Genomic DNA, 69,817 nt, shown 5'->3' on the forward strand with positions numbered 1-69,817 from the left:
GGCAGTGTAGGGAAAACAGGTTCCTCTGGAATGGACTGACACATCTGGGGGACTCTTGGAATGGTGGCACGACCCTGGAGTTCCTCTCGCCTTTCCTGTGGAGAGCGCCTCCTCTTGAGATGCGACGGGAACGCCGGGAATTCTTTCCCTACGAAACAGGGAAAGGATCCCTCATCTCGAGCTAGGAGGCGGAAACGGGGCTCCCCTGGATGTGTGCGGGACCCTCGTGCTTCCTCTCGAGTGGAGACGGGTATGTCGGGGAACTTCTTGAGTTGCAGCAAGGGTGAGAAGGACCCTTTGGATGTTCCAGTGGTTAGATGTGATTAGCCTCGAGAAGCCTCAGCGGAAATGGGCCTCATCTCGCCTGGAGGGCAAAACCTCCTGGATTTTCTCGAGTTGCGGCAGGTGCTCTCGACTTACGACGGGGACCTCAGGGACCCGCTCTGGTGGCCTCAGGAAAGGCCAGTCCTCATGCGAGTTCCTCGGGGGCCTCGCGGGATTCCTCTCCCGTCGATGCCGGGGCCTAAGACCTTGTGTGGAGTCGGGGCCGGAACCTGAGGATTCCTCTCCAGTGCTGACATGGATCTTGGGGTACTTCTGGAGTCTCCCCAGGGGAGTCAGTCCTCGTCTCGAATGCGGGCATGCACTTGTGCTTTCCTCCAGAGCGGTAGCAGCAGTGTCAGGCAGACCGCCGCGTGGATCAAAGGATCTATGGTTTTCCCTCGAGTCTTTCCCACGAGGCTTTCCCACGAGGCTTTCCCACAGGGCTGTCCCAGGTGCATACGTGGTGGGAGTCGATCCTCGGCTTGAACGTCATGCAGTGCAGGGAAAACAGGTTCCTCTGGAATGGACTGACACATCTGGTGGTCTCTTGAAATGGTGGCACGACCCTGGAGTTCCTCTCGCCTTTCCTGTGGAGAGCGCCTCCTCTTGAGATGCGACGGGACCGCCGGGAATTCTTTCCCTACGAAACAGGGAAAGGATCCCTCATCTCGAGCTAGGAGGCGGAAACGGGGCTCCCCTGGATGTGTGCGGGACCCTCGTGCTTCCTCTCGAGTGGAGACGGATATGTCGGGGAACTTCTTGAGTTGCAGCAAGGGTGAGAAGGACCCTTTGGATGTTCCAGTGGTTAGATGTGATTAGCCTCGAGAAGCCTCAGCGGAAATGGGCCTCATCTCGCCTGGAGGGCAAAACCTCCTGGATTTTCTCGAGTTGCGGCAGGTGCTCTCGACTTACGACGGGGACCTCAGGGACCCGCTCTGGTGGCCTCAGGAAAGGCCAGTCCCCATGCGAGTTCCTCGGGGGCCTCTCGGGATTCCTCTCCCGTCGATGCCGGGGCCTAAGACCTTGTGTGGAGTCGGGGCCGGAACCTGAGGGTTCCTCTCCAGTGCTGACATGTATCTTGGGGTACTTCTGGAGTCTCCCCAGGGGAGTCAGTCCTCGTCTCGAATGCGGGCATGCACTTGCGCTTTCCTCCAGGGCGGTAGCAGCAGTGTCACGCAGTCCGCCGCGTGGATCAAAGGATCTATGGTTTTCCCTCGAGTCTTTCCCACGAGGCTTTCCCACGAGGCTTTCCCACAGGGCTGTCCCACGTGCACACGTGGTGGGAGTCGATCCTCGGCTTGAACGTCAAGGCAGTGCAGGGAAAACAGGTTCCTCTGGAATGGACTGACACATCTGGGGGTCTCTTGGAATGGTGGCACGACCCTGGAGTTCCTCTCGCCTTTCCTGTGGAGAGCGCCTCCTCTTGAGATGCGACGGGAACGCCGGGAATTCTTTCACTACGAAACAGGGAAAGGATCCCTCATCTCGAGCTAGGAGGCGGAAACGGGGCTCCCCTGGATGTGTGCGGGACCCTCGTGCTTCCTCTCGAGTGGAGACAGGTATGTCGGGGAACTTCTTCAGTTGCAGCAAGGGTGAGAAGGACCCTTTGTATGTTCCAGTGGTTAGATGTGATTAGCCTCGAGAAGCCTCAGCGGAAATGGGCCTCATCTCGCCTGGAGGGCAAAACCTCCTGGATTTTCTAGAGTTGCTGCAGGTGCTCTCGACTTACGACGGGGACCTCAGGGACCCGCTCTGGTGGCCTCAGGAAAGGCCAGTCCTCATGCGAGTTCCTCGGGGGCCTCTCGGGATTCCTCTCCCGTCGATGCAGGGGACTAAGACCTTGTGTGGAGTCGGGGCCGGAACCTGAGGATTGCTCTCCAGTGCTGACATGGATCTTGGGGTACTTCTGGAGTCTCCCCAGGGGAGTCAGTCCTCGTCTCGAATGCGGGCATGCACTTGCGCTTTCCTCCAGGGCGGTAGCAGCAGTGTCACGCAGTCCGCCGCGTGGATCAAAGGATCTATGGTTTTCCCTCGAGTCTTTCCCACGAGTCTTTCCCACGAGGCTTTCCCACAGGGCTGTCCCACGTGCACACGTGGTGGGAGTCGATCCTCGGCTTGAAAGTCAAGGCAGTGCAGGGAAAACAGGTTCCTCTGGAATGGACTGACACATCTGGGGGACTCTTGGAATGGTGGCAAGACCCTGGAGTTCCTCTCGCCTTTCCTGTGGAGAGCGCCTCCTCTTGAGATGCGACGGGAACGCCGGGAATTCTTTCCCTACGAAACAGGGAAAGGATCCCTCATCTCGAGCTAGGAGGCGGAAACGGGGCTCCCCTGGATGTGTGCGGGACCCCACGTGCTTCCTCTCGAGTGGAGACGTTTATGTCGGGGAACTTCTTGAGTTGCAGCAAGGGTGTGAAGGACCCTTTGGAAGTTCCAGTGGTTAGAAGTGATTAGCCTCGAGAAGGCTCAGCGGAAATGGGCCTCATCTCGCCTGGAGGGCAAAACCTCGTGGATTTTCTCGAGTTGCGGCAGGTGCTCTCGACTTACGACGGGGACCTCAGGGACCCGCTCTGGTGGCCTCAGGAAAGGCCAGTCCCCATGCGAGTTCCTGGGGGCCTCTCGGGATTCCTCTCACGTCGATGCCGAGGCCTAAGACCTTGTGTGGAGTCGGGGCCGGAACCTGAGGATTCCTCTCCAGTGCTGACATGGATCTTGGGATACTTCTGGAGTCTCCCCAGGGGAGTCAGTCCTCGTCTCGAATGCAGGCATGCACTTGCGCTTTCCTCCAGAGCGGTAGCAGCAGTGTCACGCAATCCGCCGCGTGGATCAAAGGATCTATGGTTTTCCCTCGAGTCTTTCCCACGAGGCTTTCCCACGAGGCTTTCCCACAGGGCTGTCCCACGTGCACACGTGGTGGGAGTCGATCCTCAGCTTGAACGTCAAGGCAGTGCAGGGAAAACAGGTTCCTCTGGAATGGACTGACACATCTGGGGGACTCTTGGAATGGTGGCACGACCCTGGAGTTCCTCTCGCCTTTCCTGTGGAGAGCGCCTCCTCTTGAGATGCGACGGGAACGCCGGGAATTCTTTCCCTACGAAACAGGGAAAGGATCCCTCATCTCGAGCTAGGAGGCGGAAACGGGGCTCCCCTGGATGTGTGCGGGACCCTCGTGCTTCCTCTCGAGTGGAGACGGGTATGTCGGGGAACTTCTTGAGTTGCAGCAAGGGTGAGAAGGACCCTTTGGATGTTCCAGTGGTTAGATGTGATTAGCCTCGAGAAGCCTCAGCGGAAATGGGCCTCATCTCGCCTGGAGGGCAAAACCTCCTGGATTTTCTCGAGTTGCGGCAGGAGCTCTCGACTTACGACGGGGACCTCAGGGACCCGCTCTGGTGGCCTCAGGAAAGGCCAGTCCTCATGCGAGTTCCTCGGGGGCCTCTCGGGATTCCTCTCCCGTCGATGCCGGGGCCTAAGACCTTGTGTGGAGTCGGGGCCGGAACCTGAGGATTCCTCTCCAGTGCTGACATGGATCTTGGGGTACTTCTGGAGTCTCCCCAGGGGAGTCAGTCCTCGTCTCGAATGCGGGCATGCACTTGCGCTTACCTCCAGAGTGGTAGCAGCCGTGTCACGCAGTCCACCGCGTGGATCAAAGGATCTATAGTTTTCCCTCGAGTCTTTCCCACGAGGCTTTCCCACGAGGCTTTCCCACAGGGCTGTCCCACGTGCACAAGTGGTGGGAGTCGATCCTCGGCTTGAACGTCAAGGCAGTGCAGGGAAAACAGGTTCCTCTGGAATGGACTGACACATCTGGGGGACTCTTGGAATGGTGGCACGACCCTGGAGTTCCTCTCGCCTTTCCTGTGGAGAGCGCCTCCTCTTGAGATGCGACGGGAACGCCGGGAATTCTTTCCCTACGAAACAGGGAAAGGATCCCTCATCTCGAGCTAGCAGGCGAAAAAGGGGCTCCCCTGGATGTGTGCGGGACCCCACGTGCTTCCTCTCGAGTGGAGACGGGTATGTCGGGGAACTTCTTGGGTTGCAGCAAGGGTGTGAAGGACCCTTTGGAAGTTCCAGTGGTTAGACGTGATTAGCCTCGAGAAGCCTCAGCGGAAATGGGCCTCATCTCGCCTGGAGGGCAAAACCTCCTGGATTTTCTCGAGTTGCGGCAGGTTCTCTCGACTTACGACGGGGACCTCAGGGACCCGCTCTGGTGGCCTCAGGAAAGGCCAGTCCCCATGCGAGTTCCTGGGGGCCTCTCGGGATTCCTCTCACGTCGATGCCGGGGCCTAAGACCTTGTGTGGAGTCGGGGCCGGAACCTGAGGATTCCTCTCCAGTGCTGACATGGATCTTGGGGTACTTCTGGAGTCTCCCCAGGGGAGTCAGTCCTCGTCTCGAATGCGGGCATGCACTTGTGCTTTCCTCCAGAGCGGTAGTAGCAGTGTCAGGCAGACCGCCGCGTGGATCAAAGGATCTATGGTTTTCCCTCGAGTCTTTCCCACGAGGCTTTCCCACGAGGCTTTCCCACAGGGCTGTCCCAGGTGCATACGTGGTGGGAGTCGATCCTCGGCTTGAACGTCAAGGCAGTGCAGGGAAAACAGGTTCCTCTGGAATGGACTGACACATCTGGTGGTCTCTTGAAATGGTGGCACGACCCTGGAGTTCCTCTCGCCTTTACTGTGGAGAGCGCCTCCTCTTGAGATGCGACGGGAACGCCGGGAATTCTTTCCCTACGAAACAGGGAAAGGATCCCTCATCTCGAGCTAGGAGGCGGAAACGGGGCTCCCCTGGATGTGTGCGGGACCCTCGTGCTTCCTCTCGAGTGGAGACGGATATGTCGGGGAACTTCTTGAGTTGCAGCAAGGGTGAGAAGGACCCTTTGGATGTTCCAGTGGTTAGATGTGATTAGCCTCGAGAAGCCTCAGCGGAAATGGGCCTCATCTCGCCTGGAGGGCAAAACCTCCTGGATTTTCTCGAGTTGCGGCAGGTGCTCTCGACTTACGACGGGGACCTCAGGGACCCGCTCTGGTGGCCTCAGGAAAGGCCAGTCCCCATGCGAGTTCCTCGGGGGCCTCTCGGGATTCCTCTCCCGTCGATGCCGGGGCCTAAGACCTTGTGTGGAGTCGGGGCCGGAACCTGAGGATTCCTCTCCAGTGCTGACATGTATCTTGGGGTACTTCTGGAGTCTCCCCAGGGGAGTCAGTCCTCGTCTCGAATGCGGGCATGCACTTGCGCTTTCCTCCAGGGCGGTAGCAGCAGTGTCACGCAGTCCGCCGCGTGGATCAAAGGATCTATGGTTTTCCCTCGAGTCTTTCCCACGAGGCTTTCCCACGAGGCTTTCCCACAGGGCTGTCCCACGTGCACACGTGGTGGGAGTCGATCCTCGGCTTGAACGTCAAGGCAGTGCAGGGAAAACAGGTTCCTCTGGAATGGACTGACACATCTGGGGGACTCTTGGAATGGTGGCACGACCCTGGAGTTCCTCTCGCCTTTCCTGTGGAGAGCGCCTCCTCTTGAGATGCGACGGGAACGCCGGGAATTCTTTCACTACGAAACAGGGAAAGGATCCCTCATCTCGAGCTAGGAGGCGGAAACGGGGCTCCCCTGGATGTGTGCGGGACCCTCGTGCTTCCTCTCGAGTGGAGACAGGTATGTCGGGGAACTTCTTGAGTTGCAGCAAGGGTGAGAAGGACCCTTTGTATGTTCCAGTGGTTAGATGTGATTAGCCTCGAGAAGCCTCAGCGGAAATGGGCCTCATCTCGCCTGGAGGGCAAAACCTCCTGGATTTTCTAGAGTTGCTGCAGGTGCTCTCGACTTACGACGGGGACCTCAGGGACCCGCTCTGGTGGCCTCAGGAAAGGCCAGTCCCCATGCGAGTTCCTCGGGGGCCTCTCGGGATTCCTCTCCCGTCGATGCCGGGGCCTAAGACCTTGTGTGGAGTCGGGGCCGGAACCTGAGGATTCCTCTCCAGTGCTGACATGGATTTTGGGGTACTTCTGGAGTCTCCCCAGGGGAGTCAGTCCTCGTCTCGAATGCGGGCATGCACTTGCGCTTACCTCCAGAGCGGTAGCAGCAGTGTCACGCAGTCCACCGCGTGGATCAAAGGATCTATGGTTTTCCCTCGAGTCTTTCCCACGAGGCTTTCCCACGAGGCTTTCCCACAGGGCTGTCCCACGTGCACACGTGGTGGGAGTCGATCCTCGGCTTGAACGTCAAGGCAGTGCAGGGAAAACAGGTTCCTCTGGAATGGACTGACACATCTGGGGGACTCTTGGAATGGTGGCACGACCCTGGAGTTCCTCTCGCCTTTCCTGTGGAGAGTGCCTCCTCTTGAGATGCGACAGGAACGCCGGGAATTCTTTCCCTACGAAACAGGGAAAGAATCCGTCATCTCGAGCTAGGAGGCGGAAACGGGGCTCCCCTGGATGTGTGCGGGACCCTCGTGCTTCCTCTCGAGTGGAGACGGGTATGTCGGGGAACTTCTGGAGTTGCAGCAAGGGTGAGAAGGACCCTTTGGATGTTCCAGTGGTTAGATGTGATTAGCCTCGAGAAGCCTCAGCGGAAATGGGCCTCATCTCGCCTGGAGGGCAAAACCTCCTGGATTTTCTCGAGTTGCGGCAGGTGCTCTCGACTTACGACGGGGACCTCAGGGACCCGCTCTGGTGGCCTCAGGAAAGGCCAGTCCTCATGCGAGTTCCTCGGGGGCCTCTCGGGATTCCTCTCCCGTCGATGCCGGGGCCTAAGACCTTGTGTGGAGTCGGGGCCGGAACCTGAGGATTCCTCTCCAGTGCTGACATGGATCTTGGGGTACTTCTGGAGTCTCCCCAGGGGAGTCAGTCCTCGTCTCGAATGCGGGCATGCACTTGCGCTTACCTCCAGAGTGGTAGCAGCCGTGTCACGCAGTCCACCGCGTGGATCAAAGGATCTATAGTTTTCCCTCGAGTCTTTCCCACGAGGCTTTCCCACGAGGCTTTCCCACAGGGCTGTCCCACGTGCACAAGTGGTGGGAGTCGATCCTCGGCTTGAACGTCAAGGCAGTGCAGGGAAAACAGGTTCCTCTGGAATGGACTGACACATCTGGGGGACTCTTGGAATGGTGGCACGACCCTTGAGTTCCTCTCGCCATTCCTGTGGAGAGCGCCTCCTCTTGAGATGCGACGGGAACGCCGGGAATTCTTTCCCTACGAAACAGGGAAAGGATCCCTCATCTCGAGCTAGCAGGCGAAAAAGGGGCTCCCCTGGATGTGTGCGGGACCCCACGTGCTTCCTCTCGAGTGGAGACGGGTATGTCGGGGAACTTCTTGGGTTGCAGCAAGGGTGTGAAGGACCCTTTGGAAGTTCCAGTGGTTAGACGTGATTAGCCTCGAGAAGCCTCAGCGGAAATGGGCCTCATCTCGCCTGGAGGGCAAAACCTCCTGGATTTTCTCGAGTTGCGGCAGGTTCTCTCGACTTACGACGGGGACCTCAGGGACCCGCTCTGGTGGCCTCAGGAAAGGCCAGTCCCCATGCGAGTTCCTGGGGGCCTCTCGGGATTCCTCTCACGTCGATGCCGGGGCCTAAGACCTTGTGTGGAGTCGGGGCCGGAACCTGAGGATTCCTCTCCAGTGCTGACATGGATTTTGGGGTACTTCTGGAGTCTCCCCAGGGGAGTCAGTCCTCGTCTCGAATGCGGGCATGCACTTGCGCTTACCTCCAGAGCGGTAGCAGCAGTGTCACGCAGTCCACCGCGTGGATCAAAGGATCTATGGTTTTCCCTCGAGTCTTTCCCACGAGGCTTTCCCACGAGGCTTTCCCACAGGGCTGTCCCACGTGCACACGTGGTGGGAGTCGATCCTCGGCTTGAACGTCAAGGCAGTGCAGGGAAAACAGGTTCCTCTGGAATGGACTGACACATCTGGGGGACTCTTGGAATGGTGGCACGACCCTGGAGTTCCTCTCGCCTTTCCTGTGGAGAGTGCCTCCTCTTGAGATGCGACAGGAACGCCGGGAATTCTTTCCCTACGAAACAGGGAAAGAATCCCTCATCTCGAGCTAGGAGGCGGAAACGGGGCTCCCCTGGATGTGTGCGGGACCCTCGTGCTTCCTCTCGAGTGGAGACGGGTATGTCGGGGAACTTCTGGAGTTGCAGCAAGGGTGTGAAGGACCCTTTGGATGTTCCAGTGGTTAGATGTGATTAGCCTCGAGAAGCCTCAGCGGAAATGGGCCTCATCTCGCCTGGAGGGCAAAACCTCCTGGATTTTCTCGAGTTGCGGCAGGTGCTCTCGACTTACGACGGGGACCTCAGGGACCCGCTCTGGTGGCCTCAGGAAAGGCCAGTCCTCATGCGAGTTCCTCGGGGGCCTCTCGGGATTCCTCTCCCGTCGATGCCGGGGCCTAAGACCTTGTGTGGAGTCGGGGCCGGAACCTGAGGATTCCTCTCCAGTGCTGACATGGATCTTGGGGTACTTCTGGAGTCTCCCCAGGGGAGTCAGTCCTCGTCTCGAATGCGGGCATGCACTTGCGCTTACCTCCAGAGTGGTAGCAGCCGTGTCACGCAGTCCACCGCGTGGATCAAAGGATCTATAGTTTTCCCTCGAGTCTTTCCCACGAGGCTTTCCCACGAGGCTTTCCCACAGGGCTGTCCCACGTGCACAAGTGGTGGGAGTCGATCCTCGGCTTGAACGTCAAGGCAGTGCAGGGAAAACAGGTTCCTCTGGAATGGACTGACACATCTGGGGGACTCTTGGAATGGTGGCACGACCCTTGAGTTCCTCTCGCCATTCCTGTGGAGAGCGCCTCCTCTTGAGATGCGACGGGAACGCCGGGAATTCTTTCCCTACGAAACAGGGAAAGGATCCCTCATCTCGAGCTAGCAGGCGAAAAAGGGGCTCCCCTGGATGTGTGCGGGACCCCACGTGCTTCCTCTCGAGTGGAGACGGGTATGTCGGGGAACTTCTTGGGTTGCAGCAAGGGTGTGAAGGACCCTTTGGAAGTTCCAGTGGTTAGACGTGATTAGCCTCGAGAAGCCTCAGCGGAAATGGGCCTCATCTCGCCTGGAGGGCAAAACCTCCTGGATTTTCTCGAGTTGCGGCAGGTTCTCTCGACTTACGACGGGGACCTCAGGGACCCGCTCTGGTGGCCTCAGGAAAGGCCAGTCCCCATGCGAGTTCCTGGGGGCCTCTCGGGATTCCTCTCACGTCGATGCCGGGGCCTAAGACCTTGTGTGGAGTCGGGGCCGGAACCTGAGGATTCCTCTCCAGTGCTGACATGGATCTTGGGGTACTTCTGGAGTCTCCCCAGGGGAGTCAGTCCTCGTCTCGAATGCGGGCATGCACTTGTGCTTTCCTCCAGAGCGGTAGTAGCAGTGTCAGGCAGACCGCCGCGTGGATCAAAGGATCTATGGTTTTCCCTCGAGTCTTTCCCACGAGGCTTTCCCACGAGGCTTTCCCACAGGGCTGTCCCAGGTGCATACGTGGTGGGAGTCGATCCTCGGCTTGAACGTCAAGGCAGTGCAGGGAAAACAGGTTCCTCTGGAATGGACTGACACATCTGGTGGTCTCTTGAAATGGTGGCACGACCCTGGAGTTCCTCTCGCCTTTCCTGTGGAGAGCGCCTCCTCTTGAGATGCGACGGGAACGCCGGGAATTCTTTCCCTACGAAACAGGGAAAGGATCCCTCATGTCGAGCTAGGAGGCGGAAACGGGGCTCCCCTGGATGTGTGCGGGACCCTCGTGCTTCCTCTCGAGTGGAGACGGATATGTCGGGGAACTTCTTGAGTTGCAGCAAGGGTGAGAAGGACCCTTTGGATGTTCCAGTGGTTAGATGTGATTAGCCTCGAGAAGCCTCAGCGGAAATGGGCCTCATCTCGCCTGGAGGGCAAAACCTCCTGGATTTTCTCGAGTTGCGGCAGGTGCTCTCGACTTACGACGGGGACCTCAGGGACCCGCTCTGGTGGCCTCAGGAAAGGCCAGTCCCCATGCGAGTTCCTCGGGGGCCTCTCGGGATTCCTCTCCCGTCGATGCCGGGGCCTAAGACCTTGTGTGGAGTCGGGGCCGGAACCTGAGGATTCCTCTCCAGTGCTGACATGTATCTTGGGGTACTTCTGGAGTCTCCCCAGGGGAGTCAGTCCTCGTCTCGAATGCGGGCATGCACTTGCGCTTTCCTCCAGGGCGGTAGCAGCAGTGTCACGCAGTCCGCCGCGTGGATCAAAGGATCTATGGTTTTCCCTCGAGTCTTTCCCACGAGGCTTTCCCACGAGGCTTTCCCACAGGGCTGTCCCACGTGCACACGTGGTGGGAGTCGATCCTCGGCTTGAACGTCAAGGCAGTGCAGGGAAAACAGGTTCCTCTGGAATGGACTGACACATCTGGGGGACTCTTGGAATGGTGGCACGACCCTGGAGTTCCTCTCGCCTTTCCTGTGGAGAGCGCCTCCTCTTGAGATGCGACGGGAACGCCGGGAATTCTTTCCCTAGGAAACAGGGAAAGGATCCCTCATCTCGAGCTAGGAGGCGGAAACGGGGCTCCCCTGGATGTGTGCGGGACCCTCGTGCTTCCTCTCGAGTGGAGACAGGTATGTCGGGGAACTTCTTGAGTTGCAGCAAGGGTGAGAAGGACCCTTTGTATGTTCCAGTGGTTAGATGTGATTAGCCTCGAGAAGCCTCAGCGGAAATGGGCCTCATCTCGCCTGGAGGGCAAAACCTCCTGGATTTTCTAGAGTTGCTGCAGGTGCTCTCGACTTACGACGGGGACCTCAGGGACCCGCTCTGGTGGCCTCAGGAAAGGCCAGTCCTCATGCGAGTTCCTCGGGGGCCTCTCGGGATTCCTCTCCCGTCGATGCAGGGGACTAAGACCTTGTGTGGAGTCGGGGCCGGAACCTGAGGATTGCTCTCCAGTGCTGACATGGATCTTGGGGTACTTCTGGAGTCTCCCCAGGGGAGTCAGTCCTCGTCTCGAATGCGGGCATGCACTTGCGCTTTCCTCCAGGGCGGTAGCAGCAGTGTCACGCAGTCCGCCGCGTGGATCAAAGGATCTATGGTTTTCCCTCGAGTCTTTCCCACGAGTCTTTCCCACGAGGCTTTCCCACAGGGCTGTCCCACGTGCACACGTGGTGGGAGTCGATCCTCGGCTTGAAAGTCAAGGCAGTGCAGGGAAAACAGGTTCCTCTGGAATGGACTGACACATCTGGGGGACTCTTGGAATGGTGGCAAGACCCTGGAGTTCCTCTCGCCTTTCCTGTGGAGAGCGCCTCCTCTTGAGATGCGACGGGAACGCCGGGAATTCTTTCCCTACGAAACAGGGAAAGGATCCCTCATCTCGAGCTAGGAGGCGGAAACGGGGCTCCCCTGGATGTGTGCGGGACCCCACGTGCTTCCTCTCGAGTGGAGACGTTTATGTCGGGGAACTTCTTGAGTTGCAGCAAGGGTGTGAAGGACCCTTTGGAAGTTCCAGTGGTTAGAAGTGATTAGCCTCGAGAAGGCTCAGCGGAAATGGGCCTCATCTCGCCTGGAGGGCAAAACCTCGTGGATTTTCTCGAGTTGCGGCAGGTGCTCTCGACTTACGACGGGGACCTCAGGGACCCGCTCTGGTGGCCTCAGGAAAGGCCAGTCCCCATGCGAGTTCCTCGGGGGCCTCTCGGGATTCCTCTCCCGTCGATGCCGGGGCCTAAGACCTTGTGTGGAGTCGGGGCCGGAACCTGAGGATTCCTCTCCAGTGCTGACATGTATCTTGGGGTACTTCTGGAGTCTCCGCAGGGGAGTCAGTCCTCGTCTCGAATGCGGGCATGCACTTGCGCTTTCCTCCAGGGCGGTAGCAGCAGTGTCACGCAGTCCGCCGCGTGGATCAAAGGATCTATGGTTTTCCCTCGAGTCTTTCCCACGAGGCTTTCCCACGAGGCTTTCCCACAGGGCTGTCCCACGTGCACACGTGGTGGGAGTCGATCCTCGGCTTGAACGTCAAGGCAGTGCAGGGAAAACAGGTTCCTCTGGAATGGACTGACACATCTGGGGGACTCTTGGAATGGTGGCACGACCCTGGAGTTCCTCTCGCCTTTCCTGTGGAGAGCGCCTCCTCTTGAGATGCGACGGGAACGCCGGGAATTCTTTCCCTAGGAAACAGGGAAAGGATCCCTCATCTCGAGCTAGGAGGCGGAAACGGGGCTCCCCTGGATGTGTGCGGGACCCTCGTGCTTCCTCTCGAGTGGAGACAGGTATGTCGGGGAACTTCTTGAGTTGCAGCAAGGGTGAGAAGGACCCTTTGTATGTTCCAGTGGTTAGATGTGATTAGCCTCGAGAAGCCTCAGCGGAAATGGGCCTCATCTCGCCTGGAGGGCAAAACCTCCTGGATTTTCTAGAGTTGCTGCAGGTGCTCTCGACTTACGACGGGGACCTCAGGGACCCGCTCTGGTGGCCTCAGGAAAGGCCAGTCCTCATGCGAGTTCCTCGGGGGCCTCTCGGGATTCCTCTCCCGTCGATGCAGGGGACTAAGACCTTGTGTGGAGTCGGGGCCGGAACCTGAGGATTGCTCTCCAGTGCTGACATGGATCTTGGGGTACTTCTGGAGTCTCCCCAGGGGAGTCAGTCCTCGTCTCGAATGCGGGCATGCACTTGCGCTTTCCTCCAGGGCGGTAGCAGCAGTGTCACGCAGTCCGCCGCGTGGATCAAAGGATCTATGGTTTTCCCTCGAGTCTTTCCCACGAGTCTTTCCCACGAGGCTTTCCCACAGGGCTGTCCCACGTGCACACGTGGTGGGAGTCGATCCTCGGCTTGAAAGTCAAGGCAGTGCAGGGAAAACAGGTTCCTCTGGAATGGACTGACACATCTGGGGGACTCTTGGAATGGTGGCAAGACCCTGGAGTTCCTCTCGCCTTTCCTGTGGAGAGCGCCTCCTCTTGAGATGCGACGGGAACGCCGGGAATTCTTTCCCTACGAAACAGGGAAAGGATCCCTCATCTCGAGCTAGGAGGCGGAAACGGGGCTCCCCTGGATGTGTGCGGGACCCCACGTGCTTCCTCTCGAGTGGAGACGTTTATGTCGGGGAACTTCTTGAGTTGCAGCAAGGGTGTGAAGGACCCTTTGGAAGTTCCAGTGGTTAGAAGTGATTAGCCTCGAGAAGGCTCAGCGGAAATGGGCCTCATCTCGCCTGGAGGGCAAAACCTCGTGGATTTTCTCGAGTTGCGGCAGGTGCTCTCGACTTACGACGGGGACCTCAGGGACCCGCTCTGGTGGCCTCAGGAAAGGCCAGTCCCCATGCGAGTTCCTCGGGGGCCTCTCGGGATTCCTCTCCCGTCGATGCCGGGGCCTAAGACCTTGTGTGGAGTCGGGGCCGGAACCTGAGGATTCCTCTCCAGTGCTGACATGGATTTTGGGGTACTTCTGGAGTCTCCCCAGGGGAGTCAGTCCTCGTCTCGAATGCGGGCATGCACTTGCGCTTACCTCCAGAGCGGTAGCAGCAGTGTCACGCAGTCCACCGCGTGGATCAAAGGATCTATGGTTTTCCCTCGAGTCTTTCCCACGAGGCTTTCCCACGAGGCTTTCCCACAGGGCTGTCCCACGTGCACACGTGGTGGGAGTCGATCCTCGGCTTGAACGTCAAGGCAGTGCAGGGAAAACAGGTTCCTCTGGAATGGACTGACACATCTGGGGGACTCTTGGAATGGTGGCACGACCCTGGAGTTCCTCTCGCCTTTCCTGTGGAGAGCGCCTCCTCTTGAGATGCGACAGGAACGCCGGGAATTCTTTCCCTACGAAACAGGGAAAGGATCCGTCATCTCGAGTTAGGAGGCGGAAACGGGGCTCCCCTGGATGTGTGCGGGACCCTCGTGCTTCCTCTCGAGTGGCGACGGGTATGTCGGGGAACTTCTTGAGTTGCAGCAAGGGTGAGAAGGACCCTTTGGATGTTCCAGTGGTTAGATGTGATTAGCCTCGAGAAGCCTCAGCGGAAATGGGCCTCATCTCGCCTGGAGGGCAAAACCTCCTGGATTTTCTCGAGTTGCGGCAGGTGCTCTCGACTTACGACGGGAACCTCAGGGACCCGCTCTGGTGGCCTCAGGAAAGGCCAGTCCCCATGCGAGTTCCTCGGGGGCCTTTGGGATTCCTCTCCTGTCGATGCCGGGGCCTAAGACCTTGTGTGGAGTCGGGGCCGGAACCTGAGGATTCCTCTCCAGTGCTGACATGGATCTTGGGGTACTTCTGGAGTCTCCCCAGGGGAGTCAGTCCTCGTCTCGAATGCGGGCATGCACTTGCGCTTTCCTCCAGAGCGGTAGCAGCAGTGTCACGCAGTCCGCCGCGTGGATCAAAGGATCTATGGTTTTCCCTCGAGTCTTTCCCACGAGGCTTTCCCACGAGGCTTTCCCACAGGGCTGTCCCACGTGCACACGTGGTGGGAGTCGATCCTCGGCTTGAACTCAAGGCAGTGCAGGGAAAACAGGTTCCTCTGGAATGGACTGACACATCTGGGGGACTCTTGGAATGGTGGCACGACCCTGGAGTTCCTCTAGCCTTTCCTGTGGAGAGCGCCTCCTCTTGAGATGCGACAGGAACGCCGGGAATTCTTTCCCTACGAAACAGGGAAAGGATCCCTCATCTCGACCTAGGAGGCGTAAACGGGGCTCCCCTGGATGTGTGCGGGACCCTCGGGCTTCCTCTCGAGTGGGGACGGGTATGTCGCGGAACTGCTTGAGTTGCAGCAAGGGTGTGAAGGACCCTTTGGAAGTTCCAGTGGTTAGATGTGATTAGCCTCGAGAAGCCTTAGCGGAAATGGGCCTCATCTCGCCTGGAGGGCAAAACCTCGTGGATTTTCTCGAGTTGCGGCAGGTGCTCTCGACTTACGACGGGGACCTCAGGGACCCGCTCTTGGGGCGTCAGGAAAGGCCAGTCCCCATGCGAGTTCCTCGGGGGCCTCTCGGGATTCCTCTCCCGTCGATGCCGGGGCCTAAGACCTTGTGTGGAGTCGGGGCGGGAACCTGAGGATTCCTCTCCAGTGCTGACATGGATCTTGGGGTACTTCTGGAGTCTCCCCAGGGGAGTCAGTCCTCGTCTCGAATGCGGGCATGCACTTGCGCTTTCCTCCAGAGCGGTAGCAGCAGTGTCACGCAGTCCGCCGCGTGGATCAAAGGATCTATGGTTTTCCCTCGAGTCTTTCCCACGAGGCTTTCCCACGAGGCTTTCCCACAGGGCTGTCCCACGTGCACACGTGGTGGGAGTCGATCCTCGGCTTGAACGTCAAGGAAGTGCAGGGAAAACAGGTTCCTCTGGAATGGACTGACACATCTGGGGGACTCTTGGAATGGTGGCACGACCCTGGAGTTCCTCTCGTCTTTCCTGTGCAGAGCGCCTCCTCTTGAGATGCGACAGGAACGCCCGGAATTCTTTCCCTAGGAAACAGGGAAAGGATCCCTCATCTCGAGCTAGGAGGCGGAAACGGGGCTCCCCTGGATGTGTGCGGGACCCTCGTGCTTCCTCTCGAGTGGAGACTTCTTTGTCGAGGAACTTCTTGAGTTGCAGCAAGGGTGTGAAGGACCCTTTGGAAGTTCCAGTGGTTAGACGTGATTAGCCTCGAGAAGCCTCAGCGGAAATGGGCCTCATCTCGCCTGGAGGGCAAAACCTCCTGGATTTTCTCGAGTTGCGGCAGGTGCTCTCGACTTACGACGGGGACCTCAGGGACCCGCTCTGTTGGCCTCAGGAAAGGCCAGTCCCCATGCGAGTTCCTCGGGGGCCTCTCGGGATTCCTCTCCCGTCGATGCCGGGGCCTAAGACCTTGTGTGGATTCGGGGCCGGAACCTGAGGATTCTTCTCCAGTGCTGACATGGATCTTGGGGTACTTCTGGAGTCTCCCCAGGGGAGTCAGTCCTCGTCTCGAATGCGGGCATGCACTTGCGCTTTCCTCCAAAGCGGTAGCAGCAGTGTCACGCAGTCCGCCGCGTGGATCAAAGGATCTATGGTTTTCCCTCGAGTCTTTCCCACGAGGCTTTCCCGCAGGGCTGTCCCACGTGCAGACGTGGTGGGAGTCGATCCTCGGCTTGAACGTCAAGGCAGTGCAGGGAAAACAGGTTCCTCTGGAATGGACTGACACATCTGGGGGACTCTTGGAATGGTGGCACGACCCTGGAGTTCCTCTCGCCTTTCCTGTGGAGAGCGCCTCTTCTTGAGATGCGACGGGAACGCCGGGAATTCTTTCCCTACGAAACAGGGAAAGGATCCCTCATCTCGAGCTAGCAGGCGGAAACGGGGCTCCCCTGGATGTGTGCGGGACCCCACGTGCTTACTCTCGAGTGGAGACGGGTATGTCGGGGAACTTCTTGAGTTGCAGCAAGGGTGTGAAGGACCCTTTGGAAGTTCCAGTGGTTAGACGTGATTAGCCTCGAGAAGCCTCAGCGGAAATGGGCCTCATCTCGCCTGGAGGGCAAAACCTCCTGGATTTTCTCGAGTTGCGGCAGGTGCTCTCGACTTACGACGGGGACCTCAGGGACCCGCTCTGGTGGCCTCAGGAAAGGCCAGTCCCCATGCGAGTTCCTGGGGGCCTCTCGGGATTCCTCTCACGTCGATGCCGAGGCCTAAGACCTTGTGTGGAGTCGGGGCCGGAACCTGAGGATTCCTCTCCAGTGCTGACATGGATCTTGGGATACTTCTGGAGTCTCCCCAGGGGAGTCAGTCCTCGTCTCGAATGCGGGCATGCACTTGCGCTTTCCTCCAGAGCGGTAGCAGCAGTGTCACGCAATCCGCCGCGTGGATCAAAGGATCTATGGTTTTCCCTCGAGTCTTTCCCACGAGGCTTTCCCACGAGGCTTTCCCACAGGGCTGTCCCACGTGCACACGTGGTGGGAGTCGATCCTCAGCTTGAACGTCAAGGCAGTGTAGGGAAAACAGGTTCCTCTGGAATGGACTGACACATCTGGGGGACTCTTGGAATGGTGGCACGACCCTGGAGTTCCTCTCGCCTTTCCTGTGGAGAGCGCCTCCTCTTGAGATGCGACGGGAACGCCGGGAATTCTTTCCCTACGAAACAGGGAAAGGATCCCTCATCTCGAGCTAGGAGGCGGAAACGGGGCTCCCCTGGATGTGTGCGGGACCCTCGTGCTTCCTCTCGAGTGGAGACGGGTATGTCGGGGAACTTCTTGAGTTGCAGCAAGGGTGAGAAGGACCCTTTGGATGTTCCAGTGGTTAGATGTGATTAGCCTCGAGAAGCCTCAGCGGAAATGGGCCTCATCTCGCCTGGAGGGCAAAACCTCGTGGATTTTCTCGAGTTGCGGCAGGTGCTCTCGACTTACGACGGGGACCTCAGGGACCCGCTCTGGTGGCCTCAGGAAAGGCCAGTCCTCATGCGAGTTCCTCGGGGGCCTCTCGGGATTCCTCTCTCGTCGATGCCGGGGCCTAAGACCTTGTGTGGAGTCGGGGCCGGAACCTGAGGATTCCTCTCCAGTGCTGACATGGATCTTGGGGTACTTCTGGAGTCTCCCCAGGGGAGTCAGTCCTCGTCTCGAATGCGGGCATGCACTTGCGCTTACCTCCAGAGTGGTAGCAGCCGTGTCACGCAGTCCACCGCGTGGATCAAAGGATCTATAGTTTTCCCTCGAGTCTTTCCCACGAGGCTTTCCCACGAGGCTTTCCCACAGGGCTGTCCCACGTGCACAAGTGGTGGGAGTCGATCCTCGGCTTGAACGTCAAGGCAGTGCAGGGAAAACAGGTTCCTCTGGAATGGACTGACACATCTGGGGGACTCTTGGAATGGTGGCACGACCCTTGAGTTCCTCTCGCCATTCCTGTGGAGAGCGCCTCCTCTTGAGATGCGACGGGAACGCCGGGAATTCTTTCCCTACGAAACAGGGAAAGGATCCCTCATCTCGAGCTAGCAGGCGAAAAAGGGGCTCCCCTGGATGTGTGCGGGACCCCACGTGCTTCCTCTCGAGTGGAGACGGGTATGTCGGGGAACTTCTTGGGTTGCAGCAAGGGTGTGAAGGACCCTTTGGAAGTTCCAGTGGTTAGACGTGATTAGCCTCGAGAAGCCTCAGCGGAAATGGGCCTCATCTCGCCTGGAGGGCAAAACCTCCTGGATTTTCTCGAGTTGCGGCAGGTTCTCTCGACTTACGACGGGGACCTCAGGGACCCGCTCTGGTGGCCTCAGGAAAGGCCAGTCCCCATGCGAGTTCCTGGGGGCCTCTCGGGATTCCTCTCACGTCGATGCCGGGGCCTAAGACCTTGTGTGGAGTCGGGGCCGGAACCTGAGGATTCCTCTCCAGTGCTGACATGGATCTTGGGGTACTTCTGGAGTCTCCCCAGGGGAGTCAGTCCTCGTCTCGAATGCGGGCATGCACTTGTGCTTTCCTCCAGAGCGGTAGCAGCAGTGTCAGGCAGACCGCCGCGTGGATCAAAGGATCTATGGTTTTCCCTCGAGTCTTTCCCACGAGGCTTTCCCACGAGGCTTTCCCACAGGGCTGTCCCAGGTGCATTCGTGGTGGGAGTCGATCCTCGGCTTGAACGTCATGCAGTGCAGGGAAAACAGGTTCCTCTGGAATGGACTGACACATCTGGTGGTCTCTTGAAATGGTGGCACGACCCTGGAGTTCCTCTCGCCTTTCCTGTGGAGAGCGCCTCCTCTTGAGATGCGACGGGAACGCCGGGAATTCTTTCCCTACGAAACAGGGAAAGGATCCCTCATCTCGAGCTAGGAGGCGGAAACGGGGCTCCCCTGGATGTGTGCGGGACCCTCGTGCTTCCTCTCGAGTGGAGACGGATATGTCGGGGAACTTCTTGAGTTGCAGCAAGGGTGAGAAGGACCCTTTGGATGTTCCAGTGGTTAGATGTGATTAGCCTCGAGAAGCCTCAGCGGAAATGGGCCTCATCTCGCCTGGAGGGCAAAACCTCCTGGATTTTCTCGAGTTGCGGCAGGTGCTCTCGACTTACGACGGGGACCTCAGGGACCCGCTCTGGTGGCCTCAGGAAAGGCCAGTCCCCATGCGAGTTCCTCGGGGGCCTCTCGGGATTCCTCTCCCGTCGATGCCGGGGCCTAAGACCTTGTGTGGAGTCGGGGCCGGAACCTGAGGATTCCTCTCCAGTGCTGACATGTATCTTGGGGTACTTCTGGAGTCTCCCCAGGGGAGTCAGTCCTCGTCTCGAATGCGGGCATGCACTTGCGCTTTCCTCCAGGGCGGTAGCAGCAGTGTCACGCAGTCCGCCGCGTGGATCAAAGGATCTATGGTTTTCCCTCGAGTCTTTCCCACGAGGCTTTCCCACGAGGCTTTCCCACAGGGCTGTCCCACGTGCACACGTGGTGGGAGTCATCCTCGGCTTGAACGTCAAGGCAGTGCAGGGAAAACAGGTTCCTCTGGAATGGACTGACACATCTGGGGGTCTCTTGGAATGGTGGCACGACCCTGGAGTTCCTCTCGCCTTTCCTGTGGAGAGCGCCTCCTCTTGAGATGCGACGGGAACGCCGGGAATTCTTTCACTACGAAACAGGGAAAGGATCCCTCATCTCGAGCTAGGAGGCGGAAACGGGGCTCCCCTGGATGTGTGCGGGACCCTCGTGCTTCCTCTCGAGTGGAGACAGGTATGTCGGGGAACTTCTTCAGTTGCAGCAAGGGTGAGAAGGACCCTTTGTATGTTCCAGTGGTTAGATGTGATTAGCCTCGAGAAGCCTCAGCGGAAATGGGCCTCATCTCGCCTGGAGGGCAAAACCTCCTGGATTTTCTAGAGTTGCTGCAGGTGCTCTCGACTTACGACGGGGACCTCAGGGACCCGCTCTGGTGGCCTCAGGAAAGGCCAGTCCTCATGCGAGTTCCTCGGGGGCCTCTCGGGATTCCTCTCCCGTCGATGCAGGGGACTAAGACCTTGTGTGGAGTCGGGGCCGGAACCTGAGGATTGCTCTCCAGTGCTGACATGGATCTTGGGGTACTTCTGGAGTCTCCCCAGGGGAGTCAGTCCTCGTCTCGAATGCGGGCATGCACTTGCGCTTTCCTCCAGGGCGGTAGCAGCAGTGTCACGCAGTCCGCCGCGTGGATCAAAGGATCTATGGTTTTCCCTCGAGTCTTTCCCACGAGTCTTTCCCACGAGGCTTTCCCACAGGGCTGTCCCACGTGCACACGTGGTGGGAGTCGATCCTCGGCTTGAAAGTCAAGGCAGTGCAGGGAAAACAGGTTCCTCTGGAATGGACTGACACATCTGGGGGACTCTTGGAATGGTGGCAAGACCCTGGAGTTCCTCTCGCCTTTCCTGTGGAGAGCGCCTCCTCTTGAGATGCGACGGGAACGCCGGGAATTCTTTCCCTACGAAACAGGGAAAGGATCCCTCATCTCGAGCTAGGAGGCGGAAACGGGGCTCCCCTGGATGTGTGCGGGACCCCACGTGCTTCCTCTCGAGTGGAGACGTTTATGTCGGGGAACTTCTTGAGTTGCAGCCAGGGTGTGAAGGACCCTTTGGAAGTTCCAGTGGTTAGAAGTGATTAGCCTCGAGAAGGCTCAGCGGAAATGGGCCTCATCTCGCCTGGAGGGCAAAACCTCGTGGATTTTCTCGAGTTGCGGCAGGTGCTCTCGACTTACGACGGGGACCTCAGGGACCCGCTCTGGTGGCCTCAGGAAAGGCCAGTCCCCATGCGAGTTCCTGGGGGCCTCTCGGGATTCCTCTCACGTCGATGCCGAGGCCTAAGACCTTGTGTGGAGTCGGGGCCGGAACCTGAGGATTCCTCTCCAGTGCTGACATGGATCTTGGGATACTTCTGGAGTCTCCCCAGGGGAGTCAGTCCTCGTCTCGAATGCGGGCATGCACTTGCGCTTTCCTCCAGAGCGGTAGCAGCAGTGTCACGCAATCCGCCGCGTGGATCAAAGGATCTATGGTTTTCCCTCGAGTCTTTCCCACGAGGCTTTCCCACGAGGCTTTCCCACAGGGCTGTCCCACGTGCACACGTGGTGGGAGTCGATCCTCAGCTTGAACGTCAAGGCAGTGCAGGGAAAACAGGTTCCTCTGGAATGGACTGACACATCTGGGGGACTCTTGGAATGGTGGCACGACCCTGGAGTTCCTCTCGCCTTTCCTGTGGAGAGCGCCTCCTCTTGAGATGCGACGGGAACGCCGGGAATTCTTTCCCTACGAAACAGGGAAAGGATCCGTCATCTCGAGCTAGGAGGCGGAAACGGGGCTCCCCTGGATGTGTGCGGGACCCTCGTGCTTCCTCTCGAGTGGAGACGGGTATGTCGGGGAACTTCTTGAGTTGCAGCAAGGGTGAGAAGGACCCTTTGGATGTTCCAGTGGTTAGATGTGATTAGCCTCGAGAAGCCTCAGCGGAAATGGGCCTCATCTCGCCTGGAGGGCAAAACCTCGTGGATTTTCTCGAGTTGCGGCAGGTGCTCTCGACTTACGACGGGGACCTCAGGGACCCGCTCTGGTGGCCTCAGGAAAGGCCAGTCCTCATGCGAGTTCCTCGGGGGCCTCTCGGGATTCCTCTCCCGTCGATGCCGGGGCCTAAGACCTTGTGTGGAGTCGGGGCCGGAACCTGAGGATTCCTCTCCAGTGCTGACATGGATCTTGGGGTACTTCTGGAGTCTCCCCAGGGGAGTCAGTCCTCGTCTCGAATGCGGGCATGCACTTGCGCTTACCTCCAGAGTGGTAGCAGCCGTGTCACGCAGTCCACCGCGTGGATCAAAGGATCTATAGTTTTCCCTCGAGTCTTTCCCACGAGGCTTTCCCACGAGGCTTTCCCACAGGGCTGTCCCACGTGCACAAGTGGTGGGAGTCGATCCTCGGCTTGAACGTCAAGGCAGTGCAGGGAAAACAGGTTCCTCTGGAATGGACTGACACATCTGGGGGACTCTTGGAATGGTGGCACGACCCTTGAGTTCCTCTCGCCATTCCTGTGGAGAGCGCCTCCTCTTGAGATGCGACGGGAACGCCGGGAATTCTTTCCCTACGAAACAGGGAAAGGATCCCTCATCTCGAGCTAGCAGGCGAAAAAGGGGCTCCCCTGGATGTGTGCGGGACCCCACGTGCTTCCTCTCGAGTGGAGACGGGTATGTCGGGGAACTTCTTGGGTTGCAGCAAGGGTGTGAAGGACCCTTTGGAAGTTCCAGTGGTTAGACGTGATTAGCCTCGAGAAGCCTCAGCGGAAATGGGCCTCATCTCGCCTGGAGGGCAAAACCTCCTGGATTTTCTCGAGTTGCGGCAGGTTCTCTCGACTTACGACGGGGACCTCAGGGACCCGCTCTGGTGGCCTCAGGAAAGGCCAGTCCCCATGCGAGTTCCTGGGGGCCTCTCGGGATTCCTCTCACGTCGATGCCGGGGCCTAAGACCTTGTGTGGAGTCGGGGCCGGAACCTGAGGATTCCTCTCCAGTGCTGACATGGATCTTGGGGTACTTCTGGAGTCTCCCCAGGGGAGTCAGTCCTCGTCTCGAATGCGGGCATGCACTTGTGCTTTCCTCCAGAGCGGTAGCAGCAGTGTCAGGCAGACCGCCGCGTGGATCAAAGGATCTATGGTTTTCCCTCGAGTCTTTCCCACGAGGCTTTCCCACGAGGCTTTCCCACAGGGCTGTCCCAGGTGCATACGTGGTGGGAGTCGATCCTCGGCTTGAACGTCAAGGCAGTGCAGGGAAAACAGGTTCCTCTGGAATGGACTGACACATCTGGTGGTCTCTTGAAATGGTGGCACGACCCTGGAGTTCCTCTCGCCTTTACTGTGGAGAGCGCCTCCTCTTGAGATGCGACGGGAACGCCGGGAATTCTTTCCCTACGAAACAGGGAAAGGATCCCTCATCTCGAGCTAGGAGGCGGAAACGGGGCTCCCCTGGATGTGTGCGGGACCCTCGTGCTTCCTCTCGAGTGGAGACGGATATGTCGGGGAACTTCTTGAGTTGCAGCAAGGGTGAGAAGGACCCTTTGGATGTTCCAGTGGTTAGATGTGATTAGCCTTGAGAAGCCTCAGCGGAAATGGGCCTCATCTCGCCTGGAGGGCAAAACCTCCTGGATTTTCTCGAGTTGCGGCAGGTGCTCTCGACTTACGACGGGGACCTCAGGGACCCGCTCTGGTGGCCTCAGGAAAGGCCAGTCCCCATGCGAGTTCCTCGGGGGCCTCTCGGGATTCCTCTCCCGTCGATGCCGGGGCCTAAGACCTTGTGTGGAGTCGGGGCCGGAACCTGAGGATTCCTCTCCAGTGCTGACATGTATCTTGGGGTACTTCTGGAGTCTCCCCAGGGGAGTCAGTCCTCGTCTCGAATGCGGGCATGCACTTGCGCTTTCCTCCAGGGCGGTAGCAGCAGTGTCACGCAGTCCGCCGCGTGGATCAAAGGATCTATGGTTTTCCCTCGAGTCTTTCCCACGAGGCTTTCCCACGAGGCTTTCCCACAGGGCTGTCCCACGTGCACACGTGGTGGGAGTCGATCCTCGGCTTGAACGTCAAGGCAGTGCAGGGAAAACAGGTTCCTCTGGAATGGACTGACACATCTGGGGGACTCTTGGAATGGTGGCACGACCCTGGAGTTCCTCTCGCCTTTCCTGTGGAGAGCGCCTCCTCTTGAGATGCGACGGGAACGCCGGGAATTCTTTCACTACGAAACAGGGAAAGGATCCCTCATCTCGAGCTAGGAGGCGGAAACGGGGCTCCCCTGGATGTGTGCGGGACCCTCGTGCTTCCTCTCGAGTGGAGACAGGTATGTCGGGGAACTTCTTGAGTTGCAGCAAGGGTGAGAAGGACCCTTTGTATGTTCCAGTGGTTAGATGTGATTAGCCTCGAGAAGCCTCAGCGGAAATGGGCCTCATCTCGCCTGGAGGGCAAAACCTCCTGGATTTTCTAGAGTTGCTGCAGGTGCTCTCGACTTACGACGGGGACCTCAGGGACCCGCTCTGGTGGCCTCAGGAAAGGCCAGTCCCCATGCGAGTTCCTCGGGGGCCTCTCGGGATTCCTCTCCCGTCGATGCCGGGGCCTAAGACCTTGTGTGGAGTCGGGGCCGGAACCTGAGGATTCCTCTCCAGTGCTGACATGGATTTTGGGGTACTTCTGGAGTCTCCCCAGGGGAGTCAGTCCTCGTCTCGAATGCGGGCATGCACTTGCGCTTACCTCCAGAGCGGTAGCAGCAGTGTCACGCAGTCCACCGCGTGGATCAAAGGATCTATGGTTTTCCCTCGAGTCTTTCCCACGAGGCTTTCCCACGAGGCTTTCCCACAGGGCTGTCCCACGTGCACACGTGGTGGGAGTCGATCCTCGGCTTGAACGTCAAGGCAGTGCAGGGAAAACAGGTTCCTCTGGAATGGACTGACACATCTGGGGGACTCTTGGAATGGTGGCACGACCCTGGAGTTCCTCTCGCCTTTCCTGTGGAGAGCGCCTCCTCTTGAGATGCGACAGGAACGCCGGGAATTCTTTCCCTACGAAACAGGGAAAGAATCCCTCATCTCGAGCTAGGAGGCGGAAACGGGGCTCCCCTGGATGTGTGCGGGACCCCACGTGCTTCCTCTCGAGTGGAGACGGGTATGTCGGGGAACTTCTGGAGTTGCAGCAAGGGTGTGAAGGACCCTTTGGATGTTCCAGTGGTTAGATGTGATTAGCCTCGAGAAGCCTCAGCGGAAATGGGCCTCATCTCGCCTGGAGGGCAAAACCTCCTGGATTTTCTCGAGTTGCGGCAGGTGCTCTCGACTTACGACGGGAACCTCAGGGACCCGCTCTGGTGGCCTCAGGAAAGGCCAGTCCCCATGCGAGTTCCTCGGGGGCCTCTCGGAATTCCTCTCCCGTCGATGCCGGGGCCTAAGATCTTGTGTGGAGTTGGGGCCGGAACCTGAGGATTCCTCTCCAGTGCTGACATGGATCTTGGGGTACTTCTGGAGTCTCCCCAGGGGAGTCAGTCCTCGTCTCGAATGCGGGCATGCACTTGCGCTTTCCTCCAGAGCGGTAGCAGCAGTGTCACGCAATCCGCCGCGTGGATCAAAGGATCTATGGTTTTCCCTCGAGTCTTTCCCACGAGGCTTTCCCACGAGGCTTTCCCACAGGGCTGTCCCACGTGCACACGTGGTGGGAGTCGATCCTCAGCTTGAACGTCAAGGCAGTGCAGGGAAAACAGGTTCCTCTGGAATGGACTGACACATCTGGGGGACTCTTGGAATGGTGGCACGACCCTGGAGTTCCTCTCGCCTTTCCTGTGGAGAGCGCCTCCTCTTGAGATGCGACGGGAACGCCGGGAATTCTTTCCCTACGAAACAGGGAAAGGATCCCTCATCTCGAGCTAGGAGGCGGAAACGGGGCTCCCCTGGATGTGTGCGGGACCCTCGTGCTTCCTCTCGAGTGGAGACGGGTATGTCGGGGAACTTCTTGAGTTGCAGCAAGGGTGAGAAGGACCCTTTGGATGTTCCAGTGGTTAGATGTGATTAGCCTCGAGAAGCCTCAGCGGAAATGGGCCTCATCTCGCCTGGAGGGCAAAACCTCGTGGATTTTCTCGAGTTGCGGCAGGTGCTCTCGACTTACGACGGGGACCTCAGGGACCCGCTCTGGTGGCCTCAGGAAAGGCCAGTCCTCATGCGAGTTCCTCGGGGGCCTCTCGGGATTCCTCTCCCGTCGATGCCGGGGCCTAAGACCTTGTGTGGAGTCGGGGCCGGAACCTGAGGATTCCTCTCCAGTGCTGACATGGATCTTGGGGTACTTCTGGAGTCTCCCCAGGGGAGTCAGTCCTCGTCTCGAATGCGGGCATGCACTTGCGCTTACCTCCAGAGTGGTAGCAGCCGTGTCACGCAGTCCACCGCGTGGATCAAAGGATCTATAGTTTTCCCTCGAGTCTTTCCCACGAGGCTTTCCCACGAGGCTTTCCCACAGGGCTGTCCCACGTGCACAAGTGGTGGGCGTCGATCCTCGGCTTGAACGTCAAGGCAGTGCAGGGAAAACAGGTTCCTCTGGAATGGACTGACACATCTGGGGGACTCTTGGAATGGTGGCACGACCCTTGAGTTCCTCTCGCCATTCCTGTGGAGAGCGCCTCCTCTTGAGATGCGACGGGAACGCCGGGAATTCTTTCCCTACGAAACAGGGAAAGGATCCCTCATCTCGAGCTAGCAGGCGAAAAAGGGGCTCCCCTGGATGTGTGCGGGACCCCACGTGCTTCCTCTCGAGTGGAGACGGGTATGTCGGGGAACTTCTTGGGTTGCAGCAAGGGTGTGAAGGACCCTTTGGAAGTTCCAGTGGTTAGACGTGATTAGCCTCGAGAAGCCTCAGCGGAAATGGGCCTCATCTCGCCTGGAGGGCAAAACCTCCTGGATTTTCTCGAGTTGCGGCAGGTTCTCTCGACTTACGACGGGGACCTCAGGGACCCGCTCTGGTGGCCTCAGGAAAGGCCAGTCCCCATGCGAGTTCCTGGGGGCCTCTCGGGATTCCTCTCACGTCGATGCCGGGGCCTAAGACCTTGTGTGGAGTCGGGGCCGGAACCTGAGGATTCCTCTCCAGTGCTGACATGGATCTTGGGGTACTTCTGGAGTCTCCCCAGGGGAGTCAGTCCTCGTCTCGAATGCGGGCATGCACTTGTGCTTTCCTCCAGAGCGGTAGCAGCAGTGTCAGGCAGACCGCCGCGTGGATCAAAGGATCTATGGTTTTCCCTCGAGTCTTTCCCACGAGGCTTTCCCACGAGGCTTTCCCACAGGGCTGTCCCAGGTGCATACGTGGTGGGAGTCGATCCTCGGCTTGAACGTCAAGGCAGTGCAGGGAAAACAGGTTCCTCTGGAATGGACTGACACATCTGGTGGTCTCTTGAAATGGTGGCACGACCCTGGAGTTCCTCTCGCCTTTCCTGTGGAGAGCGCCTCCTCTTGAGATGCGACGGGAACGCCGGGAATTCTTTCCCTACGAAACAGGGAAAGGATCCCTCATGTCGAGCTAGGAGGCGGAAACGGGGCTCCCCTGGATGTGTGCGGGACCCTCGTGCTTCCTCTCGAGTGGAGACGGATATGTCGGGGAACTTCTTGAGTTGCAGCAAGGGTGAGAAGGACCCTTTGGATGTTCCAGTGGTTAGATGTGATTAGCCTCGAGAAGCCTCAGCGGAAATGGGCCTCATCTCGCCTGGAGGGCAAAACCTCCTGGATTTTCTCGAGTTGCGGCAGGTGCTCTCGACTTACGACGGGGACCTCAGGGACCCGCTCTGGTGGCCTCAGGAAAGGCCAGTCCCCATGCGAGTTCCTCGGGGGCCTCTCGGGATTCCTCTCCCGTCGATGCCGGGGCCTAAGACCTTGTGTGGAGTCGGGGCCGGAACCTGAGGATTCCTCTCCAGTGCTGACATGTATCTTGGGGTACTTCTGGAGTCTCCCCAGGGGAGTCAGTCCTCGTCTCGAATGCGGGCATGCACTTGCGCTTTCCTCCAGGGCGGTAGCAGCAGTGTCACGCAGTCCGCCGCGTGGATCAAAGGATCTATGGTTTTCCCTCGAGTCTTTCCCACGAGGCTTTCCCACGAGGCTTTCCCACAGGGCTGTCCCACGTGCACACGTGGTGGGAGTCGATCCTCGGCTTGAACGTCAAGGCAGTGCAGGGAAAACAGGTTCCTCTGGAATGGACTGACACATCTGGGGGACTCTTGGAATGGTGGCACGACCCTGGAGTTCCTCTCGCCTTTCCTGTGGAGAGCGCCTCCTCTTGAGATGCGACGGGAACGCCGGGAATTCTTTCCCTAGGAAACAGGGAAAGGATCCCTCATCTCGAGCTAGGAGGCGGAAACGGGGCTCCCCTGGATGTGTGCGGGACCCTCGTGCTTCCTCTCGAGTGGAGACAGGTATGTCGGGGAACTTCTTGAGTTGCAGCAAGGGTGAGAAGGACCCTTTGTATGTTCCAGTGGTTAGATGTGATTAGCCTCGAGAAGCCTCAGCGGAAATGGGCCTCATCTCGCCTGGAGGGCAAAACCTCCTGGATTTTCTAGAGTTGCTGCAGGTGCTCTCGACTTACGACGGGGACCTCAGGGACCCGCTCTGGTGGCCTCAGGAAAGGCCAGTCCTCATGCGAGTTCCTCGGGGGCCTCTCGGGATTCCTCTCCCGTCGATGCAGGGGACTAAGACCTTGTGTGGAGTCGGGGCCGGAACCTGAGGATTCCTCTCCAGTGCTGACATGGATCTTGGGGTACTTCTGGAGTCTCCCCAGGGGAGTCAGTCCTCGTCTCGAATGCGGGCATGCACTTGCGCTTTCCTCCAGGGCGGTAGCAGCAGTGTCACGCAGTCCGCCGCGTGGATCAAAGGATCTATGGTTTTCCCTCGAGTCTTTCCCACGAGTCTTTCCCACGAGGCTTTCCCACAGGGCTGTCCCACGTGCACACGTGGTGGGAGTCGATCCTCGGCTTGAAAGTCAAGGCAGTGCAGGGAAAACAGGTTCCTCTGGAATGGACTGACACATCTGGGGGACTCTTGGAATGGTGGCAAGACCCTGGAGTTCCTCTCGCCTTTCCTGTGGAGAGCGCCTCCTCTTGAGATGCGACGGGAACGCCGGGAATTCTTTCCCTAGGAAACAGGGAAAGGATCCCTCATCTCGAGCTAGGAGGCGGAAACGGGGCTCCCCTGGATGTGTGCGGGACCCCACTTGCTTCCTCTCGAGTGGAGACGTTTATGTCGGGGAACTTCTTGAGTTGCAGCAAGGGTGTGAAGGACCCTTTGGAAGTTCCAGTGGTTAGAAGTGATTAGCCTCGAGAAGGCTCAGCGGAAATGGGCCTCATCTCGCCTGGAGGGCAAAACCTCGTGGATTTTCTCGAGTTGCGGCAGGTGCTCTCGACTTACGACGGGGACCTCAGGGACCCACTCTGGTGGCCTCAGGAAAGGCCAGTCCCCATGCGAGTTCCTCGGGGGCCTCTCGGGATTCCTCTCCCGTCGATGCCGGGGCCTAAGACCTTGTGTGGAGTCGGGGCCGGAACCTGAGGATTCCTCTCCAGTGCTGACATGTATCTTGGGGTACTTCTGGAGTCTCCCCAGGGGAGTCAGTCCTCGTCTCGAATGCGGGCATGCACTTGCGCTTTCCTCCAGGGCGGTAGCAGCAGTGTCACGCAGTCCGCCGCGTGGATCAAAGGATCTATGGTTTTCCCTCGAGTCTTTCCCACGAGGCTTTCCCACGAGGCTTTCCCACAGGGCTGTCCCACGTGCACACGTGGTGGGAGTCGATCCTCGGCTTGAACGTCAAGGCAGTGCAGGGAAAACAGGTTCCTCTGGAATGGACTGACACATCTGGGGGACTCTTGGAATGGTGGCACGACCCTGGAGTTCCTCTCGCCTTTCCTGTGGAGAGCGCCTCCTCTTGAGATGCGACGGGAACGCCGGGAATTCTTTCCCTAGGAAACAGGGAAAGGATCCCTCATCTCGAGCTAGGAGGCGGAAACGGGGCTCCCCTGGATGTGTGCGGGACCCTCGTGCTTCCTCTCGAGTGGAGACAGGTATGTCGGGGAACTTCTTGAGTTGCAGCAAGGGTGAGAAGGACCCTTTGTATGTTCCAGTGGTTAGATGTGATTAGCCTCGAGAAGCCTCAGCGGAAATGGGCCTCATCTCGCCTGGAGGGCAAAACCTCCTGGATTTTCTAGAGTTGCTGCAGGTGCTCTCGACTTACGACGGGGACCTCAGGGACCCGCTCTGGTGGCCTCAGGAAAGGCCAGTCCTCATGCGAGTTCCTCGGGGGCCTCTCGGGATTCCTCTCCCGTCGATGCAGGGGACTAAGACCTTGTGTGGAGTCGGGGCCGGAACCTGAGGATTGCTCTCCAGTGCTGACATGGATCTTGGGGTACTTCTGGAGTCTCCCCAGGGGAGTCAGTCCTCGTCTCGAATGCGGGCATGCACTTGCGCTTTCCTCCAGGGCGGTAGCAGCAGTGTCACGCAGTCCGCCGCGTGGATCAAAGGATCTATGGTTTTCCCTCGAGTCTTTCCCACGAGTCTTTCCCACGAGGCTTTCCCACAGGGCTGTCCCACGTGCACACGTGGTGGGAGTCGATCCTCGGCTTGAAAGTCAAGGCAGTGCAGGGAAAACAGGTTCCTCTGGAATGGACTGACACATCTGGGGGACTCTTGGAATGGTGGCAAGACCCTGGAGTTCCTCTCGCCTTTCCTGTGGAGAGCGCCTCCTCTTGAGATGCGACGGGAACGCCGGGAATTCTTTCCCTACGAAACAGGGAAAGGATCCCTCATCTCGAGCTAGGAGGCGGAAACGGGGCTCCCCTGGATGTGTGCGGGACCCCACGTGCTTCCTCTCGAGTGGAGACGTTTATGTCGGGGAACTTCTTGAGTTGCAGCAAGGGTGTGAAGGACCCTTTGGAAGTTCCAGTGGTTAGAAGTGATTAGCCTCGAGAAGGCTCAGCGGAAATGGGCCTCATCTCGCCTGGAGGGCAAAACCTCGTGGATTTTCTCGAGTTGCGGCAGGTGCTCTCGACTTACGACGGGGACCTCAGGGACCCGCTCTGGTGGCCTCAGGAAAGGCCAGTCCCCATGCGAGTTCCTCGGGGGCCTCTCGGGATTCCTCTCCCGTCGATGCCGGGGCCTAAGACCTTGTGTGGAGTCGGGGCCGGAACCTGAGGATTCCTCTCCAGTGCTGACATGGATTTTGGGGTACTTCTGGAGTCTCCCCAGGGGAGTCAGTCCTCGTCTCGAATGCGGGCATGCACTTGCGCTTACCTCCAGAGCGGTAGCAGCAGTGTCACGCAGTCCACCGCGTGGATCAAAGGATCTATGGTTTTCCCTCGAGTCTTTCCCACGAGGCTTTCCCACGAGGCTTTCCCACAGGGCTGTCCCACGTGCACACGTGGTGGGAGTCGATCCTCGGCTTGAACGTCAAGGCAGTGCAGGGAAAACAGGTTCCTCTGGAATGGACTGACACATCTGGGGGACTCTTGGAATGGTGGCACGACCCTGGAGTTCCTCTCGCCTTTCCTGTGGAGAGCGCCTCCTCTTGAGATGCGACAGGAACGCCGGGAATTCTTTCCCTACGAAACAGGGAAAGGATCCGTCATCTCGAGCTAGGAGGCGGAAACGGGGCTCCCCTGGATGTGTGCGGGACCCTCGTGCTTCCTCTCGAGTGGAGACGGGTATGTCGGGGAACTTCTTGAGTTGCAGCAAGGGTGAGAAGGACCCTTTGGATGTTCCAGTGGTTAGATGTGATTAGCCTCGAGAAGCCTCAGCGGAAATGGGCCTCATCTCGCCTGGAGGGCAAAACCTCCTGGATTTTCTCGAGTTGCGGCAGGTGCTCTCGACTTACGACGGGAACCTCAGGGACCCGCTCTGGTGGCCTCAGGAAAGGCCAGTCCCCATGCGAGTTCCTCGGGGGCCTCTCGGAATTCCTCTCCCGTCGATGCCGGGGCCTAAGATCTTGTGTGGAGTTGGGGCCGGAACCTGAGGATTCCTCTCCAGTGCTGACATGGATCTTGGGGTACTTCTGGAGTCTCCCCAGGGGAGTCAGTCCTCGTCTCGAATGCGGGCATGCACTTGCGCTTTCCTCCAGAGCGGTAGCAGCAGTGTCACGCAATCCGCCGCGTGGATCAAAGGATCTATGGTTTTCCCTCGAGTCTTTCCCACGAGGCTTTCCCACGAGGCTTTCCCACAGGGCTGTCCCACGTGCACACGTGGTGGGAGTCGATCCTCAGCTTGAACGTCAAGGCAGTGCAGGGAAAACAGGTTCCTCTGGAATGGACTGACACATCTGGGGGACTCTTGGAATGGTGGCACGACCCTGGAGTTCCTCTCGCCTTTCCTGTGGAGAGCGCCTCCTCTTGAGATGCGACGGGAACGCCGGGAATTCTTTCCCTACGAAACAGGGAAAGGATCCCTCATCTCGAGCTAGGAGGCGGAAACGGGGCTCCCCTGGATGTGTGCGGGACCCTCGTGCTTCCTCTCGAGTGGAGACGGGTATGTCGGGGAACTTCTTGAGTTGCAGCAAGGGTGAGAAGGACCCTTTGGATGTTCCAGTGGTTAGATGTGATTAGCCTCGAGAAGCCTCAGCGGAAATGGGCCTCATCTCGCCTGGAGGTCAAAACCTCCTGGATTTTCTCGAGTTGCGGCAGGTGCTCTCGACTTACGACCGGGACCTCAGGGACCTGCTCTGGTGGCCTCAGGAAAGGCCAGTCCCCATGCGAGTTCCTCGGGGGCCTCTCGGGATTCCTCTCCCGTCGATGCCGGGGCCTAAGACCTTGTGTGGAGTCGGGGCCGGAACCTGAGGATTCCTCTCCAGTGCTGACATGGATCTTGGGGTACTTCTGGAGTCTCCCCAGGGGAGTCAGTCCTCGTCTCGAATGCGGGCATGCACTTGCGTTTCCTCCAGAGCGGTAGCAGCAGTGTCACGCAGTCCGCCGCGTGGATCAAAGGATCTATGGTTTTCCCTCGAGTCTTTCCCACGAGGCTTTCCCAGGAGGCTTTCCCACAGGGCTGTCCCACGTGCACACGTGGTGGGAGTCGATCCTCGGCTTGAACGTCAAGGCAGTGCAGGGAAAACAGGTTCCTCTGGAATGGACTGACACATCCGGGGGAGTCTTGGAATGGTGGCACGACCCTGGAGTTCCTCTCGCCTTTCCTGTGGAGAGCGCCTCCTCTTGAGATGCGACGGGAACGCCGGGAATTCTTTCCCTACGAAACAGGGAAAGGATCCCTCATCTCGAGCTAGGAGGCGGAAACGGGGCTCCCCTGGATGTGTGCGGGACCCTCGTGCTTCCTCTCGAGTGGAGACGGGTATGTCGGGGAACTTCTTGAGTTGCAGCAAGTGTGTGCAGGACCCTTTGGAAGTTCCAGTGGTTAGACGTGATTAGCCTCGAGAAGCCTCAGCGGAAATGGGCCTCATCTCGCCTGGAGGGCAAAACCTCCTGGATTTTCTCGAGTTGCGGCAGGTGCTCTCGACTTACGACCGGGACCTCAGGGACCCGCTCTGGTGGCCTCAGGAAAGGCCAGTCCCCATGCGAGTTCCTCGGGGGCCTCTCGGGATTCCTCTCCCGTCGATGCCGGTGCCTAAGACCTTGTGTGGAGTCGGGGCCGGAACCTGACGATTCCTCTCCAGTGCTGACATGGATCTTGGGGTACTTCTGGAGTCTCCCCAGGGGAGTCAGTCCTCGTCTCGAATGCGGGCATGCACTTACGCTTTCCTCCAGAGCGGTGGCAGCAGTGTCACGCAGTCCACCGCGTGGATCAAAGGATCTATGGTTTTCCCTCGAGTCTTTCCCACGAGGCTTTCCCACGAGGCTTTCCCACAGGGCTGTCCCACGGGCACACGTGGTGGGAGTCGATCCTCAGCTTGAACGTCAAGGCAGTGCAGGGAAAACAGGTTCCTCTGGAATGGACTGACACATCTGGGGGACTCTTGGAATGGTGACACGACCCTGGAGTTCCTCTCGCCTTTCCTGTGGAGAGCGCCTCCTCTTGAGATCCGACGGGAACGCCGGGAATTCTTTCCCTACGAAACAGGGAAAGGATCCCTCATCTCGAGCTAGGAGGCCGAAACGGGGCTCCACTGGATGTGTGCGGGACCCCACGTGCTTCCTCTCGAGTGGAGACGGGTATGTCGGGGAAATTCTGGAGTTGCAGCAATGGTGTGAAGGACCCTTTGGAAGTTCCAGTGGTTAGATGTGATTGGCCTCGAGAAGCCTCAGCGGAAATGGGCCTCATCTCGCCTGGAGGGCAAAACCTCCTGGATTTTCTCGAGTTGCGGCAGGTGCTCTCGACTTACGACGGGGACCTCAGGGACCCGCTCTGGTGGCCTCAGGAAAGGCCAGTCCCCATGCGAGTTCCTCGGGGGCCTCTCGGGATTCCTCTCCCGTCGATGCCGGGGCCTAAGACCTTCTGTGGAGTCGGGGCCGGAACCTGAGGATTCCTCTCCAGTGCTGACATGGATCTTGGGGTACTTCTGGAGTCTCCCCAGGGGAGTCAGTCCTCGTCTCGAATGCGGGCATGCACTTGCGCTTTCCTCCAGAGCGGTAGCAGAAGTGTCACGCAGTCCGCCGTGTGGATCAAAGGATCTATCTTTTTCCCTCGAGTCTTTCCCACGAGGCTTTCCCACGAGGCTTTCCCACAGGGCTGTCCCACGTGCACACGTGGTGGGAGTCGATCCTCGGCTTGACCGTCAAGGCAGTGCAGGGAAAACAGGTTCCTCTGGAATGGACTGACACATCTGGGGGACTCTTGGAATGGTGTCAGGACCCTGGAGTTCCTCACGCCTTTCCTGTGGAGAGCGCCTCCTCTTGAGATGCGACGGGAACGCCGGGAATTCTTTCCCTGCGAAACAGGGAAAGGATCCCTCATCTCGAGCTAGGAGGCGGAAACGGGGATCCCCTGGATGTGTGCGGGACCCCACGTGCTTCCTCTCGAGTGGAGACGGGTATGTCGGGGAACTTCTTGAGTTGCAGCAATGGTGTGAAGGACCCTTTGGAAGTTCCAGTGGTTAGATGTGATTGGCCTCGAGAAGCCTCAGCGGAAATGGGCCTCATCTCGCCTGGAGGGCAAAACCTCCTGGATTTTCTCGAGTTGCGGCAGGTGCTCTCGACTTACGACGGGGACCTCAGGGACCCGCTCTGGTGGCCTCAGGAAAGGCCAGTCCCCATGCGAGTTCCTCGGGGGCCTCTCGGGATTCCTCTTCCGTCGATGCCGGGGCCTAAGACCTTGTGTGGAGTCGGGGCCGGAACCTGAGGATTCCTCTCCAGTGCTGACATGGATCTTGGGGTACTTCTGGAGTCTCCCCAGGGGAGTCAGTCCTCGTCTCGAATGCGGGCATGCACTTGCGCTTTCCTCCAGAGCGGTAGCAGAAGTGTCACGCAGTCCGCCGCGTGGATCAAAGGATCTATGGTTTTCCCTCGAGTCTTTCCCACGAGGCTTTCCCACGAGGCTTTCCCACAGGGCTGTCCCACGTGCACACGTGGTGGGAGTCGATCCTCGGCTTGAACGTCAAGGCAGTGCAGGGAAAACAGGTTCCTCTGGAATGGAGTGACACATCTGGGGGACTCTTGGAATGGTGGCACGACCCTGGAGTTCCTCTCGCCTTTCCTGTGGAGAGCGCCTCCTCTTGAGATGCGACGGGAACGCCGGGAATTCTTTCCCTACGAAACAGGGAAAGGATCCCTCATCTCGAGCTAGGAGGCGGAAACGGGGCTCCCCTGGATGTGTGCGGGACCCCACGTGCTTCCTCTCGAGTGCCGACGGGTATGTCGGGGACCTTCCTGAGTTGCAGCAATGGTGTGAAGGACCCTTTGGAAGTTCCAGTGGTTAGATGTGATTGGCCTCGAGAAGCCTCAGCGGAAATGGGCCTCATCTCGCCTGGAGGGCAAAACCTCCTGGATTTTCTCGAGTTGCGGCAGGTGCTCTCGACTTACGACGGGGACCTCAGGGACCCGCTCTGGTGGCCTTAGGAAAGGCCAGTCCCCATGCGAGTTCCTCGGGGGCCCCTCGGGATTCCTCTCCCGTCGATGCCGGGGCCTAAGACCTTGTGTGGATTGGGGGCCGGAACCTGAGGATTCCTCTCCAGTGCTGACATGGATCTTGGGGTACTTCTGGAGTCTCCCCAGGGGAGTCAGTCCTCGTCTCGAATGCGGGCATGTACTTGCGCTTTCCTCCAGAGCGGTAGCAGCAGTGTCACGCAGTCCGCCGCGTGCATCAAAGGATCTATGGTTTTCCCTCGAGTCTTTCCCACGAGGCTTTCCCACGAGGCTTTCCCACAGGGCTGTCCCACGTGCACACGTGGTGGGAGTCGATCCTTGGCTTGAACGTCAAGGCAGTGCAGGGAAAACAGGTTCCTCTGGAATGGACTGACACATCTGGGGGACTCTTGGAATGGTGGCACGACCCTGGAGTTCCTCTCGCCTTTCCTGTGGAGAGCGCCTCCTCTTGAGATGCGACGGGAATGCCGGGAATTCTTTCCCTACGAAACAGGGAAAGGATCCCTCATCTCGAGCTAGGAGGCGGAAACGGGGCTCCCCTGGATGTGTGCGGGACCCACGTGCTTCCTCTCGAGTGGAGACGGATATGTCGGGGAACTTCTTGAGTTGCAGCAAGGGTGTGAAGGACCCTTTGGAAGTTCCAGTTGTTAGACGTGATTAGCCTCGAGAAGCCTCAGCGGAAATGGGCCTCATCTCGCCTGGAGGGCAAAACCTCCTGGATTTTCTCGAGTTGCGGCAGGTGCTCTCGACTTACGACGGGGACCTCAGGGACCCGCTCTGGTGGCCTCAGGAAAGGCCAGTCCCCATGCGAGTTCCACGGGGGCCTCTCGGGATTCCTCTCCCGTCGATGCCGGGGCCTAAGACCTTGTGTGGAGTCGGGGCCGGAACCTGAGGATTCCTCTCCAGTGCTGACATGGATCTTGGGGTACTTCTGGAGTCTCCCCAGGGGAGTCAGTCCTCGTCTCGAATGCGGGCATACACTTGTGCTTTCCTCCAGAGCGGTAGCAGCAGTGTCACGCAGTCCGCCGCGTGGATCAAAGGATCTATGGTTTTCCCTCGAGTCTTTCCCACGATTCTTTCCCACGAGGCTTTCCCACAGGGCTGTCCCACGTGCACACGTGGTGGGAGTCGATCCTCGGCTTGAACGTCAAGGCAGTGCAGGGAAAACAGGTTCCTCTGGAATGGACTGACACATCTGGGGGACTCTTGGAATGGTGGCACGACCCTGGAGTTCCTCTCGCCTTTCCTGTGGAGAGCGCCTCCTCGTGAGATGCGACGGGAACGCCGGGAAATCTTTCCCTACGAAACAGGGAAAGGATCACTCATCTCGAGTTAGGAGTCGGAAACGGGGCTCCCCTGGATGTGTGCGGGACCCCACGTGCTTCCCCTCGAGTGGAGACGGGTATGTCGGGGAACTTCTTGAGTTGCAGCAATGGTGTGAAGGACCCTTTGGAAGTTCCAGTGGTTAGATGTGATTGGCCTCGAGAAGCCTCAGCGGAAATGGGCCTCATCTCGCCTGGAGGGCAAAACCTCCTGGATTTTCTCGAGTTGCGGCAGGTGCTCTCGACTTACGACGGGGACCTCTGGGAACCGCTCTGGTGGCCTCAGGAAAGGCCAGTCCCCATGCGAGTTCCTCGGGGGCGTCTCGGGATTCCTCTCCCGTCGATGCCGGGGCCTAAGATCTTGTGTGGAGTCGGGGCCGGAACCTGAGGAATCCTCTCCAGTGCTGACATGGATTTGGGGTATTTCTGGAGTCTCCCCAGGGGAGTCAGTCCTCGTCTCGAATGCGGGCATGCACTTGCGCTTTCCTCCAGAGCGGTAGCAGCAGTGTCACGCAGTCCGCCGCATGGATCAAACGATCTATGGTTTTCCCTCGAGTCTTTCCCACGAGGCTTTCCCACGAGGCTTTCCACAGGGCTGTCCCACGTGCACACGTGGTGGGAGTCGATCCTCGGCTTGAACGTCAATGCAGTGCAGGGAAAACAGGTTCCTCTGGAATGGAGTGACACATCTGGGGGACTCTTGGAATGGTGGCACGACCCTGGAGTTCCTCTCGCCTTTCCTGTGGAGAGCGCCTCCTCTTGAGATGCGTCGGGAACGCCGGGAATTCATTCCCTACGAAACAGGGAAAGGATCCCTCATCTCGAGCTAGGAGGCGGAAACGGGGCTCCCCTGGATGTGTGCGGCACCCCACGTGCTTCCTCTCGAGTGCAGACGAGTATGTCGGGGAACTTCTTGAGTTGCAGCAATGGTGTGAAGGATCTTTGGAAGTTCCAGTGGTTAGATGTGATTGGCCTCGAGAAGCCTCAGCGGAAATGGGCCTCATCGCGCCTGGAGGGCAAAATCTCCTGGATTTTCTCGAGTTGCGGCAGGTGCTCTCGACTTACGACGGGGACCTCAGGGAACCGCTGTGGTGGCCTCAGGAAAGGCCAGTCCCCATGCGAGTTCCTCGGGGGCGTCTTGGGATTCCTCTCCCGTCGATGCCGGGGCCTAAGACCTTGTGTGGAGTCGGGACCGGAACCTGAGGATTCCTCTCCAGTGCTGACATGGATCTTGGGGTACTTCTGGAGTCTCCCCAGGGGAGTCAGTCCTCGTCTCGAATGCGGGCATGCACTTGCGCTTTCCTCCAGAGCGGTAGCAGCAGTGTCACGCAGTCCGCCGCGTGGATCAAAGGATCTATGGTTTTCCCTCGAGTCTTTCCCACGAGGCTTTCCCACGAGGCTTTCCCACAGGGCTGTCCCACGTGCACACGTGGTGGGAGTCGATCCTCGGCTTGAACGTCAAGGCAGTGCAGGGAAAACAGGTTCCTCTGGAATGGACTGACACATCTGGGGGACTCTTGGAATGGTGGCACGACCCTGGAGTTCCTCTCGTCTTTCCTGTGGAGAGCGCCTCCTCTTGAGATGCGACGGGAACGCCGGGAATTCATTCCCTACGAAACAGGGAAAGGATCCCTCATCTCGAGCTAGGAGGCGGAAACGGGGCTCCCCTGGATGTGTGCGGGACCCCACGTGCTTCCTCTCGAGTGCAGACGAGTATGTCGGGGAACTTCTTGAGTTGCAGCAATGGTGTGAAGGATCTTTGGAAGTTCCAGTGGTTAGATGTGATTGGCCTCGAGAAACCTCAGCGGAAATGGGCCTCATCGCGCCTGGAGGGCAAAATCTCCTGGATTTTCTCGAGTTGCGGCAGGTGCTCTCGACTTACGACGGGGACCTCAGGGAACCGCTGTGGTGGCCTCAGGAAAGGCCAGTCCCCATGCGAGTTCCTCGGGGGCGTCTTGGGATTCCTCTCCCGTCGATGCCGGGGCCTAAGACCTTGTGTGGAGTCGGGACCGGAACCTGAGGATTCCTCTCCAGTGCTGACATGGATCTTGGGGTACTTCTGGAGTCTCCCCAGGGGAGTCAGTCCTCGTCTCGAATGCGGGCATGCACTTGCGCTTTCCTCCAGAGCGGTAGCAGCAGTGTCACGCAGTCCGCCGCGTGGATCAAAGGATCTATGGTTTTCCCTCGAGTCTTTCCCACGAGGCTTTCCCACGAGGCTTTCCCACAGGGCTGTCCCACGTGCACACGTGGTGGGAGTCGATCCTCGGCTTGAACGTCAAGGCAGTGCAGGGAAAACAGGTTCCTCTGGAATGGACTGACACATCTGGGGGACTCTTGGAATGGTGGCACGACCCTGGAGTTCCTCTCGTCTTTCCTGTGGAGAGCGCCTCCTCTTGAGATGCGACGGGAACGCCGGGAATTCTTTCCCTACGAAACAGGGAAAGGATCCCTCATCTCGATCTAGGAGGCGGAAACGGGGCTCCCCTGGATGTGTGCGGGACCCTCGTGCTTCCTCTCGAGTCGAGACGGGTATGTCGGGGAACTTCTTGAGTTGCAGCAAGGGTGAGAAGGACCCTTTGGATGTTCCAGTGGTTAGATGTGTTTAGCCTCGAGAAGCCTCAGCGGAAATGGGCCTCATCTCGCCTGGAGGGCAAAACCTCCTGGATTTTCTCGAGTTGCGGCAGGTGCTCTCGACTTACGACAGGGACCTCAGGGACCCGCTCTGGTGGCCTCAGGAAAGGCCAGTCCCCATGCAAGTTCCTCGGGGGCCTCTCGGGATTCCTCTCCCGTGGATGCCGGGGCCTAAGACCTTGTGTGGAGTCGGGGCCGGAATCTGAGGATTCCTCTCCAGTGCTGACATGGATCTTGGGGTATTTCTGGACTCTCCCCAGGGGAGTCAGTCCTCGTCTCGAATGCGGGCATGCACTTGCGCTTTCCTCCAGAGCGGTAGCAGCAGTGTCACGCAGTCCGCCGCGTGGATCAAAGTATCTATGGTTTTCCCTCGAGTCTGTCCCACGAGGCTTTCCCACGAGGCTTTCCAACAGGGCTGTCCCACGTGCACACGTGGTGGGAGTCGATCCTCGGCTTGAACGTCAAGGCAGTGCAGGGAAAACAGCTTCCTCTGTAATGGACTGACACATCTGGGGGACTCTTGGAATGGTGGCACGACCCTGGAGTTCCTCTCGCCTTTCCTGTGGAGAGCGCCTCCTCTTGAGATGCGACGGGAACGCCGGGAATTCTTTCCCTACGAAACAGGGAAAGGATCCCTCATCTCGAGCTAGGAGGCGGAAACGGGGCTCCCCTGGATGTGTGCGGGACCCCACGTGCTTCCTCTCGAGTGCAGACGGGTATGTCGGGGAACTTCTTGAGTTGCAGCAAGGGTGTGAAGGACCCTTTGGAAGTTCCAGAGGTTAGATGTGATTAGCCTCGAGAAGCCTCAGCGGAAATGGGCCTCATCTCGCCTGGAGGGCAAAACCTCCTGGATTTTCTCGAGTTGCGGCAGGTGCTCTCGACTTACGACGGGGACCTCAGGGACCCGCTCTGGTGGCCTCAGGAAAGGCCAGTCCCCATGCGAGTTCCTCGGGGGCCTCTCGGGATTCCTCTCCCGTCGATGCCGGGGCCTAAGACCTTGTGTGGAGTCGGGGCCGGAACCTAAGGATTCCTCTCCAGTGCTGACATGGATCTTGGGGTACTTCTGGAGTCTCCCCAGGGGAGTCAGTCCTCGTCTCGAATGCGGGCATGCACTTGCGCTTTCCTCCAGGGCGGTAGGAGCAGTGTCACGCAGTCCGCCGCGTGGATCAAAGGATCTATGGTTTTCCCTCGAGTCTTTCCCACGAGGGTTCCCCCAGGGCTGTCCCACGTGCACACGTGGTGGGAGTCGATCCTCGGCTTGAACGTCAAGGCAGTGCAGGGAAAACAAGTTCCTCTGGAATGGACTGACACATCTGGGGGACTCTTGGAATGGTGGCACGACCCTGGAGTTCCTCTCGACTTTCCTGTGGAGAGCGCCTCCTCTTGAGATGCGACGGGAACGCCGGGAATTCTTTCCCTACGAAACAGGGAAACGATCCCTCATCTCGAGCTAGGAGGCGGAAACGGGGCTCCCCTGGATGTGTGCGGGACCCCACGTGCTTCCTCTCGAGTGGAGACGGGTATGTCGGGGAACTTCTTGAGTTGCAGCAAGGGTGTGAAGGATCCTTTGGATGTTCCAGTGGTTAGATGTGATTAGCCTCGAGAAGCCTCAGCGGAAATGGGCCTCATCTCGCCTGGAGGGCAAAACCTCCTGGATTTTCTGGAGTTGCGGCAGGTGCTCTCGAATTACCACGGGGACCTCAGGGACCCGCTCTGGTGGCCTCAGGAAAGGCCAGTCCCCATGCGAGTTCCTCGGGGGCCTCTCGGGTTTCCTCTCCCGTCGATGCCGGGGCCTAAGACCTTGTGTGGAGTCGGGGCCGGAACCTGAGGATTCCTCTCCAGTGCTGACATGGATCTTGGGGTACTTCTGGAGTCTCCCCAGGGGAGTCAGTCCTCCTCTTGAATGCGGGCATGCACTTGCGCTTTCCTCCAGAGCGGTAGCAGCAGTGTCACGCAATCCGCCGCGTGGATCAAAGGATCTATGTTTTTCCCTCGAGTCTTTCCCACGAGGCTTTCCCACGAGGCTTTCCCACAGGGCTGTCCCACGTGCACACGTGGTGGGAGTCGATCCTCAGCTTGAACGTCAAGGCAGTGCAGGGAAAACAGGTTCATCTGGAATGGACTGACACATCTGGGGGACTCTTGGAATTTTGGCACGACCCTGGAGTTCCTCTCGCCTTTCCTGTGGAGAGCGCCTCCTCTTGAGTTGCGACGGGAACGCCGGGAATTCTTTCCCTACGAAACAGGGAAAGGATCCCTCATCTCGAGCTAGGAGGCGGAAACGGGGCTCCCCTGGATGTGTGCGGGACCCTCGTGCTTCCTCTCGAGTGGAGACGGGTATGTCGGGGAACTTCTTGAGTTGCAGCATGGGTGAGAAGGACCCTTTGGATGTTCCAGTGGTTAGATGTGATTAGCCTCGAGAAGCCTCAGCAGAAATGGGCCTCATCTCGCCTGGAGGGCAAAACCTCCTGGATTTTCTCGAGTTGCGGCAGGTGCTCTCGACTTACGACGGGGACCTCAGGGACCCGCTCTGGTGGCCTCAGGAAAGGCCAGTCCCCATGCGAGTTCCTCGGGGGCCTCTCGGGATTCCTCTCCCGTCGATGCCGGGGCCTAAGACCTTGTGTGGAGTCGGGGCCGGAACCTGAGGATTCCTCTCCAGTGCTGACATGGATCTTGGGGTACTTCTAGAGTCTCCCCAGGGGAGTCAGTCCTCGTCTCGAATGCGGGCATGCACTTGCGCTTTCCTCCAGGGCGGTAGCAGCAGTGTCACGCAGTCCGCCGCGTGGATCAAAGGATCTATGGTTTTCTCTCGAGTCTTTCCCACGAGGCTTTCCCACGAGGCTTTCCCACAGGGCTGTCCCACGTGCACACGTGGTGGGAGTCGATCCTCGGCTTGAACGTCAAGGCAGTGCAGGGAAAACAGGTTCCTCTGGAATGGACTGACACATCTGGGGGACTCTTGGAATGGTGGCACGAGCCTGGAGTTCCTCTCGCCTTTCCTGTGGAGAGCGCCTCCTCTTGAGATGCGACGGGAACGCCGGGAATTCTTTCCCTACGAAACAGGGAAAGGATCCCTCATCTCGAGCTAGGAGGCGGAAACGGGGCTCCCCTGGATGTGTGCGGGACCCCACGTGCTTCCTCTCGAGTGGAGACGGGTATGTCGGGGAACTTCTTGACTTGCAGCAAGGGTGTGAAGGACCCTTTGGAAGTTCCAGTGGTTAGACGTGATTAGCCTCGAGAAACCTCAGCGGAAATGGGCCTCATCTCGCCTGGAGGGCAAAACCTCGTGGATTTTCTCGAGTTGAGGCAGGTGCTCTCGACTTACGACGGGGACCTCAGGGACCCGCTCTGGTGGCCTCAGGAAAGGTCAGTCCCCATGCGAGTTCCTCGGGGGCCTCTCGGGATTCCTCTCCCGTCGATGCCGGGGCCTAAGACCTTGTGTGGAGTCGGGGCCGGAACCTGAGGATTCCTCTCCAGTGCTGACATGGATCTTGGGGTACTTCTGGAGTCTCCCCAGGGGAGTCAGTCCTCGTCTCGAATGCGGGCATGCACTTGCGCTTTCCTCCAGAGCGGTAGCAGCAGTGTCACGCAGTCCGCCACGTGGATCAAAGGATCTATGGTTTTCCCTCGAGTCTTTCCCACAAGGCTTTCCCACGAGGCTTTCCCACGAGGCTTTCCCACGGGTCTGTCCCACGTGCACACGTGGTGGGAGTCGATCCTCAGCTTGAACGTCAAGGCAGTGCAGGGAAAACAGGTTCCTCTGGAATGGACTGACACATCTGGGGGACTCTTGGAATGGTGGCACGACCCTGGAGTTCCTCTCGCCTTTCCTGTGGAGAGCGCCTCCTCTTGAGATGCGACGGGAACGCCGGGAATTCTTTCCCTAGGAAACAGGGAAAGGATCCCTCATCTCGAGCGAGGAGGCGGAAACGGGGCTCCCCTGGATGTGTGCGGGACCCTCGTGCTTCCTCTCGAGTGGAGACGGGTATGTCGGGGAACTTCTTGAGTTGCAGCAAGGGTGAGAAGGACCCTTTGGATGTTCCAGTGGTTAGATGTGATTAGCCTCGAGAAGCCTCAGCGGAAATGGGCCTCATCTCGCCTGGAGGGCAAAACCTCCTGGATTTTCTCGAGTTGCGGCAGGTGCTCTCGACTTACGACGGGGACCTCAGGGACCCGCTCTGGTGGCCTCAGGAAAGGCCAGTCCCCATGCGAGTTCCTCGGGGGCCTCTCGGGATTCCTCTCCCGTCGATGCCGGGGCCTAAGACCTTGTGTGGAGTCGGGGCCGGAACCTGAGGATTCCTCTCCAGTGCTGACATGGATCTTGGGGTACTTCTGGAGTCTCCCCAGGGGAGTCAGTCCTCGTCTCGAATGCGGGCATGCACTTGCGCTTTCCTCCAGAGCGGTAGCAGCAGTGTCACGCAGTCCGCCACGTGGATCAAAGGATCTATGGTTTTCCCTCGAGTCTTTCCCACAAGGCTTTCCCACGAGGCTTTCCCACGAGGCTTTCCCACGGGTCTGTCCCACGTGCACACGTGGTGGGAGTCGATCCTCAGCTTGAACGTCAAGGCAGTGCAGGGAAAACAGGTTCCTCTGGAATGGACTGACACATCTGGGGGACTCTTGGAATGGTGGCACGACCCTGGAGTTCCTCTCGCCTTTCCTGTGGAGAGCGCCTCCTCTTGAGATGCGACGGGAACGCCGGGAATTCTTTCCCTAGGAAACAGGGAAAGGATCCCTCATCTCGAGCTAGGAGGCGGAAACGGGGCTCCCCTGGATGTGTTCGGGACCCTCGTGCTTCCTCTCGAGTGGAGACGGGTATGTCGGGGAACTTCTTGAGTTGCAGCAAGGGTGAGAAGGACCCTTTGGATGTTCCAGTGGTTAGATGTGATTAGCCTCGAGAAGCCTCAGCGGAAATGGGCCTCATCTCGCCTGGAGGGCAAAACCTCCTGGATTTTCTCGAGTTGCGGCAGGTGCTCTCGACTTACGACGGGGACCTCAGGGACCCGCTCTGGTGGCCTCAGGAAAGGCCAGTCCCCATGCGAGTTCCTCGGGGGCCTCTCGGGATTCCTCTCCCGTCGATGCCGGGGCCTAAGACCTTGTGTGGAGTCGGGGCCGGAACCTGAGGATTCCTCTCCAGTGCTGACATGGATCTTGGGGTACTTCTGGAGTCTCCCCAGGGGAGTCAGTCCTCGTCTCGAATGCGGGCATGCACTTGCGCTTTCCTCCAGGGCGGTAGCAGCAGTGTCTCGCAGTCCGCCGCGTGGATCAAAGGATCTATGGTTTTCCCTCGAGTCTTTCCCACGAGGCTTTCCCACGAAGCTTTCCCTCGAGGCTTTCCCACAGGGCTGTCCCACGTGCACACGTGGTGGGAGTCGATCCTCGGCTTGAACGTCAAGGCAGTGCAGGGAAAACAGGTTCCTCTGGAATGGACTGACTCATCTGGGGGACTCTGGGAATGGTGGCACGACCCTGGAGTTCCTCTCGCCTTTCCTGTGGAGAGCGCCTCCTCTTGAGATGCGACGGGAACGCCGGGAATTCTTTCCCTACGAAACAGGGAAAGGATCCCTCATCTCGAGCTAGGAGGCGGAAACGGGGCTCCCCTGGATGTGTGCGGGACCCCACGTGCTTCCTCTCGAGTGGAGACGGGTATGTCGGGGAACTTCTTGAGTTGCAGCAAGGGTGTGAAGGACCCTTTGGAAGTTCCAGTGGTTAGATGTGATTAGCCTCCAGAAGCCTCAGCGGAAATGGGCCTCATCTCGCCTGGAGGGCAAAACCTCCTGGATTTTCTCGAGTTGCGGCAGGTGCTCTCGACTTACGACGGGGACCTCAGGGACCCGCTCTGGTGGCCTCAGGAAAGGCCAGTCCCCATGCGAGTTCCTCGGGGGCCTCTCGGGATTCCTCTCCCGTCGATGCCGGGGCCTAAGACCTTGTGTGGAGTCGGGGCCGGAACCTGAGGATTCCTCTCCAGTGCTGACATGGATCTTGGGGTACTTCTGGAGTCTCCCCAGGGGAGTCAGTCCTCGTCTCGAATGCGGGCATGCACTTGCGCTTTCCTCCAGATCGGTAGCAGCAGTGTCACGCAATCCGCCGCGTGGATCAAAGGATCTATGGTTTTCCCTCGAGTCTTTCCCACGAGGCTTTCCCACGAGGCTTTCCCACAGGGCTGTCCCACGTGCACACGTGGTGGGAGTCGATCCTCAGCTTGAACGTCAAGGCAGTGCAGGGAAAACAGGTTCCTCTGGAATGGATTGACACATCTGGGGGACTCTTGCAATGGTGGCACGACCCTGGAGTTCCTCTCGCCTTTCCTGTGGAGAGCGCCTCCTCTTGAGATGCGACGGGAACGCGGGGAATTCTTTCCCTACGAAACAGGGAAAGGATCCCTCATCTCGAGCTAGGAGGCCGAAACGGGGCTCCCCTGGATGTGTGCGGGACCCTCGTGCTTCCTCTCGAGTGGAGACGGGTATGTCGGGGAACTTCTTGAGTTGCAGCAAGGGTGAGAAGGACCCTTTGGTTGTTCCAGTGGTTAGATGTGATTAGCCCCGAGAAGCCTCAGCGGAAATGGGCCTCATCTCGCCTGGAGGTCAAAACCTCCTGGATTTTCTCGAGTTGCGGCAGGTGCTCTCGACTCTCGACCGCGACCTCAGGGACCCGCTCTGGTGGCCTCAGGAAAGGCCAGTCCCCATGCGAGTTCCTCGGGGGCCTCTCGGGATTCCTCTCCCGTCGATGCCGGGGCCTAAGACCTTGTGTGGAGTCGGGGCCGGAACCTGAGGATTCCTCTCCAGTGCTGACATGGATCTTGGGGTACTTCTGGAGTCTCCCCAGGGGAGTCAGTCCTCGTCTCGAATGCGGGCATGCACTTGCGTTTCCTCCAGAGCGGTAGCAGCAGTGTCACGCAGTCCGCCGCGTGGATCAAAGGATCTATGGTTTTCCCTCGAGTCTTTCCCACGAGGCTTTCCCACGAGGCTTTCCCACAGGGCTGTCCCACGTGCACACGTGGTGGGAGTCGATCCTCGGCTTGAACGTCAAGGCAGTGCAGGGAAAACAGGTTCCTCTGGAATGGACTGACACATCTGGGGGACTCTTGGAATGGTGGCACGACCCTGGAGTTCCTCTCGCCTTTCCTGTGGAGAGCGCCTCTTCTTGAGATGCGACGGGAACGCCGGGAATTCTTTCCCTACGAAACAGGGAAAGGATCCCTCATCTCGAGCTAGCAGGCGGAAACGGGGCTCCCCTGGATGTGTGCGGGACCCCACGTGCTTCCTCTCGAGTGGAAACGGGTATGTCGGGTAACTTCTTGAGTTGCAGCAAGGGTGTGAAGGACCCTTTGGAAGTTCCAGTGGTTAGACGTGATTAGCCTCGAGAAGCCTCAGCGGAAATGGGCCTCATCTCGCCTGGAGGGCAAAACCTCCTGGATTTTCTCGAGTTGCGGCAGGTGCTCTCGACTTAAGACGGGGACCTCAGGGACACGCTCTGGTGGCCTCAGGAAAGGCCAGTCCCCATGCGAGTTCCTGGGGGCCTCTCGGGATTCCTCTCCCGTCGATGCCGGGGCCTAAGACCTTGTGTGGAGTCGGGGCCGGAACCTGAGGATTCCTCTCCAGTGCTGACATGGATCTTGGGGTACTTCTGGAGTCTCCCCAGGGGAGTCAGTCCTCGTCTCGAATGCGGGCATGCACTTGCGCTTTCCTCCAGGGCGGTAGCAGCAGTGTCACGCATTCCGCCGCGTGGATCAAAGGATCTATGGTTTTCCCTCGAGTCTTTCCACGAGTCTTTCCCACGAGGCTTTCCCACAGGGCTGTCCCACGTGCACACGTGGTGGGAGTCGATCCTCGGCTTGAACGTCAAGGCAGTGCAGGGAAAACAGGTTCCTCTGGAATGGACTGACTCATCTGGGGGACTCTGGGAATGGTGGCAAGATCCTGGAGTTCCTCTCGCCTTTCCTGTGGAGAGCGCCTCCTCTTGAGATGCGACGGGAACGCCGGGAATTCTTTCCCTACGAAACAGGGAAAGGATCCCTCATCTCGATCTAGGAGGCGGAAACGGGGCTCCCCTGGATGTGTGCGGGACCCCACGTGCTTCCTCTCGAGTGGAGACGGGTATGTCGGGGAACTTCTTGAGTTGCAGCAAGGGTGTGAAGGACCCTTTGGAAGTTCCAGTGGTTAGATGTGATTAGCCTCCAGAAGCCTCAACGGAAATGGGCCTCATCTCGCCTGGAGGGCAAAACCTCCTGGATTTTCTCGAGTTGCGTCAGGTGCTCTCGACGTACGAGGGGGATCTCAGGGACCCGCTCTGGTGGCCTCAGGAAAGGCCAGTCCCCATGCGAGTTCCTCGGGGGCCTCTCGGGATTCCTCTCCCGTCGATGCCGGGGCCTAAGACCTTGTGTGGAGACGGGGCCGGAACCTGAGGATTCCTCTCCAGTGCTGACATGGATCTTGGGGTACTTCTGGAGTCTCCCCAGGGGAGTCAGTCCTCGTCTCGAATGCGGGCATGCACTTGCGCTTTCCTCCAGAGCGGTGGCAGCAGTGTCACGCAGTCCGCCGCGTGGATCAAAGGATCTATGGTTTTCCCTCGAGTCTTTCCCACGAGGCTTTCCCACGAGGCTTTCCCACAGGGCTGTCCCACGTGCACACGTGGAGGGAGTCGATCCTCGGCTTGAACGTCAAGGCAGTGCAGGGAAAACAGGTTCCTCTGGAATGGACTGACACCTCTGGGGGTCTCTTGGAATGGTGGCACGACCCTGGAGTTCCTCTCGCCTTTCCTGTGGAGCGTGCCTCCTTTTGAGATGCGACGGGAACGCCGGGAATTCTTTCCCTACGAAACAGGGAAAGGATCCCTCATCTCGAGCTAGGAGGCCGAAACGGGGCTCCCCTGGATGTGTGCGGGACCCCATGTGCTTCCTCTCAAGTGGAGACGGGTATGTCTGGGAACTTTTTGAGTTGCAGTTAGGGTGTGAAGGACCCTTTGGAAGTTCCAGAGGTTAGATGTGATTAGCCTCGAGAAGCCTCAGCGGAAATGGGCCTCATCTCGCCTGGAGGGCAAAACCTCCTGGATTTTCTCGAGTTGCGGCAGGTGCTCTCGACTTACGACGGGGACCTCAGGGACCCGCTCTGGTGGCCTCAGGAAAGGCCAGTCCCCATGCGAGTTCCTCGAGGGCCTCTTGGGATTCCTCTCCTGTCGATGCCGGGGCCTAAGACCTTGTTTGGAGTCGGGGCCGGAACCTGAGGATTCCTCTCCAGTGCTGACATGGATCTTGGGGTACTTCTGGAGTCTCCCCAGGGGAGTCAGTCCTCGTCTCGAATGTGGGCATGCACTTGCGCTTTCCTCCAAAGCGGTAGCAGCAGTGTCACGCAGTCCGCCGCGTGGACAAAAGGATCTTTGGTTTTCCCTCGAGTCTTTCGCACGAGGCTGTCCCACGAGGCTTTCCCACAGGGCTGTCCCACGTGCACACGTGGTGGGAGTCGATCCTCGGCTTGAACGTCAAGGCAGTGCAGGAAAAACAGGTTCCTCTGGAATGGACTGACACATCTGGGGGACTCATGGAATGGTGGCACGACCCTGGAGTTGCTCTCGCCTTTCCTGTGGAGAGCGCCTCCTCTTGAGATGCGAAGGGAACGCCTGGAATTCTTTCCCTACGAAATAAGGATAGGATCCCTCATCACGAACTAGGAGGCGGAAACGGGGCTCCCCTTGATGTGTGCGGCACCCCACGTGCTTCCTCTCGAGTGGAGAAGGGTATGTCGCGGAACTGCTTTAGTTGCAGCAAGGGTGTGAAGGACCCTTTGGAAGTTCCAGTGGTTAGATGTGATTAGCCTCGAGAAGCCTCAGCGGAAATGGGCCTCATCTCGCCTGGAGGGCAAAACCTCGTGGATTTTCTCGAGTTGCGGCAGGTGCTCTCGACTTACGACAGGGACCTCAGGGACCCGCTCTGGTGGCCTCAGGAAAGGCCAGTCCCCATGCAAGTTCCTCGGGGCCTCTCGGGATTCCTCTCCCGTGGATGCCGGGGCCTAAGACCTTGTGTGGAGTCGGGGCCGGAATCTGAGGATTCCTCTCCAGTGCTGACATGGATCTTGGGGTATTTCTGGACTCTCCCCAGGGGAGTCAGTCCTCGTCTCGAATGCGGGCATGCACTTGCGCTTTCCTCCAGAGCGGTAGCAGCAGTGTCACGCAGTCCGCCGCGTGGATCAAAGGATCTATGGTTTTCCCTCGAGTCTGTCCCACGAGGCTTTCCCACGAGGCTTTCCAACAGGGCTGTCCCACGTGCACACGTGGTGGGAGTCGATCCTCGGCTTGAACGTCAAGGCAGTGCAGGGAAAACAGCTTCCTCTGTAATGGACTGACACATCTGGGGGTCTCTTGGAATGGTGGCACGACCCTTGACTTCCTCTCGCCTTTCCTGTGGAGAGCGCCTCCTCTTGAGATGCGACGGGAACGCCGGGAATTCTTTCCCTACGAAACAGGGAAAGGATCCCTCATCTCGAGCTAGGAGGCGGAAACGGGGCTCCCCTGGATGTGTGCGGGACCCCACGTGCTTCCTCTCGAGTGCAGACGGGTATGTCGGGGAACTTCTTGAGTTGCAGCAAGGGTGTGAAGGACCCTTTGGAAGTTCCAGAGGTTAGATGTGATTAGCCTCGAGAAGCCTCAGCGGAAATGGGCCTCATCTCGCCTGGAGGGCAAAACCTCCTGGATTTTCTCGAGTTGAGGCAGGTGCTCTCGACTTACGACGGGGACCTCAGGGACCCGCTCTGGTGGCCTCAGGAAAGGCCAGTCCCCATGCGAGTTCCTCGGGGGCCTCTCGGGATTCCTCTCCCGTCGATGCCGGGGCCTAAGACCTTGTGTGGAGTCGGGGTCGGAACCTAAGGATTCCTCTCCAGTGCTGACATGGATCTTGGGGTACTTCTGGAGTCTCCCCAGGGGAGTCAGTCCTCGTCTCGAATGCGGGCATGCACTTGCGCTTTCCTCCAGGGCGGTAGGAGCAGTGTCACGCAGTCCGCCGCGTGGATCAAAGGATCTATGGTTTTCCCTCGAGTCTTTCCCACGAGGGTTCCCCCAGGGCTGTCCCACGTGCACACGTGGTGGGAGTCGATCCTCGGCTTGAACGTCAAGGCAGTGCAGGGAAAACAAGTTCCTCTGGAATGGACTGACACATCTGGGGGACTCTTGGAATGGTGGCACGACCCTGGAGTTCCTCTCGACTTTCCTGTGGAGAGCGCCTCCTCTTGAGATGCGACGGGAACGCCGGGAATTCTTTCCCTACGAAACAGGGAAAGGATCCCTCATCTCGAGCTAGGAGGCGGAAACGGGGCTCCCCTGGATGTGTGCGGGACCCTCGTGCTTCCTCTCGAGTGGAGACGGGTATGTCGGGGAACTTCTTGAGTTGCAGCATGGGTGAGAAGGACCCTTTGGATGTTCCAGTGGTTAGATGTGATTAGCCTCGAGAAGCCTCAGCAGAAATGGGCCTCATCTCGCCTGGAGGGCAAAACCTCCTGGATTTTCTCGAGTTGCGGCAGGTGCTCTCGACTTACGACGGGGACCTCAGGGACCCGCTCTGGTGGCCTCAGGAAAGGCCAGTCCCCATGCGAGTTCCTCGGGGGCCTCTCGGGATTCCTCTCCCGTCGATGCCGGGGCCTAAGACCTTGTGTGGAGTCGGGGCCGGAACCTGAGGATTCCTCTCCAGTGCTGACATGGATTTTGGGGTACTTCTAGAGTCTCCCCAGGGGAGTCAGTCCTCGTCTCGAATGCGGGCATGCACTTGCGCTTTCCTCCAGGGCGGTAGCAGCAGTGTCACGCAGTCCGCCGCGTGGATCAAAGGATCTATGGTTTTCCCTCGAGTCTTTCCCACGAGGCTTTCCCACGAGGCTTTCCCACAGGGCTGTCCCACGTGCACACGTGGTGGGAGTCGATCCTCGGCTTGAACGTCAAGGCAGTGCAGGGAAAACAGGTTCCTCTGGAATGGACTGACACATCTGGGGGACTCTTGGAATGGTGGCACGAGCCTGGAGTTCCTCTCGCCTTTCCTGTGGAGAGCGCCTCCTCTTGAGATGCGACGGGAACGCCGGGAATTCTTTCCCTACGAAACAGGGAAAGGATCCCTCATCTCGAGCTAGGAGGCGGAAACGGGGCTCCCCTGGATGTGTGCGGGACCCCACGTGCTTCCTCTCGAGTGGAGACGGGTATGTCGGGGAACTTCTTGACTTGCAGCAAGGGTGTGAAGGACCCTTTGGAAGTTCCAGTGGTTAGACGTGATTAGCCTCGAGAAGCCTCAGCGGAAATGTGCCTCATCTCGCCTGGAGCGCAAAACCTCCTGGATTTTCTCGAGTTGCGGCAGGTGCTCTCGACTTACGACGGGGACCTCAGGGACCCGCTCTGGTGGCCTCAGGAAAGGCCAGTCCCCATGCGAGTTCTTCGTGGGCCTCTCGGGATTCCTCTCCCGTCGATGCCGGGGCCTAAGACCTTGTGTGGAGTCGGGGCCGGAACCTGAGGATTCCTCTCCAGTGCTGACATGGATCTTGGGGTACTTCTGGAGTCTCCCCAGGGGAGTCAGTCCTCGTCTCGAATGCGGGCATGCACTTGCGCTTTCCTCCAGGGCGGTAGCAGCAGTGTCACGCCGTCCGCCGCGTGGATCAAAGGATCTATGGTTTTCCCTCGAGTCTTTCCCACGAGTCTATCCCACGAGGCTTTCCCACAGGGCTGTCCCACGTGCACACGTGGTGGGATTCGATCCTCGGCTTGAACGTCAAGGCAGTGCAGGGAAAACAGGTTCCTCTGGAATGGACTGACACATCTGGGAGACTCTTGGAATGGTGGCAAGACCCTGGAGTTCCTCTCGCCTTTCCTGTGGAGAGCGCCTCCTCTTGAGATGCGATGGGAACGCCGGGAATTCTTTCCCTACAAAACAGGGAAAGGATCTCTCATCTCGAGCTAGGAGGCGGAAACGGGGCTCCCCTGGATGTGTGCGGGACCCCACGTGCTTCCTCTCGAGTGCAGACGGGTATGTCGGGGAACTTCTTGAGTTGCAGCAAGGGTGTGAAGGACCCTTTGGAAGTTCCAGTGGTTAGACGTGATTAGCCTCGAGAAACCTCAGCGGAAATGGGCCTCATCTCGCCTGGAGGGCAAAACCTCCTGGATTTTCTCGAGTTGAGGCAGGTGCTCTCGACTTACGACGGGGACCTCAGGGACCCGCTCTGGTGGCCTCAGGAAAGGTCAGTCCCCATGCGAGTTCCTCGGTGGCGTCTCGGGATTCCTCTCCCGTCGATGCCGGGGCCTAAGACCTTGTGTGGAGTCGGGGCCGGAACCTGAGGATTCCTCTCCAGTGCTGACATGGATCTTGGGGTACTTCTGGAGTCTCCCCAGGGGAGTCAGTCCTCGTCTCGAATGCGGGCATGCACTTGCGCTTTCCTCCAGAGCGGTAGCAGCAGTGTCACGCAGTCCGCCGCGTGGATCAAAGGATCTATGGTTTTCCCTCGAGTCTTTCCCACAAGGCTTTCCCACGAGGCTTTCCCACGAGGCTTTCCCACGGGTCTGTCCCACGTGCACACGTGGTGGGAGTCGATCCTCAGCTTGAATGTCAAGGCAGTGCAGGGAAAACAGGTTCCTCTGGAATGGACTGACACATCTGGGGGACTCTTGGAATGGTGGCACGACCCTGGAGTTCCTCTCGCCTTTCCTGTGGAGAGCGCCTCCTCTTGAGATGCGACGGGAACGCCGGGAATTCTTTCCCTAGGAAACAGGGAAAGGATCCCTCATCTCGAGCTAGGAGGCGGAAACGGGGCTCCCCTGGATGTGTTCGGGACCCTCGTGCTTCCTCTCGAGTGGAGACGGGTATGTCGGGGAACTTCTTGAGTTGCAGCAAGGGTGAGAAGGACCCTTTGGATGTTCCAGTGGTTAGATGTGATTGGCCTCGAGAAGCCTCAGCGGAAATGGGCCTCATCTCGCCTGGAGGGCAAAACCTCCTGGATTTTCTCGAGTTGCGGCAGGTGCTCTCGACTTACGACGGGGACCTCAGGGACCCGCTCTGGTGGCCTCAGGAAAGGCCAGTCCCCATGCGAGTTCCTCGGGGGCCTCTCGGGATTCCTCTCCCGTCGATGCCGGGGCCTAAGACCTTGTGTGGAGTCGGGGCCGGAACCTGAGGATTCCTCTCCAGTGCTGACATGGATCTTGGGGTACTTCTGGAGTCTCCCCAGGGGAGTCAGTCCTCGTCTCGAATGCGGGCATGCACTTGCGCTTTCCTCCAGGGCGGTAGCAGCAGTGTCTCGCAGTCCGCCGCGTGGATCAAAGGATCTATGGTTTTCCCTCGAGTCTTTCCCACGAGGCTTTCCCACGAAGCTTTCCCTCGAGGCTTTCCCACAGGGCTGTCCCACGTGCCCACGTGGTGGGTGTCGATCCTCGGCTTGAACGTCAAGGCAGTGCAGGGAAAACAGGTTCCTCTGGAATGGACTGACACATCTGGGGGACTCTTGGAATGGTGGCACGTCCCTGGAGTTCCTCTCGCCTTTCCTGTGGAGAACGCCTCTTCTTGAGATGCGACGGGAACGCCGGGAATTCTTTCCCTACGAAACAGGGAAAGGATCCCTCATCTCGAGCTAGCAGGCGGAAACGGGGCTCCCCTGGATGTGTGCGGGACCCCACGTGCTTCCTCTCGAGTGGAGACGGGTATGTCGGGGAACTTCTTGAGTTGCAGCAAGGGTGTGAAGGACCCTTTGGAAGTTCCAGTGGTTAGACGTGATTAGCCTCGAGAAGCCTCAGCGGAAATGGGCCTCATCTCGCCTGGAGGGCAAAACCTCCTGGATTTTCTCGAGTTGCGGCAGGTGCTCTCGACTTACGACGGGGACCTCAGGGACCCGCTCTGGTGGCCTCAGGAAAGGCCAGTCCCCATGCGAGTTCCTGGGGGCCTCTCGGGATTCCTCTCCCGTCGATGCCGGGGCCTAAGACCTTGTGTGGAGTCGGGGCCGGAACCTGAGGATTCCTCTCCAGTGCTGACATGGATCTTGGGGTACTTCTGGAGTCTCCCCAGGGGAGTCAGTCCTCGTCTCGAATGCGGGCATGCACTTGCGCTTTCCTCCAGGGCGGTAGCAGCAGTGTCACGCATTCCGCCGCGTGGATCAAAGGATCTATGGTTTTCCCTCGAGTCTTTCCCACGAGTCTTTCCCACGAGGCTTTCCCACAGGGCTGTCCCACGTGCACACGTGGTGGGAGTCGATCCTCGGCTTGAACGTCAAGGCAGTGCAGGGAAAACAGGTTCCTCTGGAATGGACTGACTCATCTGGGGGACTCTGGGAATGGTGGCAAGACCCTGGAGTTCCTCTCGCCTTTCCTGTGGAGAGCGCCTACTCTTGAGATGCGACGGGAACGCCGGGAATTCTTTCCCTACGAAACAGGGAAAGGATCCCTCATCTCGAGCTAGGAGGCGGAAACGGGGCTCCCCTGGATGTGTGCGGGACCCCACGTGCTTCCTCTCGAGTGGAGACGGGTATGTCGGGGAACTTCTTGAGTTGCAGCAAGGGTGTGAAGGACCCTTTGGAAGTTCCAGTGGTTAGATGTGATTAGCCTCCAGAAGCCTCAGCGGAAATGGGCCTCATCTCGCCTGGAGGGCAAAACCTCCTGGATTTTCTCGAGTTGCGGCAGGTGCTCTCGACTTACGACGGGGACCTCAGGGACCCGCTCTGGTGGCCTCAGGAAAGGCCAGTCCCCATGCGAGTTCCTCGGGGGCCTCTCGGGATTCCTCTCCCGTCGATGCCGGGGCCTAAGACCTTGTGTGGAGTCGGGGCCGGAACCTGAGGATTCCTCTCCAGTGCTGACATGGATCTTGGGGTACTTCTGGAGTCTCCCCAGGGGAGTCAGTCCTCGTCTCGAATGCGGGCATGCACTTGCGCTTTCCTCCAGGGCGGTAGCAGCAGTGTCACGCATTCCGCCGCGTGGATCAAAGGATCTATGGTTTTCCCTCGAGTCTTTCCCACGAGTCTTTCCCACGAGGCTTTCCCACAGGGCTGTCCCACGTGCACACGTGGTGGGAGTCGATCCTCGGCTTGAACGTCAAGGCAGTGCAGGGAAAACAGGTTCCTCTGGAATGGACTGACTCATCTGGGGGACTCTGGGAATGGTGGCAAGACCCTGGAGTTCCTCTCGCCTTTCCTGTGGAGAGCGCCTCCTCTTGAGATGCGACGGGAACGCCGGGAATTCTTTCCCTACGAAACAGGGAAAGGATCCCTCATCTCGAGCTAGGAGGCGGAAACGGGGCTCCCCTGGATGTGTGCGGGACCCCACGTGCTTCCTCTCGAGTGGAGACGGGTATGTCGGGGAACTTCTTGAGTTGCAGCAAGGGTGTGAAGGACCCTTTGGAAGTTCCAGTGGTTAGATGTGATTAGCCTCCAGAAGCCTCAGCGGAAATGGGCCTCATCTCGCCTGGAGGGCAAAACCTCCTGGATTTTCTCGAGTTGCGGCAGGTGCTCTCGACTTACGACGGGGACCTCAGGGACCCGCTCTGGTGGCCTCAGGAAAGGCCAGTCCCCATGCGAGTTCCTCGGGGGCCTCTCGGGATTCCTCTCCCGTCGATGCCGGGGCCTAAGACCTTGTGTGGAGTCGGGGCCGGAACCTGAGGATTCCTCTCCAGTGCTGACATGGATCTTGGGGTACTTCTGGAGTCTCCCCAGGGGAGTCAGTCCTCGTCTCGAATGCGGGCATGCACTTGCGCTTTCCTCCAGATCGGTAGCAGCAGTGTCACGCAATCCGCCGCGTGGATCAAAGGATCTATGGTTTTCCCTCGAGTCTTTCCCACGAGGCTTTCCCACGAGGCTTTCCCACAGGGCTGTCCCACGTGCACACGTGGTGGGAGTCGATCCTCAGCTTGAACGTCAAGGCAGTGCAGGGAAAACAGGTTCCTCTGGAATGGATTGACACATCTGGGGGACTCTTTCAATGGTGGCACGACCCTGGAGTTCCTCTCGCCTTTCCTGTGGAGAGCGCCTCCTCTTGAGATGCGACGGGAACGCGGGGAATTCTTTCCCTACGAAACAGGGAAAGGATCCCTCATCTCGAGCTAGGAGGCGGAAACGGGGCTCCCCTGGATGTGTGCGGGACCCTCGTGCTTCCTCTCGAGTGGAGACAGGTATGTCGGGGAACTTCTTGAGTTGCAGCAAGGGTGAGAAGGACCCTTTGGTTGTTCCAGTGGTTAGATGTGATTAGCCCCGAGAAGCCTCAGCGGAAATGGGCCTCATCTCGCCTGGAGGTCAAAACCTCCTGGATTTTCTCGAGTTGCGGCAGGTGCTCTCGACTCTCGACCGCGACCTCAGGGACCCGCTCTGGTGGCCTCAGGAAAGGCCAGTCCCCATGCGAGTTCCTCGGGGGCCTCTCGGGATTCCTCTCCCGTCGATGCCGGGGCCTAAGACCTTGTGTGGAGTCGGGGCCGGAACCTGAGGATTCCTCTCCAGTGCTGACATGGATCTTGGGGTACTTCTGGAGTCTCCCCAGGGGAGTCAGTCCTCGTCTCGAATGCGGGCATGCACTTGCGTTTCCTCCAGAGCGGTAGCAGCAGTGTCACGCAGTCCGCCGCGTGGATCAAAGGATCTATGGTTTTCCCTCGAGTCTTTCCCACGAGGCTTTCCCACGAGGCTTTCCCACAGGGCTGTCCCACGTGCACACGTGGTGGGAGTCGATCCTCGGCTTGAACGTCAAGGCAGTGCAGGGAAAACAGGTTCCTCTGGAATGGACTGACACATCTGGGGGACTCTTGGAATGGTGGCACGACGCTGGAGTTCCTCTCGCCTTTCCTGTGGAGAGCGCCTCTTCTTGAGATGCGACGGGAACGCCGGGAATTCTTTCCCTACGAAACAGGGAAAGGATCCCTCATCTCGAGCTAGCAGGCGGAAACGGGGCTCCCCTGGATGTGTGCGGGACCCCACGTGCTTCCTCTCGAGTGGAAACGGGTATGTCGGGTAACTTCTTGAGTTGCAGCAAGGGTGTGAAGGACCCTTTGGAAGTTCCAGTGGTTAGACGTGATTAGCCTCGAGAAGCCTCAGCGGAAATGGGCCTCATCTCGCCTGGAGGGCAAAACCTCCTGGATTTTCTCGAGTTGCGGCAGGTGCTCTCGACTTACGACGGGGACCTCAGGGACACGCTCTGGTGGCCTCAGGAAAGGCCAGTCCCCATGCGAGTTCCTGGGGGCCTCTCGGGATTCCTCTCCCGTCGATGCCGGGGCCTAAGACCTTGTGTGGAGTCGGGGCCGGAACCTGAGGATTCCTCTCCAGTGCTGACATGGATCTTGGGGTACTTCTGGAGTCTCCCCAGGGGAGTCAGTCCTCGTCTCGAATGCGGGCATGCACTTGCGCTTTCCTCCAGGGCGGTAGCAGCAGTGTCACGCATTCCGCCGCGTGGATCAAAGGATCTATGGTTTTCCCTCGAGTCTTTCCACGAGTCTTTCCCACGAGGCTTTCCCACAGGGCTGTCCCACGTGCACACGTGGTGGGAGTCGATCCTCGGCTTGAACGTCAAGGCAGTGCAGGGAAAACAGGTTCCTCTGGAATGGACTGACTCATCTGGGGGACTCTGGGAATGGTGGCAAGATCCTGGAGTTCCTCTCGCCTTTCCTGTGGAGAGCGCCTCCTCTTGAGATGCGACGGGAACGCCGGGAATTCTTTCCCTACGAAACAGGGAAAGGATCCCTCATCTCGATCTAGGAGGCGGAAACGGGGCTCCCCTGGATGTGTGCGGGACCCCACGTGCTTCCTCTCGAGTGGAGACGGGTATGTCGGGGAACTTCTTGAGTTGCAGCAAGGGTGTGAAGGACCCTTTGGAAGTTCCAGTGGTTAGATGTGATTAGCCTCGAGAAGCCTCATCGGAAATGGGCCTCATCTCGCCTGGAGGGCAAAACCTCCTGGATTTTCTCGAGTTGCGTCAGGTGCTCTCGACGTACGACGGGGATCTCAGGGACCCGCTCTGGTGGCCTCAGGAAAGGCCAGTCCCCATGCGAGTTCCTCGGGGGCCTCTCGGGATTCCTCTCCCGTCGATGCCGGGGCCTAAGACCTTGTGTGGAGACGGGGCCGGAACCTGAGGATTCCTCTCCAGTGCTGACATGGATCTTGGGGTACTTCTGGAGTCTCCCCAGGGGAGTCAGTCCTCGTCTCGAATGCGGGCATGCACTTGCGCTTTCCTCCAGAGCGGTGGCAGCAGTGTCACGCAGTCCGCCGCGTGGATCAAAGGATCTATGGTTTTCCCTCGAGTCTTTCCCACGAGGCTTTCCCACGAGGCTTTCCCACAGGGCTGTCCCACGTGCACACGTGGAGGGAGTCGATCCTCGGCTTGAACGTCAAGGCAGTGCAGGGAAAACAGGTTCCTCTGGAATGGACTGACACCTCTGGGGGTCTCTTGGAATGGTGGCACGACCCTGGAGTTCCTCTCGCCTTTCCTGTGGAGCGTGCCTCCTTTTGAGATGCGACGGGAACGCCGGGAATTCTTTCCCTACGAAACAGGGAAAGGATCCCTCATCTCGAGCTAGGAGGCCGAAACGGGGCTCCCCTGGATGTGTGCGGGACCCCATGTGCTTCCTCTCAAGTGGAGACAGGTATGTCTGGGAACTTTTTGAGTTGCAGTTAGGGTGTGAAGGACCCTTTGGAAGTTCCAGAGGTTAGATGTGATTAGCCTCGAGAAGCCTCAGCGGAAATGGGCCTCATCGCGCCTGGAGGGCAAAACCTCCTGGATTTTCTCGAGTTGCGGCAGGTGCTCTCGACTTACGACGGGGACCTCAGGGACCCGCTCTGGTGGCCTCAGGAAAGGCCAGTCCCCATGCGAGTTCCTCGAGGGCCTCTTGGGATTCCTCTCCTGTCGATGCCGGGGCCTAAGACCTTGTTTGGAGTCGGGGCCGGAACCTGAGGATTCCTCTCCAGTGCTGACATGGATCTTGGGGTACTTCTGGAGTCTTCCCAGGGGAGTCAGTCCTCGTCTCGAATGTGGGCATGCACTTGCGCTTTCCTCCAAAGCGGTAGCAGCAGTGTCACGCAGTCCGCCGCGTGGACAAAAGGATCTTTGGTTTTCCCTCGAGTCTTTCGCACGAGGCTGTCCCACGAGGCTTTCCCACAGGGCTGTCCCACGTGCACACGTGGTGGGAGTCGATCCTCGGCTTGAACGTCAAGGCAGTGCAGGAAAAACAGGTTCCTCTGGAATGGACTGACACATCTGGGGGACTCATGGAATGGTGGCACGACCCTGGAGTTGCTCTCGCCTTTCCTGTGGAGAGCGCCTCCTCTTGAGATGCGAAGGGAACGCCTGGAATTCTTTCCCTACGAAATAAGGATAGGATCCCTCATCACGAACTAGGAGGCGGAACCGGGGCTCCCCTTGATGTGTGCGGCACCCCACGTGCTTCCTCTCGAGTGGAGAAGGGTATGTCGCGGAACTGCTTTAGTTGCAGCAAGGGTGTGAAGGACCCTTTGGAAGTTCCAGTGGTTAGATGTGATTAGCCTCGAGAAGCCTCAGCGGAAATGGGCCTCATCTCGCCTGGAGGGCAAAACCTCCTGGATTTTCTAGAGTTGCGGCAGGTGCTCTCGACTTACGACGGGGACCTCAGGGACCCGCTCTGGTGGCCTCAGGAAAGGCCAGTCCCCATGCGAGTTCCTCGGGGGCCTCTCGGGATTCCTCTCCCGTGGATGCCGGGGCCTAAGACCTTGTGTGGAGTCGGGGCCGGAACCTGAGGATTCCTATCCAGTGCTGACATGGATCTTGGGGTACTTCTGGAGTCTCCCCAGGGGAGTCAGTCCCCATCTCGAATGCGGGCATGCACTTGCGCTTTCCTCCAGAGCGGTAGCAGCAGTGTCACGCAGTCCGCCGCGTGGATCAAAATATCTATGGCTTTCCCTCGAGTCTTTCCCACGAGGCTTTCCCACGAGGCTTTCTCACAGGGCTGTCCCACGTGCACACGTTGTGGGAGTCGATCCTCGGCTTGAACGTCAAGTCAGTGCGGGGAAAACAGGTTCCTCTGGAATGGACTGACACATTTGGGGGACTCTTGGAATGGTGGCACGACCCTGGAGTTCCTCTCCCCTTTCCTGTGGAGAGCGCCTCCTCTTGAGATGCGACGGGAACGCCGGGAATTCTTTCCCTACGAAACAGGGAAAGGATCACTCATCTCGAGCTAGGAGGCGGAAACGGGGCTCCCCTGGATGTGTGCGGGACCCCACGTGCTTCCTCTCGAGTGGAGACGGGTATGTCGCGGAACTGCTTGAGTTGCAGCAGGGTGTGAAGGACCATTTGGAAGTTCCAGTGGTTAGATGTGATTAGCCTCGAGAAGCCTCAGCGGAAATGGGCCTCATCTCGCCTGGAGGGCAAAACCTCCTGGATTGTCTCGAGTTGCTGCATGTGCTCTCGACTTACGACGGGGACTTCAGGGACCCGCTCTGGAGGCCTCAGGAAAGGCCAGTCCCCATGCGAGTTCCACGGGGGCCTCTCGGGATTCCTCTCCCGTCGATGCCGGGGCCTAAGACCTTGTGTGGAGTCGGGGCCTGAACCTGAGGATTCCTCTCCAGTGCTGACATGGATCTTGGGGTACTTCTGGAGTCTCCCCAGGGGAGTCAGTCCTCGTCTCGAATGCGGGCATGCACTTGCGCTTTCCTCCAGGGCGGTAGCAGCAGTGTCACGCATTCCGCCGCGTGGATCAAAGGATCTATGGTTTTCCCTCGAGTCTTTCCACGAGTCTTTCCCACGAGGCTTTCCCACAGGGCTGTCCCACGTGCACACGTGGTGGGAGTCGATCCTCGGCTTGAACGTCAAGGCAGTGCAGGGAAAACAGGTTCCTCTGGAATGGACTGACTCATCTGGGGGACTCTGGGAATGGTGGCAAGATCCTGGAGTTCCTCTCGCCTTTCCTGTGGAGAGCGCCTCCTCTTGAGATGCGACGGGAACGCCGGGAATTCTTTCCCTACGAAACAGGGAAAGGATCCCTCATCTCGATCTAGGAGGCGGAAACGGGGCTCCCCTGGATGTGTGCGGGACCCCACGTGCTTCCTCTCGAGTGGAGACGGGTATGTCGGGGAACTTCTTGAGTTGCAGCAAGGGTGTGAAGGACCCTTTGGAAGTTCCAGTGGTTAGATGTGATTAGCCTCCAGAAGCCTCAACGGAAATGGGCCTCATCTCGCCTGGAGGGCAAAACCTCCTGGATTTTCTCGAGTTGCGGCAGGTGCTCTCGACTTACGACGGGGACCTCAGGGACCCGCTCTGGTGGCCTCAGGAAAGGCCAGTCCCCATGCGAGTTCCTCGAGGGCCTCTTGGGATTCCTCTCCTGTCGATGCCGGGGCCTAAGACCTTGTTTGGAGTCGGGGCCGGAACCTGAGGATTCCTCTCCAGTGCTGACATGGATCTTGGGGTACTTCTGGAGTCTCCCCAGGGGAGTCAGTCCTCGTCTCGAATGTGGGCATGCACTTGCGCTTTCCTCCAAAGCGGTAGCAGCAGTGTCACGCAGTCCGCCGCGTGGACAAAAGGATCTTTGGTTTTCCCTCGAGTCTTTCGCACGAGGCTGTCCCACGAGGCTTTCCCACAGGGCTGTCCCACGTGCACACGTGGTGGGAGTCGATCCTCGGCTTGAACGTCAAGGCAGTGCAGGAAAAACAGGTTCCTCTGGAATGGACTGACACATCTGGGGGACTCATGGAATGGTGGCACGACCCTGGAGTTGCTCTCGCCTTTCCTGTGGAGAGCGCCTCCTCTTGAGATGCGAAGGGAACGCCTGGAATTCATTCCCTACGAAATAAGGATAGGATCCCTCATCACGAACTAGGAGGCGGAAACGGGGCTCCCCTTGATGTGTGCGGCACCCCACGTGCTTCCTCTCGAGTGGAGAAGGGTATGTCGCGGAACTGCTTTAGTTGCAGCAAGGGTGTGAAGGACCCTTTGGAAGTTCCAGTGGTTAGATGTGATTAGCCTCGAGAAGCCTCAGCGGAAATGGGCCTCATCTCGCCTGGAGGGCAAAACCTCCTGGATTTTCTAGAGTTGCGGCAGGTGCTCTCGACTTACGACGGGGACCTCAGGGACCCGCTCTGGTAGCCTCAGGAAAGGCCAGTCCCCATGCGAGTTCCTCGGGGGCCTCTCGGGATTCCTCTCCCGTGGATGCCGGGGCCTAAGACCTTGTGTGGAGTAGGGGCCGGAACCTGAGGATTCCTATCCAGTGCTGACATGGATCTTGGGGTACTTCTGGAGTCTCCCCAGGGGAGTCAGTCCCCATCTCGAATGCGGGCATGCACTTGCGCTTTCCTCCAGAGCGGTAGCAGCAGTGTCACGCAGTCCGCCGCGTGGATCAAAATATCTATGGCTTTCCCTCGAGTCTTTCCCACGAGGCTTTCCCACGAGGCTTTCCCACAGGGCTGTCCCACGTGCACACGTGGTGGGAGTCGATCCTCGGCTTGAACGTCAAGGCAGTGCAGGGAAAACAGGTTCCTCTGGAATGGACTGACACATCTGGGGGTCTCTTGGAATGGTGGCACGACAATGGAGTTAATCTCCCCTTTCCTGTGGTGAGCGCCTCCTCTTGAGATGCGACGGGAACGCCAGGAATTCTTTCCCTACGAAACAGGGAAAGGATCCCTCATCTCGAGCTAGGAGGCGGAAACGGGGCTCCCCTGGTTCTGTGCGGGACCCCACGTGCTTCCTCTCGAGTGGAGACGGGTATGTCGGGGAACTTCTTCAGTTGCAGCAAGGGTGAGAAGGACCCTTAGGAAGTTCCAGTGGTTAGACGTGATTAGCCTCGAGAAGCCTCAGCGGAAATGGGCCTCGTCTCGCCTGGAGGGCAAAACCTCCTGGATTTTCTCGAGTTGCGGCAGGTGCTCTCGACTTACGACGGGGACCTCAGGGACCCGCTCTGGTGGCCTCAGGAAAGGCCAGTCCCCATGCGAGTTCCTCGGGGGCCACTCGAGATTCCTCTCCCGTCGATGCCGGGGCCTAAGACCTTGTGTGGAGTCGGGGCCGGAACCTGAGGATTCCTCTCCAGTGCTGACATGGATCTTGGGGTACTTCTGGAGTCTCCCCAGGGGAGTCAGTCCTCGTCTCGAATGCGGGCATGCACTTGCGCTTTCCTCCAGAGCGGTAGCAGCAGTGTCACGCAGTCCGCCGCGTGGATCAAAGGATCTATGGTTTTCCCTCGAGTCTTTCCCACGAGGCTTTCCCACCAGGCTTTCCCACAGGGCTGTCCCACGTGCACACGTGGTGGGAGTCGATCCTCGGCTTGAACGTCAAGGCAGTGCAGGGAAAACAGGTTCCTCTGGAATGGACTGTCACCTCTGGGGGTCTCTTGGACTGGTGGCACGACCCTGGAGTTCCTCTCGCCTTTCCTGTGGAGAGTGCCTCCTTTTGAGATGCGACGGGAACGCCGGGAATTCTTTCCCTACGAAACAGGGAAAGGATCCCTCATCTCGAGCTAGGAGGCCGAAACGGGGCTCCCCTGGATGTGTGCGGGACCCCATGTGCTTCCTCTCAAGTGGAGACGGGTATGTCTGGGAACTTTTTGAGTTGCAGTTAGGGTGTGAAGGACCCTTTGGAAGTTCCAGAGGTTAGATGTGATTAGCCTCGAGAAGCCTCAGCGGAAATGGGCCTCATCTCGCCTGGAGGGCAAAACCTCCTGGATTTTCTCGAGTTGCGGCAGGTGCTCTCGACTTACGACGGGGACCTCAGGGACCCGCTCTGGTGGCCTCAGGAAAGGCCAGTCCCCATGCGAGTTCCTCGAGGGCCTCTTGGGATTCCTCTCCTGTCGATGCCGGGGCCTAAGACCTTGTTTGGAGTCGGGGCCGGAACCTGAGGATTCCTCTCCAGTGCTGACATGGATCTTGGGGTACTTCTGGAGTCTCCCCAGGGGAGTCAGTCCTCGTCTCGAATGCGGGCATGCACTTGCGCTTTCCTCCAAAGCTGTAGCAGCAGTGTCACACAGTCCGCCGCGTGGACAAAAGGATCTTTGGTTTTCCCTCGAGTCTTTCGCACGAGGCTGTCCCACGAGGCTTTCCCACAGGGCTGTCCCACGTGCACACGTGGTGGGAGTCGATCCTCGGCTTGAACGTCAAGGCAGTTCAGGGAAAACAGGTTCCTCTGGAATGGACTGACACATCTGGGGGACTCATGGAATGGTGACACGACCCTGGAGTTGCTCTCGCCTTTCCTGTGGAGAGCGCCTCCTCTTGAGATGCGACGGGAACGCCAGGAATTCTTTCCCTACGAAACAGGGATAGGATCCCTCATCTCGAGCTAGGAGACGGAAACGGGGCTCCCCTGGTTCTGTGCGGGACCCCACGTGCTTCCTCTCGAGTGGATACGGTTATCTCGGGGAACATCTTGAGTTGCAGCAAGGGTGTGAAGGACCCTTTGGAAGTTCCAGTGGTCAGATGTGATTAGCCTCGAGAAGCCTCCGCGGAAATGGGCCTCATCTCGCCTGGAGGGCAAAACCTCCTGGATTTTCTCGAGTTGCGGCAGGTGCTCTCAACTTACGACGGGGACCTCAGGGACGCGCTCTGGTGGCCTCATGAAAGGCCAGTCCCCATGCGAGTTCCTCGGGGGCCTCTCGGGATTCCTCTCCCGTCGATGCCGGGGCCTAAGACCTTGTGTGGATTCGGGGCCGGAACCTGAGGATTCCTCTCCAGTGCTGACATGGATCTTGGGGTACTTCTGGAGTCTCCCCAGGGGAGTCAATCCTCGTCTCGAATGCGGGCATGCACTTGCGCTTTCCTCCAGAGTGGTAGGAACAGTGTCACGCAGTCCGCCGCGTGGATCAAAGGATCGGTGGTTTTCCCTTGAGTCTTTCCCACGAGGCTTTCCCACGGGGCTTTCCCACAGGGCTTTCCCACGTGCACACGTGGTGAGAGTCGATCCTCGGCTTGAACGTCAAGGCAGTACAGGGAAAACAGTTTCCTCTGGAATGGACTGACACATCTGGGGTCTCTTGGAATGGTGGCACGACCCTGGAGTTCCTCTCGCCTTTCCTGTGGAGAGCGCCTCCTCTTGAGATGCGACGGGAACGCCGGGAAATCTTTCCCTACGAAACAGGGATAGGATCCCTCATCTCGAACTAGGAGGAGGAAACGGGGCTCCCCTGGATGTGTGCGGGACCCCACGTGCTTCCTCTCGAGTGGAGACGGGTATGTCGCGGAACTGCTTGAGTTGCAGCAAGGGTGTGAAGGACCCTTTGGAAGTTCCAGTGGTTAGATGTGATTAGCCTCGAGAAGCCTCAGCGGAAATGGGCCTCATCTCTCCTGGAGGGCAAAACCTCATGGATATTCTCGAGTTGCGGCATGTGCTCTCGACTTACGACGGGGACCTCAGGGATCCGCTCTGGTGGCCTCAGGAAAGGCCAGTCCCCATGCGAGTTCCTCGGGGGCCTCTCGGGATTCCTCTCCCGTCGATGCCGGGGCCTAAGACCTTGTGTGGAGTCGAGGCCGGAACCTGAGGATTACTCTCCAGTGCTGATATGGATCTTGAGGTACTTCTGGAGTCTCCCCAGGGGAGTCAGTCCTCGTCTCGAATGCGGGAATGCACTTGCGCTTTCCTCCAGAGCGGTAGCAGCAGTGTCACGCAGTCCGCCGCGTGGATCAAAGGATCTATGGTTTTCCCTCGAGTCTTTCCCACGAGGCTTTCCCACGAGGCTTTCCCAAAGGCTGTCCCACGTTCACACGTGGTGGGGGTCGATCCTCGACTTGAACGTCAAGGCAGTGCAGGGAAACAGGTTCCTCTTAAATGGACTGACACATCTGGGGGACTCTTGGAATGGTGGCACGACCCTGGAGTTCCTCTCGCCTTTCCTGTGGAGAGAGCCTCCTGTTGAGATGCGACGGGAACGCCGGGAATTCTTTCCCTACGAAACAGGGAAAGGATCCCTCATCTCGAGCTAGGAGGCGGAAACGGGGCTCCCCTGGATGTGTGCGGGACCCTCGTGCTTCCTCTCGAGTGGAGACGGGTATGTCGGGGAACTTCTTGAGTTGCAGCAAGGGTGTGAAGGAACCTTTGGAAGTTCCAGTGGTTAGATGTGATTAGCCTCGAGAAGCCTCAGCGGAAATGGGCCACATCTCGCCTGGAGGGCAAAACCTCCTGGATTTTCTCGAGTTGCGGCAGGTGCTCTCGACTTACGACGGGGACCTCAGGGACCCGCTCTGGTGGCCTCAGGAAAGGCCAGTCCCCATGCGAGTTCCTCGGGGGCCTCTCGGGATTCTTCTCCCGTCGATGCCGGGGCCTATGACCTTGTGTGGAGTCGGGGCCGGAACCTGGGGTTTCCTCTGCAGTGCTGACATGGATCTTGGGGTACTTCTGGAGTCTCCCCAGGGGAGTCAGTCCTCCTCTCGAATGCCGGCATGCACTTGCGCTTTCCTCCAGACCGGTAGCAGCAGTATCACGGATTCCGCCGCGTGGATCAAGGGATCTATGGCTTTCCCTCGAGTCTTTCCCACGAGGCTTTCCCACAGGGCTGTCCCACGTGCACACGTGGTGGGAGTCGATCCTCGGCTTGAACGTCAAGGCAGTGCAGGGAAAACAGGTTCCTCTGGAATGGACTGACACATCTGGGGGACTCTTGGAATGGTGGCACGACCCTGGAGTTCCTCTCGCGTTTCCTGTGGAGAGCGCCTCCTCTTGAGATGCGACGGGAACGCCGGGAATTCTTTCCCTACGAAACAGGGAAAGGATCCCTCATCTCGAGCTAGGAGTCGGAAACGGGGCTCCCCTGGATGTGTGCGGGACCCTCGTGCTTCCTCTCGAGTGGACACGGGTATGTCGGGGAACTTCTTGAGTTGCAGCAAGGGTGTGAAGGACTCTTTGGAAGTTCCAGTGGTTAGATGTGATTAGCCTCGAGAAACCTCAGCGGAAATGGGCCACATCTCGCCTGGAGGGCAAAACCTCCTGGATTTTCTCGAGTTGTGGCAGGTGCTCTCGACTTACGACGGGGTCCTCGGGGACCCGCTCTGGTGGCCTCAGGAAAGGCCAGTCCCCATGCGAGTTCAACGCGGGCCTCTCGGTATTCCTCTCCCGTCGATGCCGCGGCCTAAGACCTTGTGTGGAGTCGGGGCCGGAACCTGAGGATTCCTCTCCAGTGCTGACATGGATCTTGGGGTACTTCTGGAGTCTCCCCAGGGGAGTCAGTCCTCGTCTCGAATGCGGGCATGCACTTGCGCTTTCCTCCAGAGTGGTAGCAGCAGTGTCACGCAGTCCGCCGAGTGGATCAAGGGATCTATGTTTTTCCCTCAAGGCTTTCCCACGATGCTTTCACACAGGGCTGGCCCACGTGCCACCGTGGTGGGAGTCGATCCTCGGCATGAACGTCGAGGCAGTGCAGGGAAATTACGTTCCTCTGGAATGGACTGACACATCTGGGGGACTCTTGGAATGGTGGCACGACCCTGGAGTTCCTCTGCCTTTCCAGTTGAGAGCGCCTCCTCTTGAGATGCGACGGGAATGCCGGGAATTCTTTCCCTACGAAAGAGGGAAAGGATCCCTCATCTCGAGCTAGGAGGCGGATACGGGGCTCCCCTGGATGTGTGCGGGACCCTCGTGCTTCCTCTCGATTGGAGATGGGTATGTCGGGGAACTTCTGGACTTGCAGCAAGGGTGTAAAGGACCCTTTGGAAGTTCCAGTGGTTAGATGTGATTAGCCTCGAGAAGCCTCAGCGGAAATGGGCCTCATCTTGCCTGGAGGGCAAAACATCCTGGAAGTTCTCGAGGTGTGGCAGGTGCTCTCGACTTACGACGGGGACCTCTGGGACCCGCTCTGGTGGCCTCAGGAAAGACCAGTCCCCATGCGAGTTCCTCGCGGGCCTCTCGGGATTCCTCTCCCGTCGATGCCGGGGCCTAAGACCTTGTGTGGAGTCGGGGCCGGAACCTGAGGATTCCTCTCCAGTGCTGACATGGATCTTGGGGTACTTCTGGAGTCTCCCCAGGGGAGTCAGTCCTCGTCTCGAATGCGGGCATGCACTTGCGCTTTCCTCCAGAGCGGTAGCAGCAGTGTCACGCAGTCCGCCACGTGGATCAAAGGATCTATGGTTTTCCCTCGAGTCTTTCCCACGAGGCTTTCTCACGAGGCTTTCCCACAGGGCTGTCCCACTTGCACACGTGGAGGGAGTCGATCCTCGGCTTGAACGTCAAGGCAGTGCAGGGAAAACAGATTCCTCTGGAATGGACTGACACATCTGGGGGACTCTTGGAATGGTGGCACGACCCTGGAGTTCCTCTCGCCTTTCCTGTGGAGAGCGCCTCCTCTTGAGATGCGACGGGAACGCTGGGAATTCTTTCCCTACGAAACAGGGAAAGGATCCCTCATCTCGAGCTAGGAGGCGGAAACGGGGCTCCCCTGGATGTGTGCGGGAACCTCGTGCTTCCTCTCGAGTGGATACGGGTATCTCGGGGAACTTCTTGAGTTGCAGCAAGGGTGTGAAGGACCCTTTGGAAGTTTCAGTGGTTAGATGTGATTAGCCTCGAGAAGCCTCAGCGGAAATGGGCCTCATCTCGCCTGGAGGGCAAGACCTCCTGGATTTTCTCGAGTTGCGGCAGGTGCTCTCGACTTACGACTGGGACCTCAGGGACCCGCTCTGGTGGCCTCAGGAAAGGCCAGTCCCCATGCGAGTTCCTCGGGGGCCTCTCGGGATTCCTCTCCCGTCGATGCCGGGGCCTAAGACCTTGTGTGGAGTCGGGGCCGGAACCTGAGGATTCCTCTCCAGTGCTGACATGGATCTTGGGGTACTTCTGGAGTCTCCCCAGGGGAGTCAGTCCTCGTCTCGAATGCGGGCATGCACTTGCGCTTTCCTCCAGAGCGGTAGCAGCAGTGTCACGCAGTCCGCCGCGTGGATCAAAGGATCTATGGTTTTCCCTCGAGTCTTTCCCACGAGGCTTTCCCACGGGGCTTTCCCACAGGGATGTCCCACGTGCACACGTGGTGGGAGTCGATCGTCGGCTTGAACGTCAAGGCAGTGCAGGGAAAACAGGTTCCTCTGGAATGGACTGACACATCTGGGGGACTCTTGGAATGGTGGCACGACCCTGGAGTTCCTCTCGCCTTTCCTGTGGAGAGCGCCTCCTCTTGAGATGCGACGGGAACGCCGGGAATTCTTTCCCTACGAAAGATGGAAAGGATCCCTCATCTCGAGCTAGGAGGCGGAAACGAGGCTCCTCTGGATGTGTGCGGGACCCTCGTGCTTCCTCTCGAGTGGAGACTGGTATGTCGGGGAACTTCTTGAGTTGCAGCAAGGGTGTGAAGGACCCTTTTGAAGTTCCAGTGGTTAGATGTGATTAGCCTCGAGAAGCCTCAGCGGAAATGGGCCTCATCTC

Source organism: Ovis canadensis, chromosome 26, assembly GCF_042477335.2.
Source record: "Ovis canadensis isolate MfBH-ARS-UI-01 breed Bighorn chromosome 26, ARS-UI_OviCan_v2, whole genome shotgun sequence".
Taxonomy (NCBI): domain Eukaryota; kingdom Metazoa; phylum Chordata; class Mammalia; order Artiodactyla; family Bovidae; genus Ovis; species Ovis canadensis.